The 72,089-nt window shown below is 42.4% G+C and overlaps 1 protein-coding gene and 1 long non-coding RNA gene across 7 annotated transcripts; one reads left to right on the top strand and one right to left on the bottom strand.

The window, feature by feature from the left end:
- The first annotated feature begins 15,752 nt into the window (after nucleotides 1-15,752).
- On the top strand, nucleotides 15,753-30,670 carry LOC111853447 (uncharacterized). 2 transcript variants are annotated; one of them, XR_011990110.1, is made up of 5 exons: nucleotides 15,753-17,887; nucleotides 20,353-20,423; nucleotides 20,790-21,071; nucleotides 21,712-21,753; nucleotides 30,088-30,670. XR_011990110.1 is itself a non-coding variant. In XM_072711434.1 (5 exons), the coding sequence occupies exons 1-5, from the start codon at nucleotides 19,467-19,469 to the stop codon at nucleotides 30,561-30,563; spliced, it is 1,119 nt and encodes a 372-aa protein (XP_072567535.1). In that variant the 5' UTR covers nucleotides 18,155-19,466; the 3' UTR covers nucleotides 30,564-30,670. The 2 variants fall into 2 exon arrangements, 1 of the variants encoding a protein (XP_072567535.1); XM_072711434.1 differs by lacking the exon at nucleotides 15,753-17,887 and adding an exon at nucleotides 18,155-19,714.
- Nucleotides 30,671-30,680: 10 nt separating this feature from the next.
- On the bottom strand, nucleotides 30,681-69,528 carry LOC111843093 (uncharacterized). Of its 5 annotated transcripts, none has more exons than XR_011990115.1 (5): nucleotides 69,166-69,528; nucleotides 46,678-47,028; nucleotides 39,335-39,493; nucleotides 31,107-31,184; nucleotides 30,681-30,945 (listed from the first exon to the last, which is right to left on the bottom strand). It is a non-coding gene; the product is annotated as an uncharacterized lncRNA (long non-coding RNA). The 5 variants fall into 5 exon arrangements; XR_011990114.1 differs by lacking the exons at nucleotides 30,681-30,945; nucleotides 31,107-31,184 and adding exons at nucleotides 35,474-35,510; nucleotides 38,261-38,358; XR_011990112.1 differs by lacking the exon at nucleotides 31,107-31,184 and having other exon boundaries at nucleotides 30,686-30,945.
- Between the last annotated feature and the right edge of the window lie 2,561 nt (nucleotides 69,529-72,089).

Here is a 72,089-nt window from a genome sequence, read left to right as displayed (position 1 = left end):
GTAGCGAAGATGGAGGAGGAAATGCAGCAACTTCGAGAGAGGGTGGCTCAGCTTCAAGCTGATAATGACCGGTTGCTGAGGCAGCAGGCGGGGGCTTCAGGCCAAGCCACTGCGTTCCAATCGGTACCAGTGGCCGCATCTGCTAATATATCAACTGAGAGACTTGTCCTTATTCCTAGGGACAGGAAGTGTCCTACCTTTACTGGTAGGGCTGGGTTGAGTTTGGATGAGTGGGAGGATGAAGTGCAAGCCTGTATGAGGGCTCGTTACCTATCCCCAGCTGATCAGGCATTTTTTTTGTTCGATCATTTAGATGGAGAGGCAAGGGAGGAAATTAAGCACCGGCCTATTGAGGATAGGAGGGATCCAGAGAAGATCTTGGTTATATTGCGGGAGTTGTATGGGTGTGCTCAGTCACATGTCCCCTTACAGGAAGCGTTCTTCTCTAGGAAGCAACAGGAGGGTGAGAGCCTGTTGGAGTTTTCCCTGGCGTTGATGAAACTAATGGGGAAGATCAAGCAGGTTGCCCCTCATCCCGTTTTAAATTCTGAGGCGATGTTGCGAGATCAGTTTATAGAACATGTTCTGGATGGGGCACTCCGCAGAGAATTAAAACAGCTTGTACGTCGCCAGCCGGGGGCAACCTTGCTTGACGTTTGGGCGGAGGCTATTATATGGGAGCGAGAAGGGATGCCAGTCATTATGCGGGCTCGGAGTCAGTCCGTTCCATCCGCATATGGCTTACTGTATGGGGTTCAGGGGCAGGCTCGTTCCAGAGCTGGTAGTCTGGCATGGACCTCTGAACTGGTGGAGTTGAAGGAGGTTTTAAAGCGTCAGCAAGAGCAGCTTGATCGGCTTACCCAGCGCGTTGGTCTCCTCCAGAACTCGACACAAAGTAGATCCTTTTCTGGCCCTGTTATCTGTAGGAGGTGCCAGCAGCCGGGACACTTTGCCCGTGAATGTGACGGCCAGAGGGTTCCACCACGTCCTAGGGCTACTGTTCCCTCCAGTTCCCCCTCACCTGGTCAAGGGATGACCCAGCTTAGTTCATTACCGGGAAACTAGCAGCCACCGATCTGTTGGGCCGCAGTTCGGGTGGGGTTTGTAGGGGCCCAAGTTTGTTGTCCGGGGGTATAGGGACACCGCCCCGGTTATTGTCATCTTGTCCCCATGTAACTGTTAAGTTGGGGGGCGTGGATGTGCCATGCCTGCTGGACACTGGTTCTATGGTATCAACCATTACAGAGACTTTTTTAGGCGTCATTTTGAACCGTGGGAACAGGATTGATTGAGGCAGTGTCAGTGGTTGCAGCTGAGGGCCGCTAATGGGTTGGCAATCCCGTATCTTGGTTACTTGGAACTGGATGTTACGCTTTGTGAGAAGGATATTCCTGGGTGCGGGGTGTTGGTAGTCAAGGACCCGGTTGGGGGTTCCTCATTGCAGGTCCCTGGTGTGCTGGGGATGAATATTATTAGTAAATGTTATCAGGAACTATTTGGTCAATACGGGGGCTCTTTTTTTGAATCCTCTGTTGTGGAACAGGTATCTGGCCCTGTGTTTGAAGCCTTGCAGCAGTGTCATCAGGCTAATGTTACCTCGGCATTGACTGACTGGGTGGTTCGTGTCCGGCATGGCAGGGTTTGTCGCATTGAAGGGGGGACCCTTAGGTTGGTGGCTGCTACTTGTTCTAGTCATGTGGCGGGGTCATCAGTCCTTTTTGAGCCGTTGGCTTTGGGGCTGTTGGCCAGGGGGGCTGTTGGCCTCACCAGCCTTAGTCTCGGTTTCAAATGGGGTTGTATATATCCCCGTAGTTAATGTAGGAAGGACTGATGTTCTTTTGTACCCTCGTTCCACTCTGGGTAGTTTGACTGAGGTGTATGTGACTAGTTTGCCACCTGGGGTAGCAGAGATTAGGGCAGTTCATGTCTCGGTCCAGGAGCAGGTTGTTCCTGACCCTGTTAGGATAAAAGATGAAGCTCTTGATTTGTCCGCTTTGAGCAACCAGGGTCAGGTTGAGGCTCGGTCACTGTTGTGTAAATATAGCTCTATTTTTGCTGCTCATGAGGGGGATTTAGGCTGTACTCGTCTCATTTCTCATGAGATTCCTTTGACGATGTTCCAGTCCGGCAGCGCTATTGCCGGCTGCCTCCTTCTGAATATGAGGTGGTTAAGTCTCATATTCAACAGTTGTTGGAGGCACAAATCATTCGGGAGAGCTGTAGTCCTTATGCGTCCCCTATTGTCCTAGTTAAAAAGAAGGATGGAAGTCCTCGGTTGTGCGTGGACTACTGGCAATTAAATAGTAAAACTCGTAAGGATGCATTCCCGCTTCCTCGTATAGAGGAAACATTGGATGCTCTTTCTGGGGCTTGCTGGTTTTCCACGTTGGACCTCGCCAGTGGGTATAATCAGGTGCCCATAGCAGAACCTGATAGGGCTAAGATGGCTTTTTGTACCCCTTTCGGTCTGTTCGAGTGGAATAGAATGCCTTTTGGGCTTTGTAATGCCCCCAGCACTTTTCAAAGGCTTATGCAGCGGTTGTTTGGGGATCAGCAATGCCAATCATCACTATTATATCTGGATGATGTGGTCATCTTTTCATCTTCTGTGGAACAGCACCTGCAGCGGTTGGGGGTGGTGCTCGAACGGTTGCAGCAGGAGCAGTTAAAGGTTAAGCTGGAGAAGTGTTCTTTCTTTCAGCGAAAGGTGAGCTATGTAGGAATTATTAGCTCAGGTAAATTTGAATGCACTCAGGAAGGCACGGCATTTGGAGCAGCGGAGTGGAGCCCCTTTGGATTCTCTCTCCTGGTGAAGCTTTGTCTTGGGTGCTGTTCTCTGTTCAGCTGGGCCTTCACCGGAGGGTTTCTTGTGGGCTTCTCGTCTCCCGGGCTGATGGTCTTTTCTGTACTGCTGCTGGGTGTTCTCTACGCTTGATGATCTGTTTGCCCCGGCTGATGTTCTTCTTCGGGCTGGCGGTTATTCTCTGTGCCCCTTTGTTCTGAGGTGCTAGATTTTTATGGTCTAAAGTTCATGAATAGGGATGACCAGGAATTCGACTCCTGGCCCAATGGCTGGCCATCCATTTGGCGGGCTTTCGGAAGGGGGTCTGTATCAGTCCTTTTGGGATTTATGGCCCGACTGATTCTCCCTTTACTGATGATTTTCATTAAGCTATTATAACTTTTGATACATCCACTTTTATGGTAATCACTGACCAGATTTGGAATCAGGAGTGATTTTCCATCAGTTTGACACCAAATATGCCATACCAGCTTCACAGGTACATACCTCATACCATCTGCATTAATTGATTAAACAATTAATTATTTTATCTATGTGACTCATTCACATCAGTATGGGATACAGGTGTTTTGGGTTGCACCTCAACAGATGTTACACTTTGTGCAGATATTACATCAAATATTCATATTACAAACAGCACATCTTATCCATAGATAGGCGTGGCCGTTAGTTTGTGGTAATATCAATATAAGTTGCACATCTGGAAACAACATAATTTGTTTGGTGTGGCTTATGTCAATTCATCTTCTCCAGAATGGATAAGATACACCTTAATTCAGTTCTTTTAACATAGTATGTTAGAACAAAGAAACTTGGTAACGGTCCACCAAGATCAGATAAGGACCGCAAAGGAAAGTTGGAAGAGAAGGGGGGGTTTTAACAAAGAAGACTTTCTAAAAGTTAGGACACATTGGTTACACTCACTTTCCAGATTCTTCTGGTATACCATGAGAACATACATACAATGGTAGCTATACCTATCTATTTATTTAAATTTATATGTGTTCAAGTGCAAAGGGGTGAAATAGGTTATAAGGGTGGCACACAAACCACTAAGATTGTCTAAGGACACATACAAACATAACGTATCTGTATATTGAGACTAGTAGTCGTGAGTAAATCAATATACACGGTATACACAAGCCAAACTTAAATGAAATTTCCTTTAGGGTGTTCGTCTGTTGGGTGAGTGAGATGTAAGGCAGAGTGTATGTGGAGGGGGGTTGTGTGCCAAGTCAAGGGCAATAAAAGTTGGAGTGCTGGCCTCCCTTGTTATCTGTGTGTGTGTGTTCATGTGTGTAACCCCCCTTTGGTGCCTCTCGTACCAGGCTCGGCCTTGTCTCAGGCCACCTGGAATTTAGGCCCTGTGATATGTGCATGTGTGATCCTATAGCTATTTGGGTCATGTTATTTCTGATCAGGGGGTGTCCACCGACCCGAAGAAGGTAGAGGTCGTGGCTAATTGGAGGCGGCCTACTCAGGTTGCAGAGTTGCGGTCATTTCTGGGCTTCGCAAGTTATTATCGCCGCTTTGTGGAAGGGTTCGCGTTGCATAAGTTGGTGGCAGAATTGGCCGGTACTAAGTCCCGGAAGGCATCTGGGCGAAGCTTGGTAGTTGCGTGGACGGAGGAGTGTGAGACCAGTTTTGAAGAGTTGAAGGGTAAGCTGGTAGGGGCACCGGTACTGGCTTATGCTGATTTCTCGTTACCATTTATATTAGAGGTTGATGCGAGTCAGGGTGGTCTGGGAGCAGTCCTTTCCCAAGAGCAGGGTGGTCGTGTTCGACCTATTGCATATGCTAGCCGTGGTTTGAGGCCCACTGAGCGCAATATGTCGAATTATAGTTCTATGAAGTTAGAATTTCTTCCGCTGAAGTGGGCCATGACGGAGAAATTCCGTGAGTACTTGTTGGGTCAGAAGTGTGTAGTATTTACGGACAACAACCCACTTAGTCATTTATTGACTGCTAAGTTGGGGGCCACGGAGCAGCGGTGGGTAGCCCAGTTGGATGTCTTTGATTTTGAAGTTAACCCTTGGGAGTCGGCGGACCCGCTGGCGGGGACACTTGCATTTTTTTCTGGTAACCGTGAAAAGAACTTAAAATGCGTCGTCATGTTTGATCATACACGCAAGTGTAGTACATCATTTTAATCTGTAAATAGTCTACTATTATTGATGTATACTCATAATATCCACGAAACATTGTGCTTTTGTAAAATAAAGAAAATAAACAGGGTGCGCTTTCAGCTGTCTCAGTCTCCGTGAAAATCTTTTTGAAACACATCACTAAAATTAACTGAAACTCCACGAAAACTGCACAGACAGACATGAGAAATATATCTATAGAAAGCTTAAAGTGTCTACTTTTAAAAAAAGCAATTTAAATGAAAAATAAATATTTTCAGATTATGTAATCCATGTGAAACCAAGGAGAGGCACAGAATTTCTGTCGCGTTCGGCAACGGAGGCGAGCCGGGAAGCAGGCGACAGCAGCCAGGAAGTCAGGTGACGGGGTTTTAATCGGCAAAAGACAATCACGCAGAGACATCGACGGACAATACAATGCCAAGTCTGGGGAAGACTGACTCAGACGAGGACTAAATACAAAAGACAAGCTAGACTTAATAGGACACAGGCGATCACAATCAGGGCTGAACACGAGGTAACGAGGTGGGCGTGGCACACATTAGGATCGAGCGGAGCAGGGTGTGACAACTGCTATCTGTAATGCTATTTAGCACAAACATATCGGGTGTAAATGTTTGAGATGCTAACATTTTTTTATTTATTTGTTTGAATATGTCTGCATCACCCTTGCCTTCACCAGCACCTTACATCGGGACACGCATGCTAAATAAACCACAAACAAAGAAATATGTTTCTGTCCTCAAATTATTTTCTTGTTGCACTTTCCTCTGTCCCATACCTGACTGAAAGGGGTAATTATACAGTTCATTATGCGGGTCTTTGTCTTCTCTGGTGTGAACTACAGCATTATTCATGATCATTCCCACCTCCTTGCATATGACCTTTCTAAACAAAAAGTGTCTTAGAAAATTTAAATGAATGTATTGTTTTCTGTAAAAGAGTGAGTGAGATGATTGTCACATCATTTTGAAGTAAAACCTCTACACTACAAGATCCAGGTCACAAAAGTCTTGTACACAAATGTCATGAATGTGTTTTGTGGTCTAATTTCAGTGACTTATTTTTTTGTTGTTTTCAATAATCACGCATAACTGTTTTTTTCTCCAATATAAAGACTTGTACATACATGCTGCTCATATATTATTGTAGCCCAGTTTGTGCTGAATACAATGTTATCAGACTTTAGACATTTATATGTTTATAAGTAACTGAAAAATACACAAATGTCAGGACATGTCAGAATCTCTTCAGGGCTCCAAAACACCTTCAGACTCCCAAGGGTTAAGTATAGGTCTGGCAAGAGCAATCAGAATGCAGATGCTTTGTCACGGCAATACGTGGCTCCGGGTGGGACTTCTTTCCCTTTGCCCTTGCAACAGTCCACCATGGGCCATAATTTCGTACCGGTAGCCCAGGCATCTATTACCGCTTTCCCTAACCATTCTCCTCTGGAGTTGCAGTCTTTGCAGAAAGCTGACGCCGATATTCGGGTGGTTTTTATCTTTTGGGAAAAGAGGAGACGTCCGACTGCAGGAGAGCGTCAGCAGTTGTCTCCTAATGCATTGGTACTGCTACGTCAGTGGGACCGGTTGGTGGCCAAAGATGGAGTATTGTATCGGCAGATTTTTCGTCCTGATGGGGGGGAAGAGGTTTTGCAGTTGGTGTTGCCCGCTGTGTTGAGGCCAGTGGTGATGGCGCAACTCCATCAGAACCATGGGCATCAGGGAGTTTATAGAACTAGCCGGTTGGTACAGCAGCGATGTTATTGGCCGGGTATGTTTGCGGACATCAAACGGTGGTGCCAGGAGTGCGGGCGTTGCCAGGTGAGTAAGGACACGCAGCCGGTGGCTCATAGCTTAATGGGCCACCTGCTAGCTTCTCGACCTAATAAAATTTTGGCTTTGGACTTTACGGTATTGGAGCCGGCTGGGAATGGTATTGAGAATGTTTTGGTGATGACGGATGTTTTTAGTAAATACACCTTAGCCATTCCTACCAGGGACCAGCTAATGTGGCTCGGTTTAGATTTCTTGTCAGGTGAAAGTGTTTATGACCAGATATATGTGTGAGAAATATAGTGATTTTTGGTGGCTGTCTTGGTACTTTAAGTTACATTAAGCCTTTTCCTTATAATGGGCGTCAATGGAGGGGAAAACGCTTAATGTAAAATAAAGTCCATATTCCTTGTATTTCGGTTTTGATTTTTTGTCAGGTGAAAGTCTTTATGACCAGATGTGTGTGTGTGCGAAATTTGGTGATTATTGGTCGCTATTTTGGTACATTAAACCACATTAAGCGTTTTCACATTAAGCGTTTTAGAATGTCCCCACACCGATTGATAACATTTGCTACTTTTAGAACGGCCCATGCTCATTTGACATGGATGATCGACGATCGTGTGTCCGGGGCGCCGGGCCAGTTTTGATTAGGCCCTACGGGTGCTACGGTTGAAAATTGGGGAAAAATGAAATTCGACTTTTCAAAAATTCAAAATTCGTCATTTGAAAATTGAATTCGTCAGAGTGACGATTTGATGCCGTTTTTCTTCGTCACCATGGGTTCCGTTTTCGTCAATGACGAGAGTGACGAGCGGCAGCGGGAACCCTGTATACAGTCAGCCGTTCAGTCAAAACAGCTAGTATTTAGTAGTCATCAAAATGTCCAAACAAATATGAAGTAGAATATACAATATAGAGATTGGTGCAGCAGTATTAAAAAATTAGCAACTTCATCACTGTAGAGGCAAAAGTATTAGGACACCTGCTTTTACACACAGATGAACTTTAATGACATCCCATTCTTAATACATAGGCTTTAATATGGAGTTGGCCCACCCATTGCAGCTATAATAGCTTCAACTTTTCTGGGAAGGCTTGTCCACAAGGTTTAGGAATTTTTGACCATTCTTCCAGGACAGCATTTGTGAGGTCAAGCACTGATATTGGACGAGAAGGCCTGGTTCGCAGTCTCCGCTCTAATTCATCCCAAAGGTGTTTTATCGGGTTGAGTCAGGGCTCTGTGCAGGCCAGTCAAGTTCCTCCACACCAGGCACTTTCATCCATGTCCTTATGGACCTTGCTTTGTGTACTGGTGCACAGTCATGTTGGAACAGAAAGGTCAGGTCGGGGAGCATGTGCTGCTGCAGCGATCCCCCAGGCAGATGCACGGTCCAGTCCCATCCTCCAGAAATGTCCATCCATCTCCCGCAGCCAGGTGTTATGTGGGCGTCCCCTTGGCCGGGTCCAACCGCTTGGGTCCTCAGTAATAAGGATCCTGCGAGCCAGATCACCCTCAGGGAAACGTGCCACGTGGCTGTAGTGCCGTAAGTGATGCTCTCTTACAATATAGGTAATGTGCCTCATTCAGGACTCCTCTAGCAACTGGGTGTCGTTCGACACCCAGTTCTCTGAAGACACAGTACTGAAGGAGTCCAGTCTTTGTCTCAGGTGGTTAGCGTCCATGTCTCACAGCCATACAGCAAGACAGGGAGGACCAGGACTCTAAAGACTTTTACCTTCGTCCTCTTGCAAAGATGTCGGGAGCGCCACACACCACTTTCCAGCGACCTCATGACCCCCCATGCTCTTCCAATCCATCTGCTGACTTCATAGGAAGAGGCACCAGAGACATGAATGTCGCTGCTGAGGTAGGTAAATCTCTCAACAAGGTCGACATTCTCCCCGCAGACAGACATACTACTGATGGCTGTGCCCAAGAAGTCATTAAATGCTTGGATCTTGGTCTTTAACCAGGATACCCGCAATCCCAGACACTCAGACTCCTCGCTCAGTCTCTCGAGAGCCCTGATCAGAGCCTCCATTGATTCCGCTAAGATCACAGAATCGTCGGCAAAGTCAAGATCAGTAAATCTTTCTTCACCAACAGATGCCCCACAACTGCTGGACCCCTCTACCTTGCCCAACACCCAGTCCATACATGCATTGAACAGAGTATGAGCAAGAACACACCACTGGCAAACTTCAGAATCAACTGTGAAGAACGCAGAGGTTCTTCCTTCACTCTGCACAGCACTCATAGTACCAGTGTATAGGCCGGCCATGATGTCCAGCAACTTTGTGGGGATCCTGTGAAGTCTCAACATGTCCCACAGGGCAACTCGATTAACTGAGTCAAATGCTTTATGAATATCGTGAAAGGCTGCAGACAACCTCTGCCAATATTTGTGGTTGTGCTTGATGAGAACCCTCAGTGCCAGGATGCGGTCAATGGTAGACTTCTTAGGTGTAAAATCCGAATGCTCCAGTCGCTGATAGGCAAGCGAGTGATCACAAATCTGGTAACGGATGACCCTAGCAAGGACCCGGCAGTGTTATCCTTCTGTAGTTACCACAGTCCAGGTGATCACCCTTCCCTTTCCAGATAGTAACTATAAGTCTTGTTTTCCAGTCAGTTGGGATGATGCCTTAAATGATAGCAAAAATTGCCCGCAATGCCAGATGGACAGCCCTACCCCCAGCCTTGAGAACCTAGATGCCACAGATCCCTGTGGCCTTCCCTACCCCCAGGTGATTCACCACTCGTGCAATCTTGGTGAGATTGGATGGTTCACAGCTGATTGGAGGATCAGCCTGGAGAACTGTGGACCCAGAGATGTCCAACGTCCTAGCCGGAGGATCAGCTTTAAACAACTGCTCAAAGTAGCTGGCCTAACGGGTCACAACTGCAGTGTCATCTGTAAGGACCATTCCATCACCCACCCTGACTGCAAGTCTCTGAAGAATAGATTCAGATGTACATAATGCTTCGATTCCTCTGTAAACAGGAAGTGGGTCACGTGACCACAGATGGTGTGTCATGTCTTCACAGATTTGTGTAACAAATGCCTCCTTATCTGCCCTCAGAGCCCTCACTATGGAAGTAAATAAATGACAAAAGTCGTTGATGAAAAAAAAACACGTTGAATTACACTATCGAATAAAAACGCATTGCATTAATGACGCTTTGAATTTTTGGGGACTGTAATTTAATATGTGCATACATTTAAACATTGAACATTTCAACTGAAAACATTTCAATCGTAATTTCATTGCTTAAATATTCAGTACAAAAATATTCGGCTTCCAAAATTCAGTTCCAAAAGATACGTATTTTAAAGTGCATGTTTATAATTCAACCACATGAATTCAGTTCATTTAATTTCGCCTCAAAATAAATTTCAAAAGAACAAATTCAGTTGAAAATATTCCATGTGTTTTATTTGCATCTTTATTATTCAAGCAGTAACATTCAGTCCTCTTATTTCTGCTTTACAATATTCAGTCCCATTATTTTCGCTGTTTCAAATACGCTGCCACAATTTCAGTGGTTTAAAATACGACCCGAAATTCAACCCTCTACATCCGGGACTAGCAGGATGAGCCATAGATTGCCGATAGAGTTCTCTTTGGAAACCGCGATCAAAATGGAGCAATAGATTGGTGCAGCAGTATTAAAAAATTAGCAACTTGATCACTGTAGAGGCAGCAAGTGTACATCATTTCATGTTACAACCTCTTACAAAACAAGTGAGACCAGAAATGAAGGAGCCAACCAAGATGGGTTTTCTCGCACTGCCCCCTGGTGGACATGACATTTAACCCTCCAGATAGATGTAAACTACGCGTGCTAGTACAGTCAGTACACTGCTTGCGTTGCACACGTGTCGCTTTATGTATGCGTTGCTTTGTGTGAAGTATATCGCGGCCCTTAGTATTCAGCTTGAATATCGCTAAAAAGCATCTAAAATAGAAAGGCTGTCGTGTATGGAAGCATATGTGTAGCAAAATTCAATTGGCAATACAATATGCAAAATGACAATGCAATATTCAAAATGGCAATGTAATTCTGTATTTAAATTTACATTTTCCATCACCATGCGTGCAAAATTTTGACTTGAATAATCTGATAAAAATTGAACTAGGGAATTCAGATCACTTGAGTAAATAAGAAACTTCACAGAAAATATATATATATAAAAAAAAAAAAAACTTCACAGAGGCATGTTTCCCTGCTTGAAAGAAAAAAAAAACAATAGATCCCTCCCCAAAACACAATAGAAAATAAGTAATGGATTTAATGGTTATAATGGGAATTGCATTGGTTTTAATGGTGTATACTGGTATGTGATGGATTTTATTGGTGATGGAAAATGTAAATTTAAATACAGAATTACTGTGCTGGCAGAGAATGATTCTCGCCAGCAGAGGGCGCTGTTGTTTTTTTGTATATTTGGTTTGTGCGCAATAGACAGGAAATAGGAACTACATGCCACATGTTTAGCTTTAGCCATCAGAGGTAGAAGTCAGGTCTTTCTAGACTTAAGCTACGTCCATCCTTCTTTGTTCTTCCTCGGAAAGCATTGCTTGTGAGTACTTTGATTATTAATATGTTCTAAAGGTATTTTGGATGACAATTTGTGGGAAGTGTTTTAGTGAATTGTATTTAATAATGGTTTGTGTTGGTGATATGTCTGCATGGTGGCTATGTATATATATATTATTTTGGATGTATGTTCTTTACTATTCCTGCTACTTACGGTATTCATGGGAAAACATGAAGCTGTATTTGTGTAAATTATATTATTTGTGAAATATCATTTCAGTGTTTATTATCTAGTAATATTATGCTTGTATTAGCTTTGCGTGCCTTGTATTAGTGCAGGCTGCATGTTTAGTAACGTTTACATACAAACGTAATGTTTCTCTTCTGACAGAGAAAGTAAGTTATTTCTCTTTTTGCTTTTCTTTAGTTTCACTCTGTAGATATTTGAATGAACGTCACAATAAAAAGGACATAACACCTGTCACCTATCTACGAGTTTATCTGTCTGCTTAACTGTGGTCAGTTGGAGCAGTGAGGGCAGAACAGTGAAAAAGCACATTCCATCGTTAGTAACAAACCTCAGGTGGATGCTCAAGTCTAACCACGACATGTATCAGCTACAGGACAGCGAAACAATGTCGGTCCGCTCACAGGTTTCAAAAGGATCAAAATGTTCCAGTAAATCGTCAACCAGTATGGCTGCAGTCAACGCACGGGCTAAAGCGGAGGCAGCGCGAACGAGAGCAGCATTCGCTCAAAGGGAAATTGAAATGAGAGTCAAGCAAGCAGAGCTCAAGGTAGAGGAGACACGTCTGGAGGCCACATTAGAGGCGCTTCATAAACAAAGTGATGCAGAAGCTGCCCTCGCTGAAGCTAATGTATATGAAGCAGCAGTGAGCGAAATTGATGGAGAGCGATTGAGTGGTCGCTTTTCTCATACGTTTCAGACTATAGATCGCACCAGTGGTTATGTGAATGACCAAACTGTTCAAGATGATAAATTAGCACCATGTGAAGATGCGAAACCTCACAACATCCCAAACTCTTCTACGTTCACTCAGCTCAGACAGAGGGTTGATACGTTTGACCATACAAATAGACCCTATGTCTCACCACCTTTTACACAGGACGGTAACGTCTTACAACCATCTCAGTGGTTTACAACACAAGCACCAACACCGTACTCAGTACCATGGACTCCACCGCAAGAATCCTCAAACCTGCATGACCTCACCAGATTTCTAGCCAGACGCAAGTTGCTCACTGTAGGACTTACGAAATTTAGTGACAAGCCAGCGGATTATTGGGGCTGGAAGTCTTCATTTGAAAATGCTATTCGAGACTTACGCATGACGTCTAGTGAAGAGCTTGATTTATTAATCAAGTTGTTAGGGGAGGAGTCTTCACAACATGCAAAACGCCTTCGAGCAGTTCATGTCAACAACCCTTCTCTTGGACTGACTAAAGTGTGGGAGAGGCTGCAGGAGTGTTTTGGCTCTCCTGAAGCTTTGGAAAAGGCTCTGTTTGATAGGCTGGAATGTTTCCCCAGAATTACAAACAAAGACCCTAATTTACTACGTGAACTTGGAGACCTTCTCTTAGAGATAGACTCTGCTAAGAGTGAAGGTTACATCCCAGGACTACTGTACCTTGACACAGCTCGTGGAATACATCCTATAGTAGACAAACTTCCATTTAGCCTGCAGGAAAAATGGATGGTTCACGGAACAAGATATAAACAGGAATATTCAATGGCATTCCCTCCATTTTCAGTTTTTGCAGCCTTTATTAAGAATGAAGCCAGAATGAGGAACGATCCCAGTTTCACATCTTCAGTTTCTCCACCTAGCACAATCTTCAAAGCACGGAAATACTCAGAGAAGCATTTCAGCGCAAAGGTGCCTATCTCTGTCAACAAGACAGAAGTGGTTAATTCTGAACAAAGGCGTAACACAGTGAAAGGTGTCGAGGACCCTAGTAAAGAGTGTCCCATCCACAGAAAGCCTCATGCACTCAACAAATGCAGAGCGTTCAGGGAAAAGTCTCTGGAGGACCGTAAAGCATATCTGAAACAAAATCAGATATGTTTTCGATGCTGCAGTTCTTCCAGTCATCAAGCTAAGAACTGTAGGGCAGAGATCCACTGTGAAGAATGTCGCAGCGTCTCTCACATTGCTGCTCTTCATGCGGGACCCGCACCCTGGACAATGCACCGGGTTATAGAGCTCACTACAGATCATGGCGGGGAGCCAGCCTCAGTTTCACTTGCTGCTACTTCTATGCGTACAGAGGTATACAGAAATGAGACTGGTGGCTATTCATGTGCCAAGATCTGCCTTGTTTATGTATACCCAAAAGGGTTTTATGAAAAAGGGGTCAGAGTTTACGCAGTCCTAGATGATCAAAGTAATAGGTCCCTAGCTAGATCTTCCTTCTTTGACATCTTTGGCATTCCCAAAGACGCGTTCTCATATACTCTGAAGACTTGTGCAGGGGTATCGACTGTGACAGGGAGGAGAGCAAGCAATTTTATTGTAGAGTCAGTAGATGGCCAATCTAGCCTGCTCTTGCCTATGATTATTGAATGTGATATGCTTCCTGACAATCGGAATGAAATCCCTACCCCTGAAGCTGCTCGCTACCACCCTCACCTCAAAGATATTGCAGAAAAGATTCCAGCTCTTGATCCCAAAGCAAATATTTTGCTGTTGCTTGGTAGAGACATTATTCAGGCCCATAAGGCACTTGATCAGCGCAATGGACCTCCAAATGCACCGTTTGCACAGCGGTTGGCTCTTGGGTGGGTTATCGTTGGCGACAGTTGTCTTGGCGGGGTTCACAAACCTGGGCTTGTAAATGTTCACAAGATGAACATCTTGAGCAATGGGCGACCAAGCTATTTCTCCCAATGCCAACACAGCATCCAGGTAAAGGAGGGTTCCAGCTCTCAAGGTTCACTCAAGTTTAGCTCTTCTATTATTGGACAAGGAAGTGTACCAGCTGGTGCTGACACTTTGGGAGAGACAGTCTTTCAGTGTACAGATGCAGATGAAAAGCCCACCTACTCAATAGAAGAACAAATCTTCCTGCAGATAATGGAGAAAGAAGTCTACCAGGATGATTCGAATAGCTGGGTGGCTCCACTGCCTTTTCGTGTCCCGAGACCACGTCTCCCCAATAATAAGCAGCAAGCCAGCCAACGACTTTCCTCAGTGTGTCACACACTAAAGAGGTGACCTGAAATGAAACGACATTTCATAGAATTTATGCAAAGCATATTTGACAACGGACATGCAGAACCAGCACCGCCATTAAAAGAACATGAGGAATGCTGGTATCTTCCTTTCTTTGGGGTGTATCACCCTCGTAAGCCTGACCAGATAAGGGTAGTTTTTGACTCTAGTGCGTCCTACCATGGAGTGTCCTTAAACGATGTTCTTCTTACAGGCCCTAATCTCAACAACAGCTTACTGGGTGTGCTCATGCGGTTCCGTGAGAATCGAGTTGCAGTTACTGCTGATATCAAGCAGATGTTCCACTGTTTCTTGGTAAGGGAAGATCACCGGAACTTTTTGCGCTTCCTCTGGTACCGGAACAATGACCTGGCGGAACCCATAATGGAGTACCGCATGAGGGTGCATGTTTTTGGGAACAGTCCATCACCCGCTGTTGCAATCTATGGGCTCAGGAGGGCATCTTACAATCAGGATGACGACTCGAGCATACGTCACTTTGTGGAACGACACTTCTATGTCGATGACTGTCTTGTCTCATTTCCATCCGATCAGGAGGCCATTGTTGTCCTCAAGAAGGCCCAAGAAACACTGGCTGCATCCAATCTGACATTGCACAAGATTGCTTCTAATAGCATCAATGTAATGAGAGCATTTCCCAAGGAGGACCTTGCAAGGGGCCTAAAGGACCTCGACCTGGGAACAGATTTCCCACCAATGCAGCGAAGTCTGGGATTGAGCTGGGATATATCCACAGATGAGTTTACCTTTCAGGTATCTGCAACCATGAAGCCTTACACTCGTAGGGGGGTGTTATCGACAATAAACAGTCTATACGACCCACTTGGGTTGGCAGCTCCAGTCAGCATTCGAGGCAGAGCCTTGTTGAGGGAGCTTACCACAGAGGTATGTCAGTGGGATGACCCTTTCCCTGAGAAAAAGCTTCAAGTATGGCAAGAGTGGGAAAAATCCCTTGAAGAATTGGTAAACGTCAGGTTACCAAGAACATACACCTCCATTTCTCTTACCAGTTCTACAAACAGGCAGCTGTGTATATTTTGTGATGCCTCTACACTAGCTATTGCAGCTGTTGCCTACATTAAAGCTATGAATGCAGATGGCCAGAGCGAGCTTGGATTTGTGTTTGGCAAGGCCAAACTTGCACCACAGCCGGATGTAACTATTCCCAGACTCGAACTCTGTGCAGCTGTTCTAGCCGCGGAGATTGCAGATGGATGCAGATGGATGTCCAGTTCCAATCAGTGAGATTGTTCTCGGATACATTCGTAATGAATCCAGGAGGTTCTATACTTACGTAAGTAACCGTGTGCAGAGAATCAGGAAGTCATCCTTACCAGAACAATGGAGCTATGTTCCCACAGACTTAAACCCGGCAGACCTCGCTTCAAGATCTGTTCCAGCAAGCACCTTGATGTCTAGCGTGTGGCTAAAGGGTCCAGACTTCCTGTTAAAGCAAGCAATATGTGAGGAGGATAAGCAAGAATCCTTCTGTCTAGTAAACCCTGAGTTTGACCCTGAGATTCGCCCATCTGTGACATCTTACGCCACTCGAGTTGGAGAGTCTTCTTTGGATCCAAGACGTTTCGAGTCATTCTCATCTTGGAAAAAACTTGTGAAGACAATTTCAAGGCTAATCCATATAGCTAGCTCCTTCAAGCGAGACGACAGCAGGAGCAATTGTCAAGGCTGGCACATCTGCAAGGATCTTTGCCCAGAAGACCTGGATAAAACTAAGATGGTCATCATACGCGGTCTACAATTCAAGATGTTCCCTGAGGTCTTTGCATGCATTCAGGCAGGGAAGGAGATTCCAAAGCAGAGCCAGCTCGTAAGGTTGTCTCCTTATCTGGACGATGCTGGTTGCCTCAGGGTAGGGGGTCGTCTATCACAATCTAGTCTGGAAAGTGATGAAAGGAACCCACTTATCATTCCTCGTCGTCACCATATAACTACCCTACTAGTACGACACTACCATCAGCAAGTACAGCATCAAGGACGCCACTTTACGGAGGGTGCAGTAAGGTCAGCTGGTCTGTGGGTTATTGGCGGAAAGCAGTGTGTCAGTGCTGTGATTCACAGCTGCGTAACCTGCCGCAAGCTCCGATGGAGAAGAGAGACACAGAAAATGGCTGACTTACCTGTGGATCGTCTGAGCACCGACCCGCCATCCTCTTACGTTGGGGTCGATGTGTTTGGGCCTTGGTCAGTCACTTTTCGTCGAACACGGGGAGGCTGTGCCACCAGTAAACGATGGGCGGTCATCTTTAGCTGTATGAGTACTCGAGCCATACACATTGAGGTGATGGAGTCAATGGAAGCTTCGAGTTTCATTAATGCGTTGCGGCGATTTCTCTCCATTCGTGGCCCAGTAAAACAGTTGAGGTCTGACTGTGGGACCAACTTCCTGGGCGCATGCAAGGAGCTTGGTATTGACTCAAGACAGTGTGATAATCAGATAATACAGGATTTCTTAAGTGACAACGGATGTACATGGGTTTTTAACCCACCTCATGCTTCCCATATGGGTGGCAGTTGGGAACGCATGATTGGGGTGACAAAGCGTATACTTGACTCAATGCTTATGGGTATTACACACCAGAAATTGACCCATGAAGTGTTAACGACCTTTTTGGCAGAGGTAACAGCCATAGTCAATTCGCGACCCCTCATCCCAGTATCCACGGACCCAAGTTTTCCACTCATCTTAACGCCTGCAACCCTTCTCACCCAGAAAGTTGGAGTGCCGTTAATACCTCCAGGTACCTTCAATGAAAGTGACCTGTTTCAACGCCAATGGAGACAGGTGCAGTATCTTTCCAATGTTTTCTGGCATCGGTGGAAGAACCAGTACCTTTCTACACTCCAAGAGCGCAGGAAATGGCATTTGACAAGACCTAATCTGTGAGAGGGGGACATTGTGTTGTTGAAGGACAGTCAAGTCAAGAGGAACCAGTGGCCTATGGGTATGGTGGTAAAAACTTTCTCTAGTCACGATGGAAAGGTGAGGAAAATTGAGGTTAAGGTTGCATCTGGGGGAGAGTGTAAAACCTTCTTGAGACCCATAACAGAAACCGTACTCCTCCTTCCACATACTAATGACAAAGATGGTGAAGGAGAAAGAGTTTGATTCTGACGTCTTACAGACGTCAGGCGGGGAGTGTGCTGGCAGAGAATGATTCTCGCCAGCAGAGGGCGCTGTTTTTTTTATATTTTTATTTTTGTATATTTGGTTTGTGCGCAATAGACAGGAAATAGGAACTACATGCCACATGTTTAGCTTTAGCCATCAGAGGTAGAAGTCAGGTCTTTCTAGACTTAAGCTACGTCCATCCTTCTTTGTTCTTCCTCGGAAAGCATTGCTTGTGAGTACTTTGATTATTAATATGTTCTAAAGGTATTATGGATGACAATTTGTGGGAAGTGTTTTAGTGAATTGTATTTAATAATGGTTTGTGTTGGTGATATGTCTGCATGGTGGCTATGTATATATATATTATTTTGGATGTATGTTCTTTACTATTCCTGCCCGGTTTTCATGGGAAAACATGAAGCTGTATTTGTGTAAATTATATTATTTGTGAAATATCATTTCAGTGTTTATTATCTAGTAATATTATGCTTGTATTAGCTTTGCGTGCCTTGTATTAGTGCAGGCTGCATGTTTAGTAACGTTTACATACAAACGTGATGTTTCTCTTCTGACGGAGAAAGTAAGTTATTTCTCTTTTTGCTTTTCTTTAGTTTCACTCTGTAGATATTTGAAGGGAACGTCACAATAAAAAGGACATAACACCTGTCACCTATCTACGAGTTTATCTGTCTGCTTAACTGTGGTCAGTTGGAGCAGTGAGGGCAGAACAATTACATTGCCATTTTGAATATTGCGTTGCCATTTTGAATATTGCATTGTCATTTTGCATATTGTATTGCCATTTTGCAAATTGCATTGCAAATTGAATTTTGCTACACATATTCCATAGTCGTGCAGTTGATTGTACAAATCGATTTAGCAAGAAACTGGAGCCGTAGTTTTACAGACAGCCGAAATCTTAAAAAGTAAGTGTTGTACTCGGTCACATATGGCCGATACCCAACCCGCTAATAGGACTGGATAGGTGCCAATATTCAGATCTATGCATCTCTACTTACAACGACCATTGTTCGACCATTGTAGCCATCAGTTAAATAACTACAGGGGATATTCCAGAAAGCGGTTTAGCAGTATTTCAGGATAAGCAAAATTTAATATTAAGAATATGGCAGCAACATAATCTATTATCAATTTATTAACTACAGGGATTGAGAACTTATTTTTAATTGTATTTTTATCAGATATTAATTGTATACAGATAAGGCTATAAATCAACCCATCTCCACCCAGATGCTGTTTTGTCGAAAATGAATCTGTATTTTCATTATGTCAGGTGTCTTTTATTTTTCGAAAGAAGGAATGGTTTGTAGAGGGGTGCATTAATCCTCAGCAGCAGCAATATGAATTATAACATTAAAACCAGTTTTTTGAAAGAAAATAGTTAATTGAAGAACATTGTTTGTATACTTCAACTTTTGGTTCTTTGCGTTTGTCTTTTTATATTGTTAACATTTAATGGTTTTTTTATTATATATTTTGGGTTTGGGTCCCAGGCAGATGATAAATCTCCCTTTTGGGTTCGCAGGTGAAAAAAACCCATGATATGCAAGGAAATTTGTTAATTTGCTGACGACAGATACTGAACTAGCAGCACAGAGGCTACAACGAGATCTTGATTTAATTAGCGACTGGGCTGATACCAGGCAGATAAAATTTAGTGTAGATAAATGTCAGGTGATCCATGCAGGGAGCAGAAATATGAAGTACTGATATTTTATGGGTTCCACTGAAATAAAGGTAGCTGATTACGATGTGTATGTACAGATCTCGATGTGTATGTTGATGCTTCCATGTCCCACTCTCGCCAGTGTGGGGAAGCAATTAAAAAGGCCAATAGGATGTTGGGTTACATCTCTAAGTGTGTAGTGTCAAGGGAGGTAATGCTACGATTACACAATTCCTTGGTAAGACCCCACCTAGAATATTGTGTGCAGTTTTGGTCACCATACCTTAAAAAGGACATTGCTGCCTTGGAAAGGGGTCAACATAGGGCTACAAGAATGATTCCTGGTCTTAGAGGAATGTCTTATGAGGAGAGGTTAGTTGAGCTAAATCTGTTTAGCCTTGAGCAAAGGGCACATGATCCAGGTCTATAAGATTCTAACAGTTCTGGATGCTGTTCAGCCAAATAGTTACTTCAATATTAGTTTAAATACTAGAACTCGTGGCAATAGGTGGAAATTAGCGGGAGAACATTTTAAAATGAATTTGAGGAAGCACTTCTTTACACAGCATGTAGTTAGGATTCCTGCTAGTGTAGTACAAGCTAAAACCCTGGGTTCCTTTACATCAGGGCTAGATAAGATTTTAACAACCCTGAGCTTTTAGGTGAATTATCCCCAAGTGAGCTTGATGGGCCGATTGGCCTCCTCTTGTTTGTAAACTTATTATGTTTGTTTTGTTCTCCCATTTTATTTCGATAATGCAGAGAGCTTTGGGCGGAGTGTTTGAAAGCTCTGTTTCTTTTCGTTTTATTTTAAATACAGGAACCCCTTCACATTCATGAGGGTTAACTTGTATGTTGGACTTGATGCTGTTATATTAACATTGTTTAGATGTTACACGGTCTGGCCCTGACGATGCAGACTGCAGACAGTCGGCTGAGTTTGTATTTTTATTCCCATCCTTCATACGTGTGAATCCTGACCTCTTTCATCTCGATCTTCTCTACTGCAGGATGATGTTCAGGCTTCTGCTGCTCCTCTGCCTTGGACACTGTCTCCTTGCTGTCTTTGGGGCAAACAAAGGTGAGTAAGAGCCTCACAGTGATCCTGTGTGTAATTAGTTGTGTATGTCAGTGCCTCCCTGCTTTGTAATTATACGGTAATGTGAGTGTCTGATGGGGGTGTCTGCTGTAACATTCTCCCATGTAGGGAACGGGGGGGGGTCTCTCACTGTCTGTGTCTGTTGTGCTGTAAAGACTGTAACTTAATCAGCTGCTTGTTTCCTTTACCTGCTGTATGATGATATTAAGCTGAAGTTAAGCTGTGGTATGTGATTAGTACAGAGTCATATGGCACAATTAATGGACCAATCAGTGTGGAGAGCTGGCACTGTCTATAATGTAGTTAATATAATAACCTGTTAATGACTTTATTCTGTATATTAATCAGCTATCTACGCTGATGTTGGAGGCACTGTCACGCTGCCCTGTGATGGACCAGCAGCTTCAGACACCAAGAAGGTTATGTGGATGTTTGATGGCAGGCCTGTCTTTTGGTTTAAAAATGAGAGCTGGTGTGGAACTGGTCGTTATGTGAATCGAACTCGGCTTGGATCCATTGAACAGAACAACTTCTCTTTGGTCATTAATCCTATCAGAAAAGAGGATGCCGGGGTGTATACGTGTCGAATCAATGGTGAAGATATACAAATCATTCGCCTTAATTTCACAGGTCAGTGATCCTTCTGCCAGTTCCCCTTCCCCCTTTAACCCCCCGAGACCCGTCTCTGTGGGTCAGAGCCTCCTACAGCTCAGTCTGCCCCCCGACCCGCATGAACAGAACCGTGACCCAGAAGCTGAGAGCAGTAGGGACTCTCTGCAAGCCGTCTCTATCCCCCAGCCCCCAGCTCTCTGCTGCTACCCTGCATCTCACACTCACTGCTGCAGCTCTGAGTTACAGGCTCATGCTGACTCTGCTGCTTCTGTCCCTCTCTGTCGGCAGGAGGCCGGAATCAAACAGCTGCAGTCACCACCACTGTTTGCACAAATTTATTTAATGTAAATGAGGCTGTTAGCGCCTCGGACCCCTGGCCTCCAACCCACCCAGTCTGGGTTTTAGTGATGCCCATGATGATGCGTTCAGTGTCACTGTGGTGTGTTGATGCTAAAAGCATGTGTGTGTTTTAATAAGTGGTATGAATATGATGGGATGTTACAGGCTCCCTAATGTACGTATGTGAGCAGCATGCAAACGCATGGCTAGTGGTCAGAGATAATGGCTGTATGACAGGGTTTGGCACAAACAGGAATAAACAGGCACCAGAATTCACACAGGATCTGCTGATTAGTTTCTCTTTTCCCTCCCGGATCAGATACTGTTTACAGGCCATACAGAGAGAGAGAAGATCCTCCAGGTGAGTTTATATCCTGTGTGATAAACATGCTTCTGCCCCAGTGTATAAGCTGCTATCTGTATCCAATTTATCTGCTTCCTGTCTCTGTATGAATAGTTATTGACTGAACGTAGTTCTTGCCATGAGACAGACACTAACATGACATTAAACATACACACCTACCTACAGTACCCACCTACCTCTAATAGTGGATTCTTAATATATTTATTTACATGCTTTTGCTTAGTAATGATAATTATTTATATCCAATTATTATATTATTAATAAGTAATCAAAATTACCTGAGTTGATCGTGTTTGCCAGGATTAAATTGTCCCATCAGTCAAACCAGTGACAATGTTGACAGTGTTGGCAAAGTTACCCACAGAAGTAACCCATTACAGATAGAGGTGTAAAGTTCAAGTTCAGAAAGTACAAATCCAGATCAAGGTTTTGTTTCAACCAACCACACGGAAAAATGTTTCTTTGAATGAACTCAATTAAATCATGTACAGTGGTTCCACACAACTAGAATGAGTATTTTGAAAATGAAACATTCTCATTAAATTTTCTCATGTCTAATTAAACCAACTGAATTGGTTGCTAGACTGCATAACATTATTTATCAGGGCTGAGTGAAGGTGACAGCTCCCCTAGTGGCTATAGGAGTACATTTTCCCTGGAGCAGATATAATGGGTAGAGGCCTCATTGCTTTTAGACTGCGACTTGGGATAGGAGAACAAATTAAACCATTTTGCTCATTTAATATTCAGGTTTTTACTAGGCTTAATTTTTAGAAGCCAGTTGTTCTTGAGAATGGTGTGTCACAGATATTAGTCTCACATTTTATAATTAGTCTTCAGGGTCCTTTTGGGTTGCTGGAGTTAGCTGCTGTATGCCAATTGACCCCTTGCCTTTAGTTCTGTGGGGTACTTGGTGTGTGACTCTAAAGGAATCCTGAAAGGTTTTATTCTATTTGTCTGCTTTGGAGGCTTATAGCTGGGAGGAGATAGCACGTTACTTGAAGAATGACCAGTCCTGCTTCTCTTAGCAGTTGGTCAGCCAAAAACCTCCCCCCAGGAATCTCCCAGAGACCGCATACAGAGTACCCCCAAGGAGGCCATTGCCTCCCCCCAGCCACTGACCAGCACACAAGACCCCACCAAGATCCATTTCTTTTCCAACTGTATTTATTAGAATTTTAACCAATAACACTAAATGATACAAAAGATACAAATGATGGTCTTGACCTTAATACCCCCCCACACCTCCCTCCCTGTCGTACAAAATAAAATTGAAATAAATGATTTATATCAACAATACAGGTTAATCAGAATAATTGAAAAATAATTATAACAAAAAGAAATTATGTATATTTACATATACTTATCCATACACACACACACACACACACACACATATATATTCATACAGATACACACCCCTGTACATATAAATGGTGTATATATATATATATATATAGAATAATACTACTAATAATAATTACCTAACATAAGAAAAAATAATTCTAGTGGTCTCTCTAAATTACTAACATTTATAAGTAGTGGGCCTACAGATCTAAATGTGTTGTTGTAGGAAGCAGTACCAAGGATCAATGGACAGTCTCAGGTTGTATTCAATTTCTTATATTGTTCATCAAGTTGTTAGCTAGTCAGAGGGAAGAGTTTTCATTTTTTCAAAAAGGGTGGATCACGGGCCCCCAGTTATCAGTAAAAATTTTACTTGAGCTTCCAATGCAATACTTTATTTTTTCCAGTTTTAAAAAGGATATTAGATCCCAAAGCCACATTGATGCACGTGGTGGCTGTATGGACTTCCATTCCAACACGATCCTTCTTCGTGCCAGAAGAGAGGCAAAAGACAAAGTATTTTGAGCCGTAGTCATCAATACTGTTCCATCTCCTGGTTTTCCAAACAAGGCCATTTTTGTCAGCTTCGGAGGTGAACGCGAGCACGGAAGCAGGCGAACGAAGCCAAAAGGTCCGGTGAAGGGTTTATTAAAGGCAAAAGGACAGGTGCAGACAACGACGGACCATACAACGATGACAGATCTGGGGAATACAGACTGAGACTCGGACTAAATACACAAGACTAGGTAACAGAGAACGAGCGACAGGTGGGAACAATTAGGGCGAAACAGGAGGTAATGAGGTGGGCGTGGCACACATCGGGAGCGGACGGAGCGGGGCGTGACAATTTTGGCAGTAGGTTTTATGTTCAGCTCAAATGCCTCATTTAGAAATTTAAAAACAAATCTCCAAAAGCCTCTCAGTTTACAACATGACCAAAACATGTGAACAAAGTCAGCCTTAGTTAAGTGACATCTGTCGCAAGTTTCTTCTAAGTTGGGATAAATTCTAGAAAGTCTGGCCTTAGTATAGTAGACCTGGTGGGTAATTTTAAATTGAATTAAGCCCAACCGGGCACTTGATGTACTTCGGTTTACCATTCTAAGTGCTTTCTCCCACGTTTCATCAGACAATACAATCCCCAATTCTTTATCCCATTCTAATTTAATTTTGCCCGTTGGTGTGTTATTTATGGACATAATTACGTTATATATTTTAGAGATTTGACCTCTAGGATGGAGGGGAATTTGCAAAATGTGTTCTAATGCAGAAGGAGCCGGCAGAGACGGAAAGCTTGGACTTTGAGACTGAATAAAATGTCTGATCTGGAAATACCGAAACAAGTGAGATTGTGGCAATTTTAATTTTTCAGAGGGAACTAAAGCTAGCAAAAGTGTTGTCAATATAGAGATCAGTACATTTACCAAGACCTAACTTTTGCCATATCGCAAACGTACGGTATAGTTGGGCTGCATTGAAACTATCATTACATATAGGGCTTAACATAGAAAAATTTTAATTTATATTTTTGACGAAATTGGGACCATATTTTAAGTGTAGAGGCCACAATGGGACATGACGTATAATGCGAAGGAGAAAAGGGTAGTTTTGCTGTTATTGGAGACAAGAGTGATGAAGATTTGCAGGCATATACCTCCATCTTACACCATTCTGTCTCTGGGGACTGAAACCAACAAATGATTTTTTGTATGTTTGCTGCCCAGTAATAGCCCCTAAGATTGGGCAGAGCTAGCCCTCCCTCCGCTCTCGGTCTTTCAAAGAGTTCTTTACATACTCTAGGATTTTTACCTCCCCATAAAAAAGAGGTAATCATAGTATCAACCGACTGGAAAAAAGATTTTGGAAGGAAAGTTGGGAGGCACTGAAATAAATATAAAAACCTTGGTAAGATATTCATTTTGACACAGTTAATTCTGGCAGTAAGAGATAGGTATAGTGTATTCCATCTATCAAAGTCCAGTTTCATTTTATTGAGCAGAGGAGTAAAGATCTCTTTATGCAAGTCTGTGAAGGTTGGTATGATATTGATACCTAAGTACCTAAAGCCAGATTTAGACACTGAAAAAGGCAAGATGTTTTCTGGTATCTGTAGGGCTAAACTATTAATAGGAAAACATTCACTCTCCAAAAAATTTAATTTATACCCTAAAAAACTGCCAAATTCCCTTAATATTTGTATTACTTCAGTTACATTGTTCCCCGGATCTGAAATATACAACAACAGATCATCAGCCTAAAGTGAGACTCGATGTTCTATACCCATCATTTTGATTCCTTTTAAGGACTGTGACGTTCTTAAGTTGATGGCTAGGGGCTCTATGGCTAAAACAAAAAGGAGAGGGCTTAATGGGCATCCCTGTCTGGTGCCCCTATGCAGCTGAAAAAATTGTGAAGGCAATGTATTAGTGACAACTGATGCCTTAGGGGAAGAAAACAACAACTTCACATAGGAAGAACATTTTGGGCCAAAATTAAACTTTTCGAGTACTGCAAATAAGTAGTCCCACTCAACTCTATCAAATGCTTTCTCAGCATCTAAAGAGACAACTACTTCCGGGCTATCTCCCACTGTATTGGAGTGTATGACACTTAGAAATCTGCGAACATTTGGTAAAGGAATGTCTTCCTTTAATAAAACCTGTCTGGTCAGGAGAGATAACACTTGGCATGATGGGTTCTATTGTAGAAGCTAGAAGTTTTGCCAAGATTTTGACATCAACGTTCAGTAATGAAATTGGTCTATAAGATCCACAGTGAAGTGGATCTTTACCTGGTTTCAGGAGGAGTGTAATGGATGCTTCTGTTAGTGTCTGTGGAAGTTCTCCCCGCGCCAATGAATATTCAAACATTTTCAGAAGCAAGGGGGCGAGTCTATCTGAAAAAACCTTGTAAAACTCAGCTGGATAGCCGTCTGGACCTGGTGTTTTATTACTTTGCATTGCTCTAATGGAATCTTGTATTTCCTTTATTTGAAGTGGCTGTTCCAGTTCTTCTTTCTTAATAGAATCAATTACCGGGATATTCAAATTTTCCAAAAAAGTAAACATTTTTGAATTGTCATTTTGAAATTCAGATGTATATAGGTCCGAATAGTACTACTTGAATGTATCATTAATTTCTCGGGGGTCAACCGTCAACTGTAAAGACGTGTTGTGAATTTGAGGGATTAAACGAGATGCGGATTTACATTTCAACTGATTAGCTAAAATACGGCCTACTTTTTCACCAATGTTTAGTTTTATTGTATTATTAAACGATCGTATTGAGCCTGAAGTTCCAGCCTCTTAATCCTCAATTCTTGTGTGGGGTTTACTGATAGTTGTTGATCTAGAATAGTTATTGCATCTATTAACTGCTGTTGTTCATGTTCCTTTGATTTTTTATATGCAACAGTATACGAGAGAACTTCTCCCCTGATTACGATTTTCAGTGTTTCCCATATAATGGAGAGGGAAACAAAATCAGAAGCATTAGTTAATAAAAAAATATCTATAACTTCTGATATAAATGCATGAAAATGATCATCTGCAAGCAGAGAGGTGCTTAATCTCCAGAAGGGACGATCTCTCTGATTCAGTGCGAAATGCAGATCTAAAAGAACATGTGAATGATCTGATTCAACTATTGTTGAATATTCTATATTTGCAACAGATGGTAAAAGCTGGTTATCTATGAAAAAGTAATCTATCCTTGAATAAGAAAGATGTACATGAGAAAAATAAGAAAACACGTTAGTTTGCGGAAAGAAAAATCTCCAGGGGTCTTGACATCCCATTTGTGTCATAGTGGTAGATAGGGCTTGGGCCATTTTACTGGGACGTAGACTTTTAGGGTTTGAACTATCTAAAGCTGGGTCTATAGCACAATTCATATCACCACCGAGAATAATCTGATATCTATTCACGTCTGGTAACTTGGAAATAAGCTTATGAACAAAGGATGCATCATCCCAGTTAGGTGCGTACACACATGCTACTACAACAGGGGTATAAAAGAGGTAACCTGAAATTATAATGTATCTTCCTTGAATATCTGGGATAATGAATTGCACTTTTTTATTAATTAAAATTGCTGCTCCTCTCGCCTTAGTGTTAAATTGAGAGTGGTAAACTTGCCCTACCCATGGTCTCCTGAGCCTCATATGATCTGCCACTTGTAAATGTGTTTCCTGTAGGAATGCTATATCTGTGTTCAGTTTTTTTAGGTGGGTGAAAATACGAGATATTTTAACTGGCCCATTCATACCCTTAACATTCCAGCTGATGAACCGCACAGGTGTACCCACACCCTGTGCCCTGCTAAACTGCGCTATCATTTAGTACCACCACCATTGAGTTCTAAACCAGTACTGACCATCCACATGCATATCCAAAGCCCAATACATCAAATATTCGACCACATGTCCAAAAAATATAATACAAAGAAACATAATAGCAAATAAAACAAAAAAAATGTAATCCTAAACCAAACAATAAACCAAACATATCCTATGCTTCTTCCTCACATCGGGTCAAGCTGCTGGCCCCCTTGTACTTGAGACCCCTGAAAGTCCATTAACTATACAGCGCATAGAGGGGTTACCAACTACAGAAACAAACTCTTAAACTACTGAAATCTTGTACAATATCAAAGCATTTGTAATGTAAGCAACAAAACAAATGTTTACCACGAGTCATAGCAAAAAGAATACTTGCGCATAACGTAAGATTAAAGCACACCATACAATTTTGAACAATCAATCAGGAGGTTAAATTGTTTTAAACCACCCGCATAGATATTGGGACAGCTTTCGCTAATAAATACCACATAATTCTGTCTAGTCTGTTCAACGGGTATATATACAGGTTTATCATAAAAGCTGAAATCACCAGTACTAGCTTGTTCAGTCGGGCACTCGCTGGTCGTAAAACAGCTTTGCCTCCTCTGGCGTGGTAAAGGTGAAAGTCTCTCCCTCATAAGTAACCCTAAGACGGGCTGGATAGAGCACTTGGAACTGGATGTTTCTGGGTGAGGGTAAAATGCGGACTGTTTACAAACAATGGATTTTATGTTTATAAACAGACGTGTCGCAAATGACGCATGCCGCGTAGACAGATCACGTGGCATAGAAAGAAACCCATACGACGTTACCTAATCACGGGGTGCGTTCGAGGTGTGTCTGCAGCTGACGTGACGTGGGCCACATTGCTGAGCTCCTCGAAGGCTCTTTTTTTTCCGTCCGGCGGAATCCGCATTTTACCCTGTTTCTCTGGGACAGCACGTGTTTAATGGGGTTAAATGCCACGCGCTTCTTTGCCAGGGCGGTGCTGAGGTCCGGGTAGATCCTAACCGTCTTCCCTTTATACTTCAGCTCATGTCCTTTAGCCCACCTCAGCACACGCTCCTTCTCCTGAAATCTATGGAAGCACACCACGAATGGTCTGGGGGGCTGGTGCGAAGCTGGTTTCGGGCGAGGCACGCGGTGTGCTCTCTCAAGTTCTGGTGGGTTATCGAACAGCTTAGTGTCCGTTAATTCCTGTAGCAAAGTTCATACGAAAGCAAGAGGGTCCTGGCTGGCTTCACTGTCCTCAGGGATATTGACAATTCTCAGGTTGGTTCGGCGCGATCAATTTTCCAAGTCTTTAATACGGTCCAGTACAGCCGTATTCTGGGTTTGCAGACTCTTAATAGATTTCTCAACCGCAAACAACAAGTTAAAGTTCTCGCGAACGCGGAATTCCGCTGTAACCAAGCGGCTCTGGAAACTGTCCACTGTCTCACGTAGGGCATTCACAGAGGTCTGAAGCGGGCCAATAGATTCCTGAATGAGCGCGGAAATATCTTCTTTAATACTAATGCGTTGTTTAGTTAATTCGAACACAAGCTGATTCATAGAAATGTTTTCGCTTTCGCCAGTTGAATCATGCTGTTTCTCTGCGCTAGCGCACTCGGCCGTGGTAGCTAACTTGCTAGCGATGCTGGTCGCAGACCTCGTAGTCGGTGCTGAGTGGACTGGTTTTTGCTTCGAACCGCTCATGTTACGTCCAAAAGCCTTTTAATCAAGATCACAACTACCATGAACAATTTGCGTTGTTGTTCGTTCAAATAAGTGTATCAAGTGCAAAATTTGAAAAGTTGGTCGGGAGCTCCTCTCACACACACCTTACTGCTCCATGGTCAAACCGGAAGTCACCAAGATCCAGTTGGCTGCAGTCAACATCACACTTTTCTATATCGGGGTTTTTTATACTCTTCCCCTGTTCAACATCATCACGATGGATTAAAAAAAAAAAAAAAGTATTACATCAAAGGCAGTACCATAATATACTATGCAAATGTACATCCAGCACCTTTGGTCTACAGGAGAGTGGGCGGTACCAGGAGCTACACAACAAAGGGCGTCACAGCTCTCCTAACACCTTTCTGTGTATATTACCCATCATCCAAGGCCACGAGGCCAGGACTGGGAATCGAAATGGTCTTAATCAACAAATATGCAACCCCAGGGTGGCATTTCATGAACAACCGCAACTGTTCAATTTTTATTATAGAGAGAGAACATCCTGTAAGGTCAGTATTTGGTATAGGTCGTCTTCATGACGGTGGGTGAAATAAATCACGGCTGCTGTTAGATTATATATGTAATTTAAATTGAATGAAAGCAATTCAGCTGGTTTACTTGACATGAAAAAAATTAACTCAACTATATTCTATTCTCAGAACATAAAGTGAATGCATCAACTTAAAGAATGTTTCATTTTCAGAATACTCATTCTAGTTGTGTAGAACCACTGTTCATGATTGAATTGAGGGGGGTCCATAACAGCTGCAGAAAGGGGTCAGACGGGAAGCTGCTCTGGGTCGGGCTGTCGGCTCGGTGATGAGGCTCTACTGGCTGCTTCAGTGAGATTTTACACTGACTGAGGATCGAGTGTCTGTGTGAAAATGTGTCTGGACACTTACTGATCTCTCTGCTTTCCACAGGGGCGTCTTCAGGAGGAAACTCAGTGGGGATTGGGGTGACTGTGGTGATTGTGGTGGTTGTGGGGATTGGGGAGATTGTGGTGGTTGCATTGTTATTCAGAAGAAGGAAGAACCAGCTAAGGACTAGAAGGCCAGCTGATCTGGTACGGTCTACTGAATATTCCCTGATTGACATGAATAAAGATGACAGTGTAAATCAGAGTACAGAGGAACCAGCCAATGAAGGTCTGGCTCATCCTACACAGTCTTCTGCAAATGGTCTGCTTAATGGGGTTAGTGACCATTTTGGAGGCTGCAGTGTTAATCAGAGGACCGCTGACTGCTTGGACTCGCCTACTTGGACTCAAGTGCAAGGCTCTATGCAGGATGGTGTGGACGGCGTCACTGTCACCGCTACCCCCTGTCCGGGAGAATCCGCACACACACTGTGTCCGGATAGCCTCCAGCAGCAGCAGGGTTCTGCAGATCTTATATGAATTTATATCAAAGTATATTTCTATAATAAATTGTAATATTTTATAATAGTTTTTTCCATGTGTAACGGGTGGTCCAGGTAAGAGACGTGGATCCAGTAATGCGGGATGATATGTCCTTTATTCGGGACAGAACAGACACAGAGGACAGGTACAGGAACAGAGTCTCCGTGAGGACTGGTCCGGAGTAGGGTATACTCCCGGGGAGGGGAGATCGGTGACCAGAACTGGAGTCGGCGAGCAGAGGACGAAGTCGGGAGCCGTTGCGGTAGGTCATAGCCGGGAAAGTCAATCCGAGGGGTGACACGGGGACAGGAGACGGAAGGTTCGGAGAAGGGGGGCGCAGGGAAGGCTTCGGGTCGGGGACTCAAGGAGAGGAGCTAGACTGAGGAGAGAACAGGAACGAGCAGGGTAAGTACAAGCAGGGCGATGACAGGCAGGAAGACAACGGAGACAGGGAGAAGGGTTAAACGCTCAGTATGTCTCATTCGAACAATGGTAACAATACTTCGCGTCATTCGGTTGTTGTCGATCCGGTTTTCTTACGGTCTTGATTGCCGTCTTAGTGATCGCAGCTGGAGGGATCCGCCCTAGTGGGCGTGACACCATGTCCACGAATCAAGCCTGTAGAACCATCAGATGGGTCCCATCAAATCCTGCTTTATTGACGAATACATATTCATGCTGGGTATCACTGGAATCCGACTGGAAGCAGAACTGTGTCTCATGGTGTATTCACACTTGGCATGTTTGTCTCGTACTGGGCCCGAACACAACTGCTCCCCTTATGGCGTTAAATTAGTGCCAAAACTCGCGCGCATAAAAACCATGCGCGCGTATGCGCTCGCGAGCAGAAAACCCATCCTCTCTATGCGCTCGCGTTTGCGCAGCACTCGCTCGCTCGGCGTTACATTACTGCCAAAAATCAAACCACACGTGCATAATGAAGCAGACAATGCAGCACAGGGAACAGACACTGTGTATTTCATACAATGCTATTGGCAACTTCAGTAAATTAGTGATACACTCTAAAAAAGAATGTATTGGGCTTACAATCTAGGAAGAGGTGGCGACTCATTGACTTAACAGTCGAGGTTGTCAATTGAACACTATACGAGTTAATAAATATTAACACTGTAAAAACAACACTCACTGCACACTGTAAAGTGTCAAAGGTAACACTGAATGGTGTGGACCCATATAAACACCATGCAGTGTTAATTTAACACTGGCACAATTGCTGTGTAACATGTTTTAGAACAATTTTACCCAGAACAGCTATGGTCTGCTAGCGTGGTGCTATGCAAACTGATGTGAATTGTGGTCCCGCCATTTTTCAATAAGCTCTACAGCTAAATTACTTAAACAGAAGACACACGTTCCAATTTTACAAGTATTATCTTCGGGGAAGCATGGCAAGACAGCATGAGACAAGGGGTTTTCTAGTTGCATTTTACAAATGCAATACTACTTAGATACTGTATAGATATTGTATATAGTGTATAGTACTGTATATAGTATTCTGCAGTACAATATAGATGTATTGAAATAGATTGTACTCATTTAAACCCTACTGATCATGCACACATATAATGCACACAGTTACATTCCGCTATTCAAATTGTTTTCTACTTGACTGCTTTTGCAACATCTGCACAATTTCTGGATGTCTAAAATACCTATTTTATGCTTTTTGTGTTTAGAGTTGATATTTGTAATTTATTTATAAAAATTCTTGTACTCTAACAACTGAAACCATGTGTTCTGTGTGGCTCAGTGGGCTAAGCCTGTGTGCCTGTAATCACAAGGTCACCAGTTCAAACCCAACCTCAGCACGTCTGTGGGTCCTTGAGCAAGGCCCTTAACCCCCAGCTCCCGGGGCACAGCCATGAATAGCTGCCCTTCACAGACAACTTATTTACAAAGACCAAGTTGAGGGAGATGTAAAAGACAATTTCCCCATGGGGATTAATGAAGTGATGATGATTATTATTATTTAACATTTATTAAAATGTTGAATTGTGAAATGCGGTTCTTGTTTTTTATTTCCCCTGTATTAAGTAAAACAAGGTACTAATACTAAAGAAAGTGTGTTAACTATATTCATGGACATTTCTGAGTAGAAAACAACAAAAAAATTAAGGTAGAGCAACTTTATTTGAATGATGAGGTAACTTAATATTTCAATGGATATTGAATTAATATTAAATAGGTATTTCTTAATTTAGCTTTTGGATATAGAAGGAAAAACATGTTTATTGTACTTGATTTAATGGTGTAACTAACACATGCATGAAGTACAACCAATATGAAAAGTCAAATAGTGCCCACTGAATATCGAGTAGATGCAACTGAATATAGCTTTTAGTTTATTTAATGATTTCTGTTGGTGTAATAATGATAGTTTAGTAACAATTACTTAATAATACTGAACTTGGGACAACTTAAAAAGATCCATGCAAATAGTTAACACACCTTTTTGAGTAGACCCAATACATTCTTCAAATCAAATCTTGCTTTGTTATTCATTTCTGTGCATCGGTCCCCCCCCCTCCCCCAAAGTCCAAAAAAGCCATGCTGAGGTTAATTGGATGGATGGATTATCCTGTACTAATTCCACCATCTCAAGTTCATCTACAGAAGAGCTAGAGACTATATCCCACTGTATCCCAGGTAAATTAAAATCACCCATAACCACCACATCATTTTTATTACTCATAATCCTGATATCGTCATATAACATTCTGCTTTCCTCTTCAGCTACATTAGGTGCTCTATAACAAACACCGACAGTTAATGTTACATCCGCTGCACGAGCGGGGAGCGGGAAAGCAGATTCCGGAGTTTACAAAACGGGGTTTATTTGCAGAGCAGGGAGCAGTACTGGACAAACGTTAATGACAAACCTGGGGAAACAGACGCGGACTAAATACAGGACATGACCTCAGAATAAATACGGGACAACTGATACGATGGCAATTGACACGGGGTTAACGAGGTGGGCGTGGTCCACGAGAGAGCTGGACGGAGGGACGTGACAGTTAGGCCATTTGAGTTTTTAGCATCTAATTTTATCCATACAGCTTCTGTACTTCTTATCAGTGAGCTCCCTTGCCTGCAAGTTTTCTTTTACATATACTGCAACACCACCTCACTTCTTGCCTCTCAGGTCTCTACGGAACAACGTGTAGCCATCCATATTATATTCTTCTCCATCATTGTCACTCATCCATGTTTCTGTTATTCCTATAATGTCGTAAGTTTATGATGAAATTAAAGCCTCTAAATCATTAATTTTGTTTCTAATATTCCTATCATTTAAATACAGACCACAGGGGGTAGGCCTTTTGCAGTGACCACTTTTAATATTCATTGGGGCTTTCCGTCTCTCCCCATCTAAATTCTTAACTACCCTCCCTGTCCCCCCCAATCCCTAGTTTAAACATTCCTTAACTACTCTACACATATGCCTCCCCTGGTTCCCCTCTGGTTCAGATGCAACCCATCCGGCTTGAACAGGTCCCACCTGTTCCAGAAGGTATTCCAGTGCCCCCTAAACCTAAACCCCTCTTTCCTACACCACCCTTTTAGCCACGCATTTAATCTCCTTATCTCAACTAACTTAGCCTAGCTTGCATGTGGCACAGGAAGGATTCCAGAGAATACCACTGTGGATGTTCTGCTTCTAAGTTTATATGCGACTTCTACAAATTTATCCTGCAGAACAGCCCTTTCCTATGTTGTTGGTGCCAACATGCACCACGACCACTGGATCCACCCCGGCTGGGGCCAAAAGCCTGTCCACTCGATTCGGAAGGTCCCCTACCTGGGCACCAGGCAGGCAAGACACCGTACAGGACCCTCTTTCATGGCTGCACGCATAACTGTCTACACCACTAATAATTGAATCCCCTACTACCACAACCTTCCTCTTCCTGGGGGGAGGGGGCTCCTCAGTGCCCAAGGACCCTCCTGCCTCCCCAGTCTCTTCCGGCTCTAAAGCTGGAAGCACCTGAAAGTGGTTACACACAGTCACTTCAGGTGCTGCCTCCTCTGTGAACTGTGTACGCCCTTTTCTATGTCTATGACCTATGTTCACCCAGCTCTCTCAACCTACCTGTTCTTCATTTTCCCCCCTCCCCACTTGTGACTTACATCACCATCTCTCTCCTTTAACTCCTTGTTGTGTTGGATGAGAGCCAGATGCTCCTCGAGGTCACAAACCTGGACCATGAGTGAGTCCACTAACTTACATCGCTCGCAGATGAAGTCCGACTGGACGCAAACATGCAGAAGGGCAAACATCTTGCAAACACAACACTGAGCTGGCCCCATAATTAACTCACTATGTCCCCGTCCTTTACTCCCAGCCTAGTATATTAATATAGCGTGTTTAACTTTTAGTTGATCTAATTAACGTATAGTTAAAACAATAAATTAACACTGTATGTGTAAAGAAGATCAGTTATATAGGAACGAGTCCTGTGTATGTTTTATTGTACGAGTTTTATTTATTTAATACATACACAGGACTCTTATAATAGCACATCAACCATTTTACACACTCTGATAACTGGAATTGTCACTTCAAAATACATGTAATTAATATACATCTTCATCACTGTTTGACCCAGCAAATTGACACACCATCATGATACTCTTGAAGCATTTCCTTGGATACAGTGCATGTATTGTGGATAATGAAGGCTGTCAAATTAGATGCCTAATTTACAAAGTTTACAGCAGAGAAAAATATTTCAAATTAACAGTTTTGCTTTAACTTATTTACTATCCTGGTTAGTCAGCACTAAGAATCAGAAAACCCCCAGAATCAAGCACTTGAATATTCAAACATATCATATGTGGTGTCTGGTATTTCCAAAATGAAAATTTTCTCCCCTTTTCAGATCGTTGTTTGTTTACAGACACACCATGGACGTCGGTTTTGTCCTGCAAAAAAACAGGAAAGTGTCACGGTTGTGGGCATCTCGGGCACGGGAACGAGGCATGGTGCAGGCACGGAAAGGATGGCGGACGACCCACTTGCGGCTCAGAGAACAAAACAGGGTTTATTTAACTGAATAAAGAAAAACACAAGGAAGGGCTAACAAAACAAAAGGACCACGAGGGGTCGAAAACTAAAAAGGGATTAAGTAACAAAACTAAATAACAAAACCTAAATACACAACTAATACTGGGAATCTCTGAAACAAACCATGAAACACAAGAAATACAAATCAACTAACACACAATCACAAACAACCTAGACATAGACAATGAACCACTAGAGAACAGAACAGAAGCAGGGACTTAAATACAGAAACCAAAACTGGGTAATAAGACTAACACAGGACAGGTGAGACTAATTAACACAGACCAGGAAAACAAGGCACAGGTGAAACTAATAAACTCAAAGGAACAAAAACAGGGAAACTAAGAATTAATCAAGGAAACAGAAGCCAACACTAGGGAATTAAACAGGTAAAGACACAAGCAGGGGCACAAGGAACAAAACCAAAACCAACTACAAAATCAGACACAAGAACTAAAGAAACTCAAATGAAACACTAGGGAGCAAAATACAAAAACAGGAGGTGGGATTCAAACATAGGACGGAAGGGTACTCAAGACAGAAGGGTACACAGACAACCACATGCTCTACACATTGAGCCACAAGACCAGACAGGTAACAGGGGAGAACAAGGACTGACGTATGAACGGGATGACCAGCACCACCTGCTGGTCAAATGGGGAAGGGGCACGGAAGGACCACAGCGGGAGGCCGACCCTGACAGAAAGACAGCTTTAAATTCACAATCAGCTAAAAGTACTCCAGTCTACTTAAACATTCAGAGTTAATTTTGCTACATTAGCATATTTGATTAAGCAGAGACACTTTCCTGCTGTGGTCTGAAGGCCACAGAAAACTGATCGAATTACCTGATCGAATTGGCTGGTCCTGCTTCCTGTCCTCAGAAGGAGTTTGACATTGGGGGGCAAATTTGTGGGGGGGGGGGGGCGCGACATATGTCGTGACTTTGCAATGGGCACATTGTGAAAGGATGTGATATAAGAATGATTTTAAATTTTAAACAGTCGGATTCCCCTGGTCCGCACCAGTTCTAAGTCAGCTGATAGGCGCTGGCTGAGGTGAGACAGTGTGCTGCAGCCAGGGAGATCCATGAGAAGGGCCCGGTGTACATCCAAGGTTGCCACCAAGTGCCACCGTCCTGCGCCCCGCGTTCGCGTTGCCTTTGGAGGATGACTGCCCACCGCCCTGGGGGAGGGGGGACTGGGCAGGATCGGGCTACCCACCTCGGTCACTATTTCTGGCTCCTTCCATTGAATATGTAGGAGGTCTCGTGTATGCATGAGCCATTGTCACCTGGCCACGTCCCTCCCCCCCTTTTATGGCACTGATGGGGATGTATCTGGATCGCGTTTCACTGTTGCTTTGTTCATCAAATTACCATGCGAATGCGATTTGAATATGCAGAAATGCGGCTATTTAGAATGTGAAAAGTGATCTTCGGGTGACTTGGTAATACACGCCCCCGATGCAAGCAAAATACTTCCGACAATGGACGTTTTGAAAATAAGACAGATTACGGATTTAGTCAGCGTTTTTTTCATGTTTCTATAATAAGATTTCAGTGAGTTATGAACTGAAATACACGAGAAAGATACGCGGCATCGCCGACGACGCCGTCGACTCCAGAGGGTTAACATATGTGGAAAGGTGTTAGGACAGTTGTGATACTCTTATCCTTTTCTGTGTATACACAGCGGCCCTCTCTGGATAAGATTGTCCACCCCTGCTCTAGATAGTTAAGTTCGATCATCTTTTCAGCGCCCAGCCAGGGCCGTCGCCAACCCCAGCAAGGCTGATCTGAGGATCTCATTAAACCATGCAATCAGTAGTAGCGACAGGGGGAGTGTACAATGGGCAGGGACTTAATCAACGCGAGCTTATTACCCGCGCTTACTGGGAATTCCTCATTCATGGAAAATAACAGCAATCCCAAATCCTGCATGTGGTTCAATGGGTTACCCACACCTCTCAGCGAAGGGTGCACATACGCTGCTCCACTCAGTGTGGTGCACATGCAGCCTGGGAAATCTAAGGGGATCACAGACCTGTTATCTTGTGTAGCTGAATGTCACTTGTCCCTCTAAGAATACCGGGTTCTGTAACTAGTTAGCATGTTGGAGTCTCATTCGGTTGAGTCAAATTAAGCCACAGGCTCCACTCCTGGTCATGCCCTTTCGTCAATTCCTTCAAGCTTCAGCTTTGCAACCATACTCCCCCCAGAACCCAAAGACATTGGTTTCCTGGTCGCTACTGGGCGGGACTTTGGAATAATGCCACCTGATCACCAGTCGGCATTGTTTATGGTCGGAACGGTATCTGACCATCTTCGAACCTCTGACTTTCATTCTTGATTAATGAAAATATTCTTGGCAAATGCTTTCACTTTCATCCGTCCAAGAATTTCACCTCTAGCAAGTCGTCCTTAATCATGGCCCCAGATCAGGAAACCCACGAAATAGAACCTAATCCTAGCTGCAGCATTCAGGCAACCAGGCCTGCTTTTAACACTTTGACCTTTTCAAAGTAAACGCTTTGACCCCGCGGGACACTCAGTTAAGAGCATCGAAGGGGTGCCGACCTGCAGGGGCCGGGACAGGCGGTAGCTCACCTCGCGGTGGACCACCAACCTGATCCTGAAATCCAACTGCAAGCTTTGGAGCTGGAATTACCACGGCTGCTGGCACCAGACTTGCCCTCCAGTAGATCCTTGTTAAAGGATTTAAAGTGACTCATTCTCATTATGGGGCCTCAAAAGAATCCTATATGGTTATTTTTCGTCACCTGTGGTCACCGTGGTAGACACTTATAGTACCATCGAAAGTTGATAGGGCAGACATTCGAATGAGATATGACTGCTGCTGAGGCACACGATCATCCCGAGGTTATCTAGAGTCACCAAAGTGCCTGGGGTGTGGGTGCCGCCAGATGGGTTTTGGTATGATACTTCTTCACAGGGTCAGAGCTCGTTTGTATGTATTAGTTCTAGAATTGCCAAAGTAACGATTGGAGCGATCAAAGGAACCATAACTGATTTAATGAGCCATTTGCAGTTCCACTGTACTGGCCGTGCATCCTTAGACATGCATGGCTTAATCTTTAAGACAAGCATATGCTACTGGCAGGATCAACCAGGTATCCAATCCACCCACAAAGAGTCACTGCGACTCAGCATAGAGCACCGCCTGCCACCCCACGCACCCAGACTGGACTTCCTTTAATTTTCTTTCCCCATCTCGTCGGAGGCCTGTGCCTCACACTGGGACCAGGCGTGGGGATGGGTGCGATCGAGGGGTCCACCTAGTTCATGGATGTGTGCCACTGCCGTGTGGGGTTCCTATCACAGTGATAGGAAGAGCTGACATCGAAGGATCAAAAGCAACATTGCTATGAACAAAGGTGTACCACTCCAGTCAAACTCCCCACCTGCCACTGTCCCTGGAACAGGTCGTGCGCCGGGATGCACTGACGCCTTGAGGCAAGAGCCTGCTCGGGGCTCACCTCCCTGCCTACCCGGGTAAATGAGGAAGCAATAAGAATAGTAGTATTTCACTGGCCTCCCGCAGTACAGTGTCTGTACCTCACAGACTGCACATCTACTACAGCCCAATCTGGGGCTAAATCAGTCGCAAATGGACCAAACAGACAGGGAACACAAAACACAGTGATATCAAACATTTCTGACCTTGCTTATGACAGAAATAGCAGCAGGATGATGAGATGGCACCAGTGAGAAGGGCGACACAAGGCAGGAGAACCCAAGGCAGAAGATCCAGGTCAAGGGTCTCGGGCTCAGGGGTCGTGTACAGGAGAGGGTGGGGAGTGGACTGGCCTCCAGGATGGTCTGTAAGCAGAGTATATATAGCAGCACTTTTAGGGTGAGAAGCAGTGATTTCTGTTATAAACATGCATCACCAGCAATGCACATAAATACCTTAAATTTGACTATAATTCATACAAATTTAAAGCCCTGTTGGTATACAGCCATTAGCTTATTCCCAGAGTAAAGGGAAGCTCTGTTTATAGAAAATGCACAGTCACAAGCTTAGAGGAACCCAAACTACAGACTTTATTAAATACAGTAGAACCTCTGGTCATGGCCATAATTTGTTCCAAAACTCTGGACACTACCCGATTTAGTCACAACCTGAACGTAATTTCCCCATAAGATTGTATGTAAATATGATTAATCCATTCCAGACCGTATAAACTGTGTGTAAATATTTTAAAAAGATTTTTAAGCACAAAAACAGTTAATTACACCATAGAATGCACAGTGTAATAGTCAACTAAATGTAAAAACATTGAAAAAACACGAGAAACCTTGAACAACAGAGAAAACTAACATTACAGAAGCTTGTGCTAGATCAAGTTCGCACTAGATCCTTACGAACAGCTCGCTGTAAACAATTTTTTATGAGTTTTAGGCACAGGGGAAAAAAATAAAGTTTGAAAAAAATCCTTAATTTATACAAAAACTAACCCTAAACAACCAAGAAAACTAACCTTGCAATGAGTCGAGTTCTGGCAAGAAGGAAGTGAGGAGGAAGTTGGGTGGAGAGGAGGTTACAGTTTTGAGGGAAAGTCCGGCTCCGTGATGGAGGAACGTTCTCCTTCAGGTGTTTTCTCTCTTGTGATTTCGTATATTTCAGAGGTTTCTGGTGTTTTTAGCCCTTTAGCTGGTGGACCAGAATTCATGAAATAGCGGTCTAATGTGATTTGTCTTTTCCTGTGCATTAAAACTTCTTGGAAATGCGAGACGACATAGTCGTTCATCATGTTTATCACTCTGTTCGCCACTGCTTTGTCACGTCTTACTGAGAACGATGTATAGGGAGAGACTGAACACGTGTGTCGTCTTTGTTAGGCCCTGTATACGCAAACAAAAGCAAATGCGAAACATCCATTCATCCATTATCGTAACCACTTAATCCCTACTGGGGTTGCAGGGGGCCCGGAACCTATCCCGGGAGCAACTGGCGCAGGTGGAACTCAGGCGGGCGCCAACACACCCGAGCAAATGCGAAAGAGAGAATGGGAAATCATTGGCGTGGAAACTGGCCGCCAGTGTTTTTGTTTGCCATCAGAGCGTGTGGTCGTGAACAGATGCAAAATTTTGGCAAACTTTTTGATCGTATCCTGATTTGTACGTGTTTGGAAACGTTCGTGACCAGAGGTTCTACTGTATATTTGAAGCATCAGAGCCACTTATGACATCTTGTCAACACCAACCAATCTCCACCAGTGGGTTGGTGAAGATCCAGGGTGTGCTCTTTGCTCCAGGCCTGCCTCCCTCTGGCACATTCTCACAGGGTACAAGACCAGTCTCACCCAAGGGCGATATATTTGGTCCTAAAGAGCCTTGCGTCCACGTTGGAGAAAAAAACGATCTACCATCAATTCCTCATCACCACCAATATCTAACCCCCCATGGATGATACCCTTTGTCTATGAGGGGGCTACGGCTACCAGGAGAAACTCAACACCATCGGAGACAGGCAAGCTGTGCTTAGCACGTGGCTGGAAACTGCTGGTAGATATTGGCCAACAACTGATGTTTCCTCCAGAGATTGCGGCTACTATTTTGAGGCCTGATATGGTGCTATGGTCCCCTTCCTTAAATTATTGAGCTCACCGTACCCTGGGAGGATTCTGTAGCTGAGGCATACGAGCGGAAATATCTACGCTATGCTGAGTTAGCTGCTGAAGCAAAACAACGCGGCTGGACCATAGAAGTTCGCCCAGTAGAAGTTGGATGCAGAGGGTTTGTAGCAACATCTACCGTCAAACTTTTGAGAGACCTGGGAATCAGGGGACAGAGCCAGCGTGCAGCCATCAAAGCTGCATCAGAGGCAGCAGAGAGAAGCAGCCAGTGGCTCTGGTTGAAGAGGAATACCTCCTGCTGGGCTCCTAAGTGACAAGCTTAGGCTGTCATATATAGTTTCATGAGATGTCCGTCATCTGACATCAAGGCGACTCTCTTGACTAATTGGGCATGGGACGCAAACTTAGGGCTGATCACCCTATAGCTGGCCGCCTCTGGTGAGGGTGTATAGGCCGAAACACCCCATGAGCCAGAGGAGCACTACTGATGATGCATCCCAAATTTTTTCAACCTACACCAAGCTTCTTCAAGTCTAGTATTCGCCATCCACCAGCAAGCTTAACAGTGAACCTGTTGTACGTGCTTGCACAAACAATAATAACATCTTTGCACAAAAGGTAATAACATCTTATGCTGTGTTTCGGAATCTTGACTAACCAGACAGAGAAGTGAAAGAAGTGCTTTAGCTCAATCGAGCCTGTCAGGGTTGCGGGGCAAGCGAGCCGGAAAGCAAGCGAGCGGAGCCGTGAAGACGGACAAAGCAGGGTTTATTGGTAGATGGAGGGTTAACAGGCATGAACACCAAGACAATACAATGACTGATCTGACGAGACATACTCAGACGCGGACTAAATACATAAGACTAGCCAGAAATAACAGGACACAGGTGATCACAACCAGGAATTGACACGAGGTAATGAGAGGGCATGGCACACACAAGGATCGTATGGAGCTGGGCATGACAGAGCCGAAGTAGTTGAAACTCTGAGACAAGGTTATGATCCCACTACTAATGTGAATAAATTTCAAAACTACCTCAAATGATACACACTATGTCACGCCCAGCTCGTCCAATCCTCATGTGTGCCACGCCCCCTCATTACCCACGTGTACTACCCTGATTGTTCCCAGCTGTTTGATGTTATTTTCGGCTTGTTTAGTGTATATCAGTCCATGTCTTCATCCGTTTCCCTGATCCGTCATTGATGTTGTGTGGCGTGTTTTCCTTGTCTGCGCTTAATAAAGCACGTTTGCCCGTATTTACGGCTCCACTCCTCTGTCTGCCTGCTCGTCTACCACCAATCGTAACACACTAGTCAATCAAAATGTGCTGCACTGCAAACTTCTGTCACTCAAGTGAACACAGCACAAGCACACTCCAATTGTCAATTAGTCCCCAAAAAGTGAAAGTGAAAAAAAGGAAAAAGAATAATAAAAAAATAGACAAAGAAACCCCCTCCAGCAAGTGGCTCCCAATTCACGTAACACTTGTACACATACAGCATATGGCCAACAGGCTAGAGCAGGGGTCAGGAACTGCATGCAGTTTTTTGGCTCTTAGTTTGCTGCTACAAAGCTATCCAAAGACTATCATATCATTCAACTGTTGCATCCCGCAGGGTGGGGCTGACCACTCAGTGCCTATTAGCATTTACACCTACCTCGCTCCCTTCATTAAAATCCCTACAATAATGAATTTGGCTATGCCCTCCCAATAACCATGTCAACCCTCAAAATGGGTGGAAACCTCAACCCCCCATGTTCTATCCAAAGTTATGCCCATGGGTGTGTATGTGTGTACATATATATATATATATGTGTGAGTTTTTGACACACGGGTCACCACACCATGCAAATGCGCATTCAACCGCGCCAGCTGCTGCAAAACTCTAGCAAGCTACTGTTTCACCTAGTTAGCCTTCAATTTATTTCTACTAAACTTAAGAAAGGGTATAAAAATGAATGGGAGAGCTGGACCAAGTAAGGAGCCAAAAACCGACCACTTCCATACGGAATGGGAGGAGGACTTTTTCCACCATGTCATATTCAAAGCGCATTTGCCTCATCTGTCAGTGTACTATTGGTATTCTGAAGAAGGGAAATGTGGAGTGGCACTTTTGGACTGTTCATAAAAACAACGACATTAACTTCCCTCCGAAAAGTGAGCTGAGAAATAGAAAAGTGAAGGAACTAAAATCCTAGTTATTTTTCTCACGTATATTATAGATTAAATTCAAATTCAATTCAAAAATACTTTATTTATCCCAAAGGGTTATTATTATTAATAATAATAATAATAATAATAAATAATACTCAATATATTTATAAATAAATATATGTTTTTCTTTTTTATAGTGGGTAGATAATTTTGGCTTGGTCATTTATAAGTAACTCACAAGCTGAAAAAGTGTGGGCACCCCTGTCCTAAAGGGTCAATAGGCAGGGGGATCAATTCTATGGTGGCCTGGAGGACAAGAGGTGAATAAACAATGTAAGAAAGGCATGAACAGGTAAGCAGGCAGGAATGGGAACCGACACAGGACTAATCTGAACTGCCCGGTAAGGCTCATGGATAAGAAACGATATCTGTCACTGAGTTCAAGAGCAGAGGGGTTAACCCCTCCCCATCTCCCTGTAATTTACGCCCATGGACACACCTCTTAGTCAGTGAATTCAAGTGTTTCATTCAGACCCATTGCCACAGGTGTATAAGATCAAGCACCTAGCCATGCAGTTAGATTTACAAGCATTTGTGAAAGAATGGGTTGATCTAACCCTAACCCTAACCCGAGTGCTGAGGTGCATAGTGCATAAAAGTCACCAGCGCTCTGTTGATTCAATAACTGCAGAGTTCCAAACTTCCTCTGGCATTAACCGCAGTATGAAAACTGTACGCAGGGAGCTTCATGTAATGGGCTTCCAGGGCCGAGCAGCTGCATGCAAGCCTCTCATCACCAAGTGCAATGCCAATCATTGGATGGAGTGGTGTAAAGAAAGTTGCCACTGGATTCTGGAGCAGTGGAAATGTGTTCTGTGGAGTGACAAATCACACTTCTCTATCTGGCAGTCAGATGAATGAGTCTGGGTTTGGCGGATGCCAAGAGAACAATACCTGCCTGACTGCATGGTGCCAGCTGTAAAGTTTGATGGAGGAGGGATAATGGTATGGGGTTGTTTTTCAGGGGCTGGTTTCGGCCTTTAAATGCTTCATTTGACATTTTGGACAATTCTATGCTTCCAACTTTGTGGGAACTGAGTGGGGAAGACCGTTTTCTGTCCCAGAATGACTGTGCCTCTGCACAAAGCAAGGGCCAAAAAGACATGGTTGGGTGACTTTTGTGTAGAAGAACTTGACTGGCTACACAGAGCCCTGACCTCAACCCCATCGGACACCTTTGAGGTAAATTAGAACGGAGATTGCGAGTCAGACCTTCACATCCAATATCAGTGACTTGAGAAATTCTCTTTTAGATGAATGGGCAGAAATTCCCACAGACACACTCCAAGATCCCATGGAAAACCTTCCCAGAAGAGTGAAAAAATTAAGATACAACTCTATATTTTTAAAGAAACCGGCATTTTTAAATCCTGGTTTAATTCCAGTTCTGCTGGCAGAAGGCTACATTGAGCAGCAGGTTTCTGCCAGGTTCAAAATTTCTAAGTCAGCAGTAAAGAGGAAGAAAATGAAGCAGGAGCGGTAATGAGCGGAAGCAACTTTCTAATGCCAGAGATGATAAGAGATGTTAACTTATCCAACAATTTCTCCTGAATTGTAAGATGACATCAAGTGATCTTCAAAAGGACTGGGAAACATTAAGTGCAGGAATGAAGTGCACTGCTAAGACAATTTGTAATAAACATTTTATAAGGTTGGAGAATACCAAGCAGGGCATCTGAGAACGTTCCTCTTTACAGAATCTCTCCAGATCACCTAGGGCCCTAAGCCATCTCTTGTGCACGCTATTCTTCAGCTCAGCCTGCAGGTTATCAGTGGAGTTCAGGTCAGGAAACTGAGGTGGCCATGGCAGAAGCTTGATTCTGTGGTCAGCTAACCATTTTTGTTTTGATTTGGACATGTGCTTAGGATCATGGTCCTGCTGGAAGATCCAGTGATGGCCCAGTTTGAGTTTCCTGGTTAGTGGCAGCCAATTTTTGATTTAAAATGTCCTGGTATTTCATGGAGTCCATAATGCCATGTACCCTAACGTGGTTTCCAGGGCCTTTGGAGGAAAAACAGCCCCACAACATCACAGAACCTCCACCATATTTTAGTTGGGATAAGGTTCATTTCGTTATATCCATCCTTCTTTTTATGCCAAACCCCCCCTAAATGTTTATTGCCAAAAACCTCCATTTTTGTTTCATCAGACCATTGAATTTGGTTCCAGTCAATGTTGTAGTAGTGTTTCGCAAACTTCAGGTCGTTACGTTTGTGGTTGACTGACAAAAACAGCTTTTTTTCTGGCATACCTTCCAAATATTCTATATATAGATTATAGGTATAGCGATCTGACGGAAAGTCATCGTGTGAACTTAGCATTACTAACATGAATGCCAGCTAGCATTTCTTCTCATCCAAGCAAGGCCAAAGTAATGGAGCGAAGATCAAGAGCAAGTCTCCTTGGTCAATAGTGCTTTAGAAAAAGGGTTAGTTCTTCCATTTCCATCATGGCTGAGGATGGACTCCGGCAGGGTTTGGTCTGGCTCCTACATAGTTAATTGTTGTTGCCAAGTTTGGACCCTCTTTCTGCTATGTTTGTACAGTAACTGTTCATACTAATTAAATTTTACCTGTTCTGCTCAAGGGATGTCTTCATGATAACATTATTTTGGAGAAAGTATTAGTTTTAAAATCTACATTAGAAAAAGTACTTAGGTTTGTACAAAAAAAGTATTGCTTCAAATGCATTTGAGGAAATAGTGATTACTTTAAAAATGTACATACTGTAAGCCTAAGGAACTATGAGACATGCAGTTTTTGAACTGTTCAAGTGGTGATTCCCATTTAGTTGCATTAGTTACTAACAGAAAAAAACTGTATATGGACATTACATTTTTGATAAATATTAATGTCAAACTGGATCCATGATGGAGACCTGAGACTTGACTCAGAATCTAATTTTGTGACTCGTAACCATCCCTGGTAATCGCAACCAGTTTCTAAATTCCTAGGGACCACAATTTCCCACGACCTGAAATGGCAGCTCAACATCACCTCCATCACAAAGAACCCAGCAGAGGATTTACTTTCTAAGGCAGTTAAAATGCACCATCTCTCTCAGTCTACGACGGTCCATATGTAAAATGAGGATTAATCAAATTTGCAGATATAAATATGGATTCACATTTTATAAAATGATGATATCATCATGATATTAAAATGTGATTACTTTAAACATACATTTATCTCCATATTGAGTTACCTGTGAATTTCAGCTTTGTACAGTTTCCAAACTTTGTGTTTGAGGTTCGGATGCAGCAGTAGATCAGCAGATCTGCCTCAGTGATGTTTTTCAACTGCAGACTGTGTTTGTTAGAGACAGAAACAGGAAACAGCCTCCCTCTATATTCATCTCTGATGTAAACAGGACTTATCTGACTTGCAGATGTGTATTTCAGATCAATGACACTGGCTGGTATGTGGTCTGTTTGCTGGGAAAACCAGGAAACCTCCGTGTTTACGGGGATCCCACAAGGCAGAGTGGCTGCTCCTCCAGGCTGGACCTCTATCACCACCGGCTCCTCAGCCTGGGTCACCAGAGCAGAATTGAAACCTGGAGACACCAACATCAGACTAATTATAATATTGATTAATGCTGAGTAAAGTTATAAAGTGTTGTGGTGATAGTCAGCCGACTTTGGCGTTAAGATATTTAGAATAGTCAGCTGCATCGACTGGGATCTGCATCTTCGATCACTAAAAATAAGAAAACCTGTTTAAAGTTTTAATTTTAGTTTTGTTTCTTCTGTTTGTCACTATAAACCATATTTAGTAAGAAGCCATTTGTAGAAGGACAATATGTGTTAGGATGATTTCTGTCTCACATAATTTCTCTCTGTTGTACGTTCTAAAATTTGTGATGGTGTTCAAAATAGGTGAATGGTTTTGTACTATACTCGGTAATCAAAGCTTGCTACTGTTATATACCCATATGAAAAAAAGCGTATGGCTCATATAACTTTATCAAGCATTTTTCTTATTTCAATTATATATGACAACACACGGTGTTTTTATAAGTTCACTACATGTTTTTTCTTGTATGATTATGGCCACATTCATACTAATACACACTTGACATGTAAGGCACTCAAGGGAAAAGCCTATAGGAAAAACACAAAACTTTTACATGGACTTTATATTTTACCATATGTGATAACATACACTATAAAAAAAGTGTAAAAAATTGTCAGGGATCCGGGCGGTTCGGGCATGAGAACGTGGCATGGTGCAGGCAGAAAAGATGAATGACCCACTTTCGGCTCAAAAATCAAACAGGGTTTTATTAACTGAACTAAAAACACAAGAAAGGACTAACAAAAACAAAGGACCACGGGGGGTCAAAAGAAAACAAAGACTACTACAAAAACAGGGCAGGTAACATCTAACACCAGGAATAATAATCAAGCACAAACAACAGAACCTTCACAATTAAACATCTACCATCAAACAACAATGAACCACTGTGAAACTGAACAGAAACAGGAACTAAAATACTAAGGGGTAACAAGACAGGTGAGGCTAATTAACAAAGACCAGGAAAACGGGGCACAGATGAAACTAATAAACTCAAAGGAACTAAAAACAGGGAAACTAAGAACTAACCAAGGAAACAGAAACTAACACTGGGGAATTACAGACAGGTAAAGACACAAGCAGAGGCACAAGGAACAAAACCAAAACCAACTACAAAATCACCAGATAGAAGAACTAGAAAAACACAAATGAAACACTAGGGAGCCAAATACAAAAACAGAGGAGGCAAGATTCAAACACAGGACAAAAATCACAAGAAACCACATGTTCAACACATTGAGCCATGTGGTCAAACAGGTAACAGGGGAGAACAAAGACTAACACGAAGGACAGGATGACCAGCAACGCTTGCTGGCCAAATGGGGAAGGGACACAGAGTGGGACAACAGGAGCTGACCCTGACAAAAATGGAATTTTTCTGGCAGCAGTGTAATGATTGGAGGGGTGTGGGGGGTGGGGGATGTTATGAATGTTGGACGACGTAAGCCAAATGAACATGGCATAATAGTGAATTGAGAGAGAGAGGGAAGGCACCCCCCTCCCCTAGGGTTGGATGATATGGAAGAAATATAGGGGGAATTACATAAATAAAAAATATTTAAAGAGGTTAATGAAACATCGCAGGTCATATTGGTATTTATATTGTGAATTATATTCTAGCCACCGTTGAGGACCATTTGAAATCCACAGGTTGCTGGTTCAAATCCAGCTTCAGCTAGACAACTGCATGTTTATGGGCCCTTGAGCCATGAAAAATAATGAATGTAATGAATTACTATGTTCTCAAATTACTTTTTGTAGTTTTGTGAACAACACCATTTATTAAACAAACAAATCTGCATTGGCAGAATAAAAAATTAAAAATGGAAATAAACTATTAGTTAAGAAATATTCCTTGGAACAACAAACTGTGGAAAACTGAATTTACAATATTTTCCTTGATACTTAGGAAGAGTTTGTTAACGGAAAATGCACCATCTCTCTCAGTCTACGACGGTCCAATTTTACGCTGCAATCATTGAGTCCATCCTCACCTCCTCCATCACAGTCTGGTTTGGATCAGCCACTGAACGAGACAGGGCCAGACTGCAATGCATCATCCACTCAGCAGAGTGAATAATCGGCAGTAACCTGCCTACCCTCCAGACACTGTACATCACCAGAACCAGGAAACGGGCATACAAAATCATTGAGAACCCATCTCACCCTGCTCACCACATCTTTCATACCTAACCCTCCAGGAGAATACTCAGGGCAATCAGAACCAGGACCACAAGACACACCAAGAGCTTCTTCCCTCAGGCAGTGTCTCTCATTAACCAAACCAGTCTCTGAATGGACATTAAATTAACCATCACCTGCAGTATAATATCGACCAGATATTCATATAGCTTTATATTTATACTACAATTATTACTATGTACATACACTGCCCAGCCAAAAAAAAGTCACCATTTGAATTTATATCAGCAAAAATACTTATGAGCCAATAACTGGATCATTATTACAGCTCAGCAACGTTATGCAGCAATAAAGTGAAGTCAGCTGAGTACCTGAATCTACTGACTGGCCAGGTTACACGTCATTAATGGATTTTTTTACTTCTCTGTTGGCATGGCCATATTCCAGGACAAGAATGCCAAGATTCATTGGGTTCGAATTGTCAGAGTGATTCTGGGAGCATGAGGAATCATTTTCACACATGACTTGGTCACCACAGAGTTACCTTAACTTCAATGAAGGTCTTTGAGATGTGCTAAAGGGGGCTTTATGGAGTGGTTTAACTCACTTGTCAGTACAGGATCTTGGTGAGCAATAAATGCAAATCTGGATGAAAATAAAGGGTGAGATGTTGCATAAGCTTGTGGAAACAATTCCATGACAATCGTGTGCCATAATCAAAGCTAAAGGCGGTCCAACGAAAAATTCAAATGCCGACTTTTTTTTTGGCCGGGCAGTGTATATACACATACATATCACATGTTTAATTATATCACTATCATCATTACTGCTACTGTTAAAAACTAATTACCATACAATTATCACATTACCCAATTGCCAATCTAGTGTCTATTACAGTGGTACCTCGGTTCTCAAAATTAATCCGTTCCAGACTCCAGATCGAATCCTAAAAAGTTCGAGTTCTGATCGAATTTTTCCCATAAGAAATAATGGAAAACCAATTAATTGGTTCCCGCCCCCCCTCCCCCCCAATTTTTTTTTTTTAGCATTTAAACACAAAATAAACAGGATAAAACAAGAAGAGCATTTTCTTCTTACTGGCCTCCAAAACGATAAAGATCTTATCCCAACATTACCCCTGTCCTGCCCCGATCGTCCGCTCCTTCCGTGTGCCACGCCCCCTCGTTAACCTTGTGTGGGATCCCCATGTGATCAGCTGTTTCTGGTCGTTGTCATTAGTCCTCTGTATTAAGTCCGGTCATTGGGTGCGCTCGACTTGCTTACAGCGCTGGCTTAAAGCAACGCATTCTGATCCTGACGCAATGCATCACGGTTAGATGCGTTGCGACCTCTCACCCGGCTGCACAAACTGGAACCGCCTCCGTGATGACACACCTTTGCCCTTATTGGCTGAAGAGTTTAGTTACACGCATGACGTTTGTATTCTAGGCAGTTCCGATGCGTAATCTGCTATTTCTCCCGAATATCACGTAAAGCAGTGAGAACTGGTTTTCAGTTCATTTACCTGTAAAATAAAGTTTAAATAAATGACATAAATGCTCTAATAGTACACGTAAGTTAGTGGTTTATTTATTGTTAGTTACTGTAATGTTGCGCTGCTTTATTTGGTTAATCGTCCAGTCTGTGAAGAAGGCATTCAAGTAAGAATTGCATTGTAGTATGACTCATTTCCTGGCGCGTACAATATATATTAGGTCAGCGTTCACGGTTCGACTTCTGATATTCAGACCGAGTTCTAGGTCAAACTGGTTTGTTCGACTTTCAAGAAATTCAAGTTCTAGTGAGTTCGAGAACCGAGGTACCACTGTACTTTCTGTACATACATTTGATAATTTTTGTATGTTTTTTGTAATGTCTTCTAAAAGCATCACCAAGGCAAATTCCTTGTATGGAAACATACTTGGCTAATAAAAAGGATTCTGATTCTGTAGACATGTAGCAGACCAGAAGCATAGCCCTTCAATCCTGCTTTATAACTTTACATTTAGATCGATACAGGGGTACGTGTATCGATGCACTTGTGTTGTGTTTTTTTCTTCCCCGCCAATCAGGAGTCAGGAGCCGCTTGTATAGATCTTCAGATTCAGTCTTTATTGCAACAGTGAGGTTACAGCCAAGGCTGGACACCCTGCAGGAGTGTGTCCAATACTGTTCTACAATAAGTTTTATACATTTTCTTATCGTGTAACAATATCTCGTCACTTAAGCATCATCATTCCTTCAACCGTACACCATCGTTGTTTTCTCCCTTGATCCACACCCCTGAGTGATAAGTTTGTCAATGATCTCTTTTACTGTTTGGTCCCTCAACTGAACATAATGGTGGCGTGACCATCTCTAGTTGGTTTTTTTTAAATACCCAGCTGTGAACCTTTGGTGAACTCAGGCGAATCCCTTCCTTCAGTAGCAAACCTTGGCAGCTTCAGCTTGTTGCACATTGTCTGGCTAGAGGGTTAATAATATATTTATCCTTCAACACAGTGATAAGCTACAGCACTAATAAAGTACATATTCATACATCAAAGGCTAACAAAATAGCTAACAGATACAGAACCTTCTAAGCCAACACAAGGTGTTAATTCATACTTGTTTTTCGTCACATTGTGCACAGCAGTAATTGGTCTGTTTTCTCTGAAGGTTACAAAGTCACTCTGTACAGTTTACATCAGCTTCTTATTGAGTCCTAATGATTATATTCTCTATGCATTATGAAGTGCTAAATAATATTCCATACTCGCATATTATAAATTAATATTGACTTCTGCCTCATATCGGCGAGATGAATATTTAAAATTTATTTAGCATAAACACTGCTAGAAAGGCACATAAGATGAACAGGCGAGCCATAACTTAAACTAAACTAGAAGTAAAATTCATATCCCTAGCTAGTTTTGCGTTAGTCTACCTTATTAACATAAACTAGCAGTGCCAGAAATTGTTCATTTAACCTCATATATACTACCATACTAACCAGACCAACGGTTAATGTTTATGCTACCGCTTGTGTATATAGAGCTAATTCTCATATATATCATAAGGTAATGCTCTTGCAACATCCCGGCACATGCTTCCACTTTACCCCGACCTGCAGAACTGTCGTAAACGTGGAAATGAGTTGCGTTGTGGACAGACAGCTGTCACTACCGAAAATGTTACACCTACCGAAAATGTAACTTCCGCAGCGTCCGCTACTACGCATCCTCACATTCATCACGCATGCGTCCACAAAACCACAATTTCTGGCACTTCTTTATTACGCATGCGTAATGTACACTTCCACAAGCCCAATACTGCGCATGTATTCACATTTTGCAGCAGACCGTCATTGCGTGATTCAGGGTGTGGATGTTGTGCATTGTGATGTCCTAATGGGCTTGCCGTATTTCAAGTGGGTGTACACTGTGCATGCCCTGGTGTGTAGTTGAAGCGAAACGTGTCTGCCTGATGGATGCTACTGTTCTCTAGTAAACGGTGATTCCAAGCAACTCGACTGTCTCATCATTCCCAAATACACCACATAATTGGCGACGAGGTAAAGCGGATTTTGAGCGCGTAAGCAGCGGAAAGATGGCGAGCTTCGCAAGACCGGACGAGTTTAAACCTGAAATTGAGCAATGGTCAGCGTATGCGGAGCGCGTGGAACATTTTTTCGACGCACATGATATTGAAGAGGATAAGAAGGTGCCGACCTTGCTAAGCGCGATTGGTGCTTCGACATACAGCCTTTTGCGGAATTTAGTTCAACCTCTGAAGCCAAAGGATAAAACTTTTCCGGAGATTGTGGCAATCCTTCAAGGATATTATGAACCCAAACCGCTGGTCGTCGCTGAGCGTTTCAGGTTCCGGAAATGTGTTCAGAAGACAAAGGAAACGGTCAGTCAGTTCTCTGCTGAGTTGAAGCAGTTGGCTGCGCGTTGTGATTTCGGAGACCGTCTGGATGAAGCTCTGCGCGACGGGTTTGTCAGCGGTGTCCGTGCCGAGGCTTGCCAGCGGAAATTGCTCTCCATGGATGGTCTCACTTTTTCTAGGGCCCTCGAAGTCACGCTCAACATGGAAACAGCCCAGTGGGATGCGCAACAGCTGAGACACAGCGATGATGCATCCGTCTCTGTTCACAAGGTAGAACAAAGGGCTAAGCGTTTAACACAAGTGGAATGCCACAGGTGTAAAGGCAAAAACCATTATTTTAAGAACAGTCCTTGCCATTCATGTGGGAAGCTGGGACATATCCGAAGGGCGTGTAGGGCCAGTGAATCGGTGTATAACAAAAATGGGGCGCAGAGGCAAAGCAAACGACAAGTCACAAGCTATGTGCATGCAGAAGAGGAAGTGGAAGCCGGAGCAGTGCTTAGCGTAAATGAAAGGGATGGGCAGGCATTCAAAGTAAATTTTGAAGTAAATAAAGAATATCTTCCGATGGAAATAGACACGGGGGCGCCTATCAGCATAATCTCAGAGGCTGTATACAAAAAGACTTTTGCACATGTACCGCTAGAGGGCTGTAATGTCACGCTGAAGACTTACACGGGCCAAGCTATTCCAGTAAAAGGGCAGTTTACTGTCAGAGTTACTTATGGAGATCAATCTGCTGACCTGCCCCTAGTTGTAGTACAAGGGAATGGACCTTCACTTTGTGGCAGGAATTGGCTAAAAAAAATTAAATTGGACTGGAAAACAATCAAAAGGGTCAGTCAAGATGCAAAAATGCCGGCACCTAAAGCACTTTCTGAGGTGCTGGAGCGATATAGTCATGTGTTTCAGGACGAACTTGGAACGTTAAAGGACATCAGGGCAGTGATTTCGGTGAAGCCCAATGCAATTCCAAAATTTCATAAGGCCCGCCCCCTGCCGTTTGCGATGAAAGCAAGAGTGGAAAGAGAGCAAGAAAGGCTGGAGAAGGAGAATATCATCTCCCCAATAAAGCACAGTGAGTGGGCTGCTCCAGTAGTGCCTGTGGTTAAACGAGATGGCACAATCCGTTTGTGCGGCGACTACAAAGTAACTGTGAACCAGGCTACTAACGCTGACGTATATCCCCTACCGCGTATAGAAGAGGTGTTGGCAACACTCAGTGGGGGAAAGTTGTTTTCAAAAATAGATTTAGCCTCAGCATACCAGCAAGTGCTACTTGATGAAGATTCAAAGAAATACACAACTATCAATACCCACAAAGGTTTATTTGTTTACAATCGCCTTTGTTTTGGGGTCAACTCTGCTGTCAGTATATTCCAGAGGATTATGGAAAACTTGATGAAGGACCTCAATGTCGTGGTTTACCTAGATGATCTCCTGGTGATGGGGAAAGATGAGGCCCAGCATCTAAAGAACCTGGACAACGTCTTACGTCGATTACAAGAACATGGACTGAGGGTTAAAAAGTCTAAATGTGAGTTTGGCAAGAGCCAGGTTGAATATCTAGGTCATGTGCTGGACGGAAAAGGAGTGTACCCATCTAAGGACAAAGTGAGAGCCATACATGAGGCACCAGCACCTACTGATGTCAAGGAATTACGTGCTTTCCTGGGGCTGGTGAACTACTACGGCCGTTTTGTGCCACGGCAGAGCACTGTGCTCTCACCTCTCTACAGGCTCCTGAAAGAGCAAACCACCTGGAAATGGGGTAAACCTGAACAGGACTCATTCAACAAATGTAAAGAACTTTTGACTAGTGATAAAGTGTTAGTACACTACGACCCGAACTTACCACTCACCCTTGCATGTGATGCGTCTGCTTACGGGATTGGAGCAGTGATTCAACACACAGCTCCTAATGGGGAAGAACGCCCAATAGCTTATGCTTCTCGAACACTGTCTCCCGCAGAAAAAAAATACTCCCAAATAGAGAAGGAAGCACTGAGTCTAGTGTATGGTGTGAAAAAGTTTCACCAGTACCTGTGGGGGCGGCAGTTTAATTTGGTCACGGACCATAGGCCCCTATTGACACTGTTTGGGGAAAATAAGGGACTTCCGACAATGGCAGCAGCACGGATACAGAGATGGGCTATCATATTGTCTGCATATGTCTACCATATAGTCTACCAGCAGTCAGACAAACATGGAAATGCCGACGGGTTGTCACGGGTCCCTTTGTCAGAGACCACGGATGCAGGAACCGAGACTATGTCAGCTTACATCGATGCGCTAATTTGTGAACATCTAGAGGGGGTACCACTGACCGCTAAACAGATTGCTAGAGCAACAAGAAAAGACAAAGAACTTTCAAGATTGTACAGGTACATCATGGAAGGATGGCCAAGGGAAATTCCTGATGAGATGAAAGTGTATCACAGAAAGAGAGATGAACTGTCAGTGGAGCAAGGTTGTGTCCTAGCGGGCACTAGAGTGGTCACACCTATGCGACTTAGAACAGCAGTACTTAGAGAGATCCACGGTGGGCACCCCGGCATAGTAAGAATGAAGTCCATTGCTAGACAATATGTTTGGTGGCCTAGCATTGATTCGCACATTGAAAAAGTCTGCAAAGAATGTGAAACGTGCCAGCTTGAACAACACATGCCACGCTCAGCTCCGCTACACCCCTGGGAGTTCCCAGGGGATGTCTGGAAAAGGCTTCATATTGATTTTGCAGGACCGTTCTTGGGCGGCATGTTTATGGTGGTGGTTGATGCGTTCTCAAAGTGGTTGGAGGTGTACAGAATGGCACACGCGACTTCCACAGCCACCATCACAAGATTAAAGAGATTATTTGCAGCGTATGGAGTACCAGAGCAAATTGTCACAGACAATACTACAACTTTTATGTCGGATGAATTTCAGCAGTTCGTAAGGAGGAATGGAATCCTGCACACAACAGGTGCTCCGAGGCACCCAGCCACAAATGGCTTAGCAGAAAGGTATGTCTCCACCTTTAAAACCGGAATGAAGAAGCTCATGAGGGAGGACCTCAGCATGGAAGACAAGATTTCCCACTTTTTGCTGTGGTATCACATGACCCCTAACAGCACGACTGGTGAGTCACCTGCTGATTTGTTCTTAAAGAGGTATGTTAGAACCAGACTGGACTTTTTAAAACCAAGCATTGGAGAGACAGTGAGGAGAAAGCAGTACCGGCAAAAGGAAGAACATGACCAGCATGCCACTGAGCGACAGTTTGGCGTGGCCGACAAAGTATATCTGCGTAATACTGCTGGGGGGATGCCGAGATGGATTCCAGGAGTGGTCAAGCTGCAGACGGGACCTGTGTCATACAGGGTGCAAGATGAAGCAACGGACCAAGAATACCGCCGTCACGGGGACCAGCTCAGACCACGCAGCTCACCAGAGCCTCTAGATCTACCACCTGATAACGCGGCTCCACTGACTCCACCAGCAGAACAAGTAGAGGACTTTTCTAGGGCAGAGCCAACAGCACCAGACCAGGCAAATCCACCTGATCCACCTGATCCGGTCCCAGTGCCTTTGAGACGCTCACTGCGGATCAAAAAAAACGCCGCAGCGTTATCTAGACTAAGTGTGACATTAAGGAGTTCATAAAGGCTAATTGCTCATATTAGTTATTGCTCTAAGAGGTTAATTGGTAACTTTAGTTCAACAAATGTTTACAGGTGAAAAGTGTTTACAATTGAAATAAGGCATCAAAGTTTAAGTTCATCATGTTAAGATGATATTTATAGTTGTTATTTTTCAGTAATGATGCACTGCTGTACTTATTTGGGGACAATGTACTTAGTGACTCTTAATCTAAAAAGGGAGGTAATGTGATGTCCTAATGGGCTTGCCGTATTTCAAGTGGGTGTACACTGCGCATGCCCTGGTGTGTAGTTGAAGCGAAACGTGTCTGCCTGATGGATGCTACTGTTCTCTAGTAAACGGCGATTCCAAGCAACTCGACTGTCTCATCATTCCCAAATACACCACATGCATCATCATTCATTGGTCACGTATTGTGAGATACATTCATTGATATTTATATTTGTAGTTCAGCCGTCAGTTTATTGTGTCATTTAAACCATATTGCTTTGCCGATTGTAATATTTGCATCTGTGTGCGCGTTGCTTTTAGTGCCTGACTGTAATCTTACATAAGGTTTTTCCCAAAGGTATTGCTGAATAGATGCATTTTCTTTAGAAAACGTAATAAAATCAGGGTGTATATTAATCTTGTGTACACATATTGCTTATCAAGGGGCTGTGATATATATGTACAGCATTTTCTAAAATAAAAAATCACACCAAAATAATAGTTAAGAACTTTTATTTGCACAACATAAACAATGTTTATGTTGTGTGGTTTGGCCCAAGATAAAACAATCGGTCGACAAATATAATTTGCTTCATTTAGCACCACAAGACACAGATGCCATAACTGACACGAGTGTGTGGTAATTACACTGATACAATTAAGAAAATGAATGACTAAGGAGAAAAAAGCAGGCTTAGTTTAAGTAACTTCACAGCACATCGAACTGGGTGTAATACATAATGGTAACATTAAAGTAATGTCACCTTTGACTGTAAAATTGATGGCCATACGCCGTATTTTACGTCGCTCCTGCTGAGGCACATTGGGCATTAATGCCCTGTGCGAAATAAAATCTTTTAAAGTTGAAGGTCTCCATCAATATCCGGTTAAATCTTCTCTTTCCTCTTGCTGTCGACATTAATTTTCATCACAAATCAACAGAAGATGAAATCTGACGCGATGCCGTAAAAATAGCACGCCTCCTTCCAGAAGTTGTAAGCGTGCGCATGCGTAGTAGCGGAAGTTACATTTTCGGTAGGTGTAACATTTTCGGTAGTGACAAACCATAGATATAAACACTAGATGTCGCATTCAGCCTCTCAGCATGTGTCAATACCGCCGCCATATTGGGACGGGGTTCCGAGGTCATTCAACCATGCTTCTTTTTTTTCCCCCCTTTATATTTATTGATTTTAAAGAAATTTTCCATAGGGAATAATGAATAATGAAAAATAAATAAATAATAATATTTTTTAAATATTAAAAAATTATAAATTCCCACTGCCATTATAGTAAGATATCTACAAAACCTATATTATATATCATCAACGGGCTCCTGTAGAGAGTCATAAAAATCAAGGAAGGGCTTCCATATTTTAGTAAAACTTTGGGTAGATCCTTTTAGTGTATATTTATTTTTTCTAATTCTAAGAAATACATCACATCTCTAATCCAGCGAGAGAAAGATGGGGGAGTGTGCTGCTTCCATAGTAGCATGATTAAGCGTCTTGCAAGGAGGGTGGTGAACGCAACGACCGTGCAGGAGTTATTAGGTAATGCAGCTTGGGATTCCTTGGACAATAACCCAAATAGGGCACAAACAGGATCGGGATCAAGTTGGGTTCTGAACATTTCACCAAAGGCTTTAAAAATACCTAGCCAAAAGGTGGAAAGTCTAGGGCATAGCCAAAACATGTGCATCAAATCTGCCGGCTGGATTCTGCATCGAGGGTCAGTGTTTGGGCAGATCCTCGCTAATCTAGCATTGGTCAGGTGGGCTCTGTGTATTATTTTCAGTTGCATCAGGCCATGCTTGGCAGATGTAGACGATGTGTTTGCTAAGTCTAGAATAGAATTCCATTGGTCATCTGTCAGAACTAATCCAAGATCAGAGTCCCATGTCGCTTTCAGGTTCGTAATGGAGTGAGGATTGATGTTACTGATTTGTTCATAGATCAGAGATATCAGTCCTTTACAATCTGATTTCAATTCAAGAATATAATCAATGTGTGATTTTGTAGGTTTATTTGGGAAGCTGTCAAATGTCTTTTGTATAAAACTCCTTATCTGCAAATAACAAAAGAAATGAGTCTTTGGTAGATTATATGTGTGTGATAACTGAGAGAAAGATGCAAATGTATCTCCTATATAGAGATTATGGATTACTCTAATCCCTTTATCAAACCAAAAGGAAAAGGCTGAATCTATACAGGACGGAATAAACATGAAATTTGACTTAATGGGAGAAAGGACCGAAGGTCCTTGCAACCCAAAATGTTTTCTGAGCTGAGCCCATATTCGTAGCTATAGTGTTAGGAGTCAGGTTATTGCTCAGTAGTGGCAAGGGTGCATGCACCACTGAGTTCAGGTTGTGTTTACTTGATATGAACTCCAGTTGCACCCAGTCTGCCCTTCTCATCATTGGTATATCATCAACCCAGTGTATCAGCTTCTGGACATTACATGCCCAGTAATAAAAAAGAAAATTAGGGAGAGCCAGACCTCCAGATTGCTTTGGTCTTTGAAGACATGACTTGCTAATTCTACTAGGTTTGTTTCCCCATATAAAAGGAATAATACTATTATCCAATGTTTTAAAGAAGGATTTTTTAATGAAGATAGGGATATTTTGGAATAGATATAAAAACTTTGGCAACACTACCATTTTAATTAAACTGACATGCCCTGCCAGCGTTAATGGTAGGCGGGCCCATCTAGTCATATCCTTTTTGCACCTGCTGAGAAGAGTTGTGAAATTTTTCGCGAAGGTAGTTTGATGAGAGCGGGTAACCTCAATACCTAAGTATCTAAAGCCATCCCTGGCCCACTTAAAGGGGAAAGAGCCAGGTAGAATTGCATCTGCAACAGAATTTAATGGAAAAAGTTCACTCTTCTGTAAATTTAACTTATACCCTGAAATTTCCCCATATCGATGCAGAATATCTAGAATGAAAGGAAGTGATGCGGATGGGTTAGAGACATACAGGAGTAAGTCATCTGCATAAAGAGAGATTTTAAATTCCAGGCCATTCCGGTGTACACCTCTGAATACCTTGTTAAGTCGTAATGCCATCGCCAGGGGCTGAATGGCTAATGCAAACAAAAATGGGGAGAGTGGACACCCTTGTCTTGTTCCTCTTCCAAGTGTAAAGTAACCAGATTGAGTGTTATTCGAACAGATGCAAGGGGTGAAGAGTAAAGCAATTTAATCCATGCAATAATTTTTTCACTAAAACCAAATTTTTGAAGAGTGAAAAATAAGTAATTCCATTCAACCCGGTCAAAAGCCTTTTCAGCATCGAGTGAAATCACCACCTCTGCAGATTTTGACCGGGCCAAATGAATAACATTAAATAGTTTCCTTAAATTTGAGTACCTTGAACAAAACCTGTCTAATCAGGTGAAACAACATTTGGGATGACTTTTTCCAAGTGTTTGGCTAAGACTTTGGAGAGCACTTTAAAATCTACATTTAATAGAGATATAGGACGATACAACGCACATTCCAGTGGGTCTTTATCTTTTTTTGCTAGTAAAGAACTGGAGGCCTGTCTCAGTATCTTTGGAAATATACCAGCAGAAGAAGCCTCTTTAAACATTGCATGAAGAACAAGTGCTAATTGATCAGCAATTTTTAAAATAAAATTCAGTTGTAAACCCATCAGGTCCTGGTGCTTTATTATTCTGCATCGACGTAATGGTCATGACAATTTCAGAGATTGAAATCTCTGCACTTAAATCGGTATTTTGTTGTTCCGACACATTGGGAATATTAAAATTTTCAAAAAAGGTGTGCAGAGGTTACAAATTATCACTACATTCCGACGTGTACAGGTCAGAGTAAAATTTTAAGAAAGCCTTATTTATGTCATCATGATCTGTCAATATCTCTCCTGTGTGTGACCGAATCGTTGGGATGGAATGGGTGACAGCCGTTTGTCGAGCTTGCTGAGCCAATAATCTGTTTGCCCTGCCTCCAAATTCATAGAAGTTGTGTTTAGTTTTCAGGATGAAACGAGTTGCCTCCTCAGTAGATAAAAGATTATAATCAGTTTGTAGCCTCAAACGTTCCTTATAGAGATCAGAGGTTGGAGAGTGAGCATATTGTGAGTCAATATCTTGGATTCGTTGAGAGATGTAATATAGTTTTGAGTAATATCTCTTTTGACTTTAGAGGAGTAAGCTATTATTTGCCCTCTAAGGTATGCTTTAAGGGCTTCCCATAACGTAGCTTGAGATATTTCTGGGGATGTATTTGTCTCCAAAAAAAAAAACTGTATTTTGGCTGAAAGGAAATTCACAAACTTGTTGTCTGCTAATAAAAGAGGATTGAGTCTCCAGATTCTATTTAGAGGTGGCCGGTTTGGGAAATTCAGGTCAAGTAAGACGGCACTATGATCAGATATAACAATACTATTATAGGAGCATGTCTTAATCTTAGGCAACAATCTGTTATCAAGCAGAAAATAGTCTATTCGGGAATAGGTGTGATGTACGTGTGAGAAAAAGGAATTTGGGGAAATTTAAACCTCCAGATATCTGAAAGACCATACTGATTCATAAAGTCTTTCACAATTACTGCAGGTTTAGAGACAGTCAGAGGAGTACGGGAGGACCTGTCCATGATATCTAGCACAAGATTAAAATCGCCTCCCACTATCCGAAAATCGGATCCCGAAGCAAATGGAATGCAGCATAACCCGTCTCAAGATGGCGGCTCTGTTGACGCATTCGCTCCCATAGACGGCTATATTCAACGCGACATCTAGTGTTTATATCTATGGTAACAAACCCCCAAGAGCATCTGGCTGCTCTACCCACTCCTTTCTTATCTGGTATTATCCCAGGGATATCTGGTACTGCCTCCATGACATAAATTTGCATAACGGAGTTCACGTGTTTCCGTCCCTCTAGTGGAGATCCTCCTGGTGGAGGTCTGCACTCTGCAGCCAGACCCTTCTCTGTGAACCTGCGGTTGATTACTTTTCCTCAAGGACCCGGATTGTGCGTCTCAATAAATTTAAATAGAATTTGCGAACTGACATTGAATCGGGAGAAGTGAGAGAAAAGTATAGAGCGTCTCATTTTCCAGGCAGGATAAATGCAGTTTCAAGTTATTGAAATTCAGATTCAAACTAATAAATTTAGATTCAGTTTTTTAATGCAACAACTGCAGATTCAAATATAGTACACTATTCATATTTAGTTTCTAGTGGCACAAATATCAGCCCATACCTTGCCTTTTACCACTGTTTCATCGAGAGCGTATACTTACGTATGGACTCTGCGTGTGTACGGCAACTGCACTTCCTCAGATGTGAAAGCTCTTCAGAGCGTCATCAGCGCAGCAGAGAAAACAATTGGCTGCTCTCTCCCCACCCTGGAACATATCTATACCTCACGATGCCGGAAAAAACCTATGGACATTTTACATGTTTCATCACATCCCGGTCACTGTCTCTTTCAGGTTTTGCCATCAGGAAAGAGATACGGAACAATGAAAATCAGGACAAACCGCCTAAAAACAGTTTTTATCCAAAAGCAATCTTGGCCTTACACTCCAAACAGAATTGTTAATTTTTATATTGATAAATGCAAATTTATATATCCAGTGTAATATGTATAGTAAGTGCAATTTCTAGTCAGTGCAATTTGTATGTTTTTTAATGTATTCTTTTATTACTCATGCCTCACATTGAGTTGCCTGCACTTTCTCAATTTCGTTGTCAAGTGACAATGACAATAAAGATTATGTTATCTAAGAACAGATACAAATTTTAAGTTTTTTAGTTCAATTTTATGTTATACAAACTAAACCAATTTTAGTAGAGTGTAATTAATTTTGTTTAATTAATTCAATAGAACCCAGTGGCCAATCTACTGAAATGTAATTTGCATGTTGTTGTTAACCTAAACATACTAAATAAACCCATAGAGCTCCATCAAGAACCGCAAGAGAAAACCAAAAGTATCTAAAGCAGCCACAGACCAGCAGATGGCAGTAGTATGTCATATTATGCAAATATACATCCAGCACCCTTGGTCTACAGGGGAGTGGGTGGTTCCAGGAGCTGCACAGCAAAGGGCGTCACAGCTCTCCTAACACCTCTCTGTCTATATTACCCATCATCCAAGGCCACAAGGCCAGGACAGGTAATCAAAATGGCCTTACCTGCCTTACAACTTGAATTTAGTTAAAATGTTTGATAATAGCAACCCAACATACATTTAAGTAGGTTCAACATGGGTGCTGTTGAAATAATTAAAAAAAATTAATTATGCTCTACTAAATTAGGTTAGTTTGTATATGTTATGACGTTCTGGTCTAGGTCAGGGGTGAACAGGGGGTAGGAGGTAAGCTCTCCTGTAAGATGTGCCATGACCCATGAAAAACACACATAGAGACTCAAAGAGATCACGTACAGTGTCTTATTACATAATCAGACAGACCTATTATCCCAGGGAGGACCATGATACTGACCACTAAGGAAGGGGAGGCTAGACAGTGCCAAAGGAATGAACAAAACAAAATTAGTGCTGCTTCCCTACAGTATAAGCACCCCTCCCCCAAAGGTTAAACTAATCCTCCAAAACATATATGGCTCGACACTCACCTTCAAACCTGGTGTGCTTCACAAAGGGTTCCTACAGGTGGGGGTAGGTGTGTGCACACCTAAATTTTCCTCCACAACATTAGGGAGTAATAAGGTATTCACAAATCTCAAAGTGAATCAGTAATGGCAATGGTATTTTACTGGGTTAGGAAATACAGGTTCGAAAGAAAGTAGAGGATACAAGGATGACATCATGGGAAAACTGGTCACTTCCAACTGTATGGCTGAGTTGGTGATATACGGGAAGCCCTGCTCACCTTGTCTAAACCAAACCCACTGGATTGGTCAATCCAAGTTCTGTTTTCCCCCTGCAACCTCAAATGCATAATTGACACCACCATAATACCAGACTTGCCTCCCTCTTTATGTCCTGGAACGTAACAGTATAGCATAAAATTGAACTGTGAATTTAAAATTTATATTTGTTCTTAGATAAATGACTGTAACCACTTGTCTTAATAAAATTAATTTCATCCAGCAATACATTTCTTAGTGTAGATTGGTTGATGGATGGATAGAAATAAAAAAATATTCATTACAACTCACAAATAACTACTAATAGTTTTTGTAATGCAAGATTCCACAGCTTAAAAAGTAAGCTTGATCAATTCAGATATGTCAATACATATAACAAAGTAAATATTATGCAGGATCAAAAGATAATTAAATTTCCTTCAGTGGATCGGCAGACTAAGCCTCTCTGACCAGAAGGTCACTGGTTCGGGCCCATCCTTCAGCAGAACAGTCACATGTCTATGGGCCCTTCACCCTTCACCAGCAAAGCCCTTCACTCCCTGCTGGGCAGGAAACTGCATCAGGTTCATTCTGGCAAAGACAGTTGCATCATGCCTGGAACCACTTTGCATTAGATGCTGAATGGGACCCGATATCTTAATTGGCATTGGGCATATTATTGGGTAAAATTGGGTTTGTTTTACTCATAAAATTTTCTGAAAAAGAGTGCAAAAATGATAATTACTTTTTTCACATTTTATGTATGTTTTTTCAACTGACAGTAATCTGTTTTTAAGACATTTTCTGGCACGCTGCCAGAAAAATTACATTTTTATCCTCTTCTTTTAATAGTCTATGCCATCCATCTATTTTCTGTAACTGTTTCTTCTGTTTAGGGTCATGGAGGGTCTGCAGCCCATGGACATAAGGCAGGAATTAAACAACCCAGGGTGGGGTACCAACTAGGGCTGGGATGATTAGTCGACGCAGTCGACGATGTCGATTATAAAAATGCGTTGACATGGAATTTTAGTGTTGATGCGATGTGTAAAACTACGTAAATGTTTTGTAACTGCAATGCACTACATGATAAGCTAAACGTATTATAAGGGAAAATACTTTATACCCTCGGGAGCACGTTAACGCTGTCCTTTTAAGAATCGTGCAATAATACAGTCGGCGCATAACTGAACTTTACTGTCTACCTGATGATCTCTTCGCCACTCGAGAGCTACAATATTTTATTTATTGGACCTGCGGCATGGTTTTCATTTACAATACAAAGTTATTCTGCTAATAAGCTGGCTAGATGTTTCACTGCTGGCACCATTAAAACTATATCAATTACAGACTGAATTCCAATATAGTTTTGTCTAATATCGCTGGTGCCAGCAGTGCTGCACTATTTTGTAAGGCATGCACTGGCCATTCATGTAGCACTTCTCTCATAAATGCTAATGTGATATCTCCTACCACCCTGCAAAAAGGAAATTTGCCGCCCGCCCCCCGCACACGAGGCAACATGGCTGCGTCTACCAGCAGAGCTCCGGAGGCTCTGGAGAAACACGCGGCAAATAAGGTGCGCACGCGGGCCTCCAAAGTTTGGGAATACTTCACTCATGACACCAACAGTGGGGTAGTTTGCAGACTCTGCAAATTGCGATTGGCGTATCACTCTAGCACACCAGTCATACACGAGCATGTGAACAAGAAGCACCCTGGTGCAGTGAGTGAAGATGGCAGCAAAACACCGTAAGTTCTGTTCACTTTCTTTGCCCCTTCTCCACCCAAGCATGTCAGGTTACTGCCACACAGAATGTTTGTCTACTAGTAATGGCAAATCAGTCAATCGATTGATTTATTTTTTATCATTCATTTCTGCACCTCTACTGTAGCTGACATTAATGACACTGTTTCAGCCATTTTATATTTTCTGTTTACTTATTCTGTCCTGTAAGAGTAAGACAAATTATCGTTTATGACTACTCTTACAGACTGTAGCCTAAATCATTCCTTGCTCACTGAAGTAAGCTTAACTATAAGCTACCTTTGCTAGTGTTTGTTAAAAACATGTTTCTCTAGTTATGAAATCATTCCATGGGGTCATTCCATGTCAAATCATCACGCTTTTGGACCTCATCCTCACGGATTTTAACGAAACTTGGCATGCTGATTTGGTCACATGAGTAACTCATGAAACTGAAATTGGGCATGTCATGAACATCTCTAGAAAATTTGGTCTTTGGTTTTTGAGTTGTTGTTGAGATATTACTTATTTGAAGTGTGTATCACACACAATTCCTTACAATGCTGTTAGGAAACACTAGCATTTGTAACCTTAATTAATGTTACTACTTACACCTGTGCTTGTTATACTATTTCATGTCAGTTTGGCTGCCATTAAAAAGGCCCATTAGTGATATAAAACCATGTGACGCTACCTTTACATCAAGGTATCTGAGCAACACCTTAAAAGCCAAAATTTTTCTGGAGATGTTCATGACATTATGATCTAGCTTTAGTTAAAAATTTATCAATTTTGAAATATAGGTTTTTTTTGTTATTGAATTTTTAATATTTTAATCGGTTATTACATAGTAGTTATTCATATGGGGATGGAATATTATTTGTTCAATCTATACAGCTGGACAATAGCTTTAAACCAATATAAGGACCACTTCTGTGGAGCTTACATTAAGGTAAATATAGCCAGTCAAAGTCATAGCGCCCATAATGTAAAAAAGTTAAAATTTTGTTCACTTACATCTCCGACAATATTGATCCGACATGCCCAGTTTCAGTTTCATGAGTTACTGTGTGACCAAATCAGCATGCCAAGTTTCGTTAAAATCCATGATGAGGTCCGAAAGTGTGATGATTTGACATGGAATGACCCCATGTTTTAGCATCTATTTCAACATCCATCCATCCATTTTCCAACCTGCTTACTCTACTGGGTCGTGGGGGGTCTGGAGCCTATCCTGGAAGCAACGGGCACGAGGCAGGGAACAACCCAGGACAGGGGGCCAGCCTATTGCAGGACACACTCACACATTTGGGCAATTTAGGAACTCCAATCAGCCTCAGCATGTCTTTAAACTGTGGGGGGAAACTGGAGTACCTGGAGGAAATCCCACAACGACATGTGGAGAACATGCAAACTCCACACACATGACCCAGGTGGAGACTCGAACCCGGGTCCCAGAGGTGTGAGGTAACAGTGCTAACCACTGCACCACCATGCCACCCCTCTAGTTTAACATTAAAGTCAAATTGATGTACAGAAAAAAGTAAGTAAAAACTATTGCAGTTATTATTAACTTCAGTCTAACATAGAAATCCTATTGAATTTGAGGACCAATATCTATGAATAGGTGCATGACAAATAGGGTCTAGTATGTTGATATCAACACAGCAATAATTTATAATAGCAAATTTCAAATTTGCTGTTATTCATGTGGTTTATGTTAATCTTTTTCGGGAGCAGACAAATCCCATCTGAGTGCCTCTTATATTGTCACAAAAAAAGAGCAAGCCTAACTGCAGATCATGTACAAATGCTTACATTCATCCACTGTAATGCCTAACTATCTCTTCATGTTATTGTTATTTGTTATTGTGACTTGAATTTTTCTTATTTTTGGTTCATGCACTTATCTCCCTTAAGATTTGCCTTTTTTGTTAATAATGCTCTAATGTTTAAGAAATGTTTTAATAAATTGAAATGTTAATGATAATTTCAGATTTGTGTGTGTGTGGGAGGAGGTGAATTGTATTAAATGACTAACTGGAAAATAATTGCTTATCAATAAATTTATCATCAGATCAATTGAAAAATTAGTTGTTAGATTAGTTGAATAATCAGACAAATAATCGCCAGATTAATTGTTTAAAGAATAATCATTTGGGACAGCACTAGTGCTAACCAATTGCAGGGCACACTCACACACCTTTCACTCAGTCACTCAGTCACTCACTCACACACACAGTCATGTAAACATATGTTTGTGGGGAACACTCATTCATTTCTATGGGAAAAATGCTAATGCGACCTATTACAACCTTAACCCCTACCCAGCCCTAATCATAGCCATAAGTAACCAAACAAAATACAGGAGTTTTTTTTTTAGTTTTTTCATTGCAGTCACGGATTTTTATAAAAAAAGAGTTTTCCCATATGACAACCAGGAAACTGATCCACATAAGGTAAAAAAACAGGTATTCATCACGTTGTGGAGACATTATGGGGACCATAATGGTATACATGAACCCCCACCACACACACACCTATGGGCAATTTGGGAACTCCTGTCAGCCTCAGTATGTTTTTGGATTGTTTTTGGGGAGAACTGCAGTTCCTGGAGGAAACCCCACAATGACATGGGGAGAACATGCAAACTCCACACACATGGAGCTATGGGGGAGACTCAGACCCTGGTCCTAGAGGCATGAAGCAGCAGTATTAAGCACTGCACTACCGTGCCGCCCCCAGTGTATGTTATAGCATAGTCTAAAATGTAAAGTTCATGTAAAGGTTTTATATTTTTCCTATAGGCCCCTTGAGTACCTTACATGTCAAGTGTGTTATTAGTATGAATGTGGCCATAATCATACAATAAAAAAACACTGACATGGTGAACTCATACAGACATTATATATGTTGTCATATATAATTGAAATAAGAAAAATACTTGGTGGCCATATATGAACCATACGTTTTTTTTCATATGGATATATAACAATATATTAACAATTTGATTACCAAGTAAAAGGCTTTCACTTGCAGGACAAAGCCTTAACTTTTATTTATATTGTAAAATTGTTTTGTGAAAAGCATTGCAAACTTTTCTGTTTCTCTGTTTCATTGAAATGATTATAATAAAAACCGTAAACGTTTCATAATTCAAACAGTCTTGTGTTATTCTCTGTAGCACAGGTTAATTTGTATATAGTGCCTTTCACAACTGATTCGCCCCAAGATGCTTTACATGGGTGTGTTGTGATACATTATAACATCATTAACAGAATAATATAAAACAGGGAAAAGGTAAGACAAAAAATGAAAGAAAGCCAGATGACAATGGAGGAGAGGAACCAAAAACTCACAAGTAAGGAGAAAAACAAACCTCTAGGGGTCCAAGATCAACTACCTGCCCAACCCCCCTGGGCTACTAACATTACTGAAAACAGAAAAGAGTGGACTTGCTTGCTACAAGGTAGGTATAAGCTGTGATTAAGGTCAAGACAAAGTCCATCAATGTTGCATCAATATTGTAGTTATACGTGGTGAAATTAACATTAGTATTTGCAATAAGTGGATCTATCACAGACATATTTGAAAGTGCTAAACACTGTAAATATTAAAGCAGTAAAACATGATGAAATGAAAATTATTCAGTACTTACAAAGGAATACGAGGCTGAAAAACATTTGAAAGCTATTTTAAGTATTAAAAAGGTATTTTTTTAGTTTCTTGAAAAAGCTCAAGCTGAGAAACTGATACTGAAGCCTGGAAGGAAGAAAACACAAAGCAGTGTCAAGCGATGGATCATCTGGTGATATTTCACAAAGTATTATGATATTTCACAAAGGCTATTCCATTTAATGTCGACGTTTGTAGGCGTGGAAAAAAAACGCATAGACTGCGAAAGCGCTCACACATACACAGGGCATGTTGTACTCACACCGCTGCCTGTGAAGGTCCAGGGGGCTGTCGAGAAAGAAAGAAAAAAAGAAAAAGAAAGACAGAAAGAAAGAAAGAAAAGCTTGAAACATGATGTTGAAGCGAAAGATTATGAATTTGCTGTAGATGCCACAATGAACGCTTTCTGGGACTAGAAACGACCAAAAAAAATGCACCAGATCAAGCTGTGCTGAGCCATTGTGAACGGAGAAATGATGACTGCTGTGTGATGTTTTGTTGTGTCTCAAGCTCTCTGTACTTTTTGAAAATAAGCACTGTGTGTTCTGTTTAGCATTATTTTGTATTTTAATACCATTATTGATTGATAATAATTATATATCCATCCATCCATCCATCCATTATCTCTCGCTTAATCCGAGGTCGGGTCGCGGGGGCAGCAGTGCTCAATAAAATGATCTGTTTTAAAAACTATGTGTCATTATTACTAGAGGTTCATGATGGATAACAAGCACTTGAAGCATGTTTATTATACACCATCAAACCTGGGTCATTTGGGGGTGCAGACAGGTCTCTGATAGATAAAGAATGTGAACAAAAGGTAAATAAAAATCAAGTTGTGACATGGTTAGTATACACTTTACATTAGCCTATGACATCATTTTAAAAGAAACAGTGGAGCTTTTTACCATGTCATTTCACAATCTTAAACAATCTAACCATGTCAAGACATCCATGGGGAAAGGTTTAACCATACGCGGTATACACAAATGTGGCGTTATTTTATGGCTTACAATACAGGAAGATATGTGGACATTGTACAAGATCTAGTGTGTGCTTACAATAACACCTAACACAGTACTATTAAAATGAAGACGAATGAGGTAGATGCACAGAATGGCTCCCCAGTGTTCAACAACATATACGGCTTGGTGCTGAGCACATCTAAAAAACATCGGTATAAGTTTAATGTCGGGGATGTGTTCAGGGTGTCAAAAGCATGCAGAAAATTTACCAAAGATTCTGTTGTGTGCTGATGGAGCTAGCTGGCAGAAAACTAGCTTGCATTTCACTTTATGCACCTACGCCGTACAGAAATACATTCTTTCAAAGCCTGACTGGGAAAATCCTGTCCTTCTCTGCATACGAACGTGTAAGTGGTATGTAGTTGTTGGCGCAAAGCTCCGTCTCCTTTGCTACTATTTTGTGTGAAATCCAAAGATGGTACTATTACCAACAATCTTTATGAAATCAATGATTGTTTTCATGACTTTTATACAGATCTCTTTTCAGCTGATACCCCTCCCTCACAGGAAGTTCTCACAGGAAGTTCTCTCCTCACTTCTCTCCTCAGCTTCTCAGCCTAAACTTACTCAGTCAGACGCTTTACTACTAGAGGCCCCTCTTACAATCAGTGAGCTTACAAGAGGCTCTTAAGTCATTTGCAAAAAATTTACACTCCTGGGGCAGATGGAATCCAAGTTGAAGTGTTACTTCTTATATGAACCTAGTATCTTTTTAGTCACAGTTAGCTCTTTCTCCGTTCCATATGCTGTCCTCAGCCATTAATTCCTCTCAACTCCATCCCTCTATAAAATCATTACAATTAAAATATGGTAGGAACCCTGCTGATTGTTGCAGCTATCATCCCCTGTCCTTATTGAATTCTGATGTGAAGCTGCTGGTGAAGGTGTTAGCTTGCCGCCTTCAGTCAGTAATAGCTAAACTTATACATTCCGATCATACTGGTTTTATTTCATTTCACTATGCAGCTAACAATCTGTGTCATGTTCTACATATTGCCAATTTTATTGTCGATTATTTGCAAGCTCGTCCCACAGCACTTTTTTCATTGTATATGAGAAGGCTATCAACAGACTTAATTGGCGCTACCTGTCACGTTCAGCTCCGAACGATCCTCGTGTGTGCCAAGCCCCCTCATTACCTCATGTCGATCCCTGATTGTTCTCACCTGTTGCCTGTTACGTTTGCCTAGTCTTGTGTATTTAGTCCTAGTCTGAGTCAGTCTCCCTAGATTTGTCATTGATGTGCGCTGTCGTGTTTCCCCGGTCCTGTTTCCCTTCAATAAATCCCCATTTTTGCCCGACTTTCTGGCTCCGTTTCCCTGCTTCCCGGATCGTCTGCAAGCTGATCGTGACACTACCTCTGGAAAGTTTTACAAGCTATGGGCATTGGACCTTCTTTTATTGGTACGATTAAAACCTTATATTCATCTCCGAATGTCTGTCTACTTACTAACAATAACATATCACGGTCATTCTGTATTCAGAGGTGCTCGTCAGGGTTGCCCATTGTTGAGCTCACTTATAATAATAAAAGCCATATGCATAAAACTAGATGGGAAAAACTCAAATGGCCTAATTGTCAGTGTTTGTTATAGAGCACCTAATGTAGATGCGAAGGAAGGCAGAACATTATGCAGTGATATCAGGATTATGAGTAATAGAAATGATGTGGTAGTTATGCGTCATTTTAATTTACTTGGGATACAGTTAGACACAAGAAGCTCCTGCTTAAGCTGACAAGAAGCAGCAGGTAGTTATTAGAGGCACAATGTCACAGTGGGCCTGCATTCATAGTGGGGTACCACAGGGTTCAATTTCAGGACCACTATTATTCCTAATTTACATTAATGATATTGACACCAATATATACAGTAAGCTGGTA

The sequence above is a fragment of the Paramormyrops kingsleyae genome, chromosome 4 (assembly GCF_048594095.1).
Source record: "Paramormyrops kingsleyae isolate MSU_618 chromosome 4, PKINGS_0.4, whole genome shotgun sequence".
In the NCBI taxonomy this organism is placed as follows: Eukaryota; Metazoa; Chordata; class Actinopteri; order Osteoglossiformes; family Mormyridae; genus Paramormyrops; species Paramormyrops kingsleyae.
The sequence above is the reverse complement of the archived record's forward strand: the minus strand, read 5'-3'. Positions and strand labels throughout refer to the sequence as shown.

Excerpts from the sequence above, each read along its gene's own strand:
- LOC111853447 (XM_072711434.1), top strand. The coding sequence starts at position 19,467 with ATGTCCCACTCTCGCCAGTGTGGGGAAGCAATTAAAAAGGCCAATAGG. Across the intron at positions 20,424-20,789 it reads TGTCTTTGGGGCAAACAAAG|CTATCTACGCTGATGTTGGA; the intron begins GTGAGTAAGAGC and ends TATATTAATCAG. Across the intron at positions 21,072-21,711 it reads CATTCGCCTTAATTTCACAG|ATACTGTTTACAGGCCATAC; the intron begins GTCAGTGATCCT and ends CTCCCGGATCAG.